Source organism: Hyla sarda, chromosome 4 (genome assembly GCF_029499605.1).
Source record: "Hyla sarda isolate aHylSar1 chromosome 4, aHylSar1.hap1, whole genome shotgun sequence".
Classification (NCBI taxonomy): domain Eukaryota; kingdom Metazoa; phylum Chordata; class Amphibia; order Anura; family Hylidae; genus Hyla; species Hyla sarda.
In genome coordinates this window covers 248,387,326-248,459,414 of record NC_079192.1, presented here as the reverse complement: position 1 = coordinate 248,459,414, position 72,089 = coordinate 248,387,326, and the positions used below count along the sequence as shown (strand labels likewise).

General features: G+C 43.7%; 1 protein-coding gene across 5 annotated transcripts; it reads right to left on the bottom strand.

Moving 5' to 3' along the window:
• Positions 1-27,823: 27,823 nt before the first annotated feature.
• SMIM30 (small integral membrane protein 30) lies at positions 27,824-62,834 on the bottom strand. Of its 5 annotated transcripts, none has more exons than XM_056573884.1 (3): positions 62,713-62,834; positions 34,591-34,646; positions 27,824-29,430 (listed from the first exon to the last, which is right to left on the bottom strand). In XM_056573884.1, the coding sequence occupies exon 3, from the start codon at positions 29,403-29,405 to the stop codon at positions 29,220-29,222; it is 186 nt and encodes a 61-aa protein (XP_056429859.1). In that variant the 5' UTR covers positions 29,406-29,430; positions 34,591-34,646; positions 62,713-62,834; the 3' UTR covers positions 27,824-29,219. The 5 variants fall into 5 exon arrangements, with proteins under 5 accessions (XP_056429859.1, XP_056429861.1, XP_056429858.1 ...); XM_056573883.1 differs by lacking the exon at positions 62,713-62,834 and adding an exon at positions 34,749-34,901 and having other exon boundaries at positions 27,825-29,430; XM_056573882.1 differs by having other exon boundaries at positions 27,829-29,434; positions 62,713-62,733.
• Positions 62,835-72,089: the final 9,255 nt, after the last annotated feature.

The following is a 72,089-nucleotide window of genomic DNA, read 5'->3' as shown; positions in this document are numbered from 1 at the left end:
TGTTGCAAAACTACTTATTCCAGCAAGCCCAAACAGCTGTCTGGGCATGCTGGGAGTTGTAGTTTTGCAACATCTGGAGGGCTACAGTTATAGACCACTGTATAATGGTCCCAAACTGTACCCTGCAGATGTTGCTAGGCAACTCACCGGCTTCCGTCGGATCCAGCCGCACGTCATCGCCGCCCGCCGATTTCCGTCGCCTGCAGCCTCTGTCGCCCGCCCGGATCGGTAAGTGGATCTTCGGCGCCGGTCCCCATCGTTTCCCCATCCTGCCCTGCCTATTGTGGGAGGGCAGGATGGGGAAAACGAAAGTAAACCCCCCCCCGCCCCCAATTTGCTATTGGTGGTCGCGTCTAGACCACCAATAGCAGGGATAGGAGGGTTGGCATCCGTGCCACCTCACTCCTATCGCTTCAGGGGGATCCTGGGTGTCTTAGACACCCGCGATCCCCCTTACATTCCGGGTCACCGGGTCACTATAGACCCGTAATGACCCGGAATTGCGCAAATCGCAAGTGTGAATTCACTTGCTATTTGCCGCGATCGCTGACCCCCCTGGGCATTTGCACGGGATGCCTGCTGAATGATTTCAGCAGGCATCCCGCTCCGATCCCCGCCCGGCCTTAAGACCCAGGGTGTCGGGACGTAACGTTACGTCATGGGTCCTGAACGGGTTAAAGGGGTTATCCAGGAAAAAACTTTTTTTTATATATCAACTGGCTCCAGAAAGTTAAACAGATTTGTAAATTATGAATTTGGGTAGAAAACATACATGGTGCACATCTACAATCTTGTATAATGATCTGATTGCTTCTCAGCAAAATATCAAAAACTAACCGGTTGTTAGTATACATTTTTGATCAAAAAGTACAAGCCCACTCGCCACGTCAAGGCCACCTATTCAGAGTGGGTCCCTAACGTCCCTAGCATAAAATGGCGTAGCACTGGGCAGCGACCACCACCGCCGCGACACCAGTGCCCACAGGGGGGAACGACCCACTGGCAGAGCGGCCCCAATGCCACTCAAACCAGTCTATGGGCCGCACCTCCCCGCAGACACGGCGCCACGGCAGCAACGGACGCCGCACAGCACCACACCAGTCTGAACAAGGTGTAATAGCTCACTTACCATGCTCTCCCAGTCAGACTGGGAGGCTGCTAGGAAAGAAGGGTTTTCCATCTTGGATAACCCTTTTCACTACAAGGGCACTCTTGATAAGCCTTTATCTGGGAGTGAAGAAGCTGGAGAGACCTCATTTGCCCTGTGAAAAACACCTTTAAAGGGGTATTCCAGGAAAAAAAAACTTTTTTATATATATCAACTGGCTTTAGAAAGTTAAACAGATTTGTAAATTACTTCTATTAAAAAATCTTAATCCTTTCAGTACTTATGAGCTTCTGAAGTTTAGGTTGTTCTTTTCTGTCTAAGTAATCTCTGATGACACGTGTCTCGGGAACCGCCCAGTTTAGAAGAGGTTTGCTATGGGAATTTGCTTCTAAACTGGGTGTTTCCCGAGACGTGTCATCAGAGATTACTTAGACAGAAAAGAACAACCTTAACTTCAGAAGCTCATAAGTACTGAAAGGATTAAGATTTTTTAATAGAAGTAATTTACAAATCTGTTTACCTTTCTGGAACCAGTTGATATATATAAAAAAAGTTTTTTCCTGGAATACCCCTTTAATAGTTGATAACATGAGAACTATGCTGTTTACATCAATTATTTAGGTAAATGCAAAAAATATTATTTGCATAATAATTTGGAACAGGGTGTAGTAAATAAATAATAAGTAGTGTTTTTAGTAAGTGATGAAGACCGATTTCAAAACATTACTATGCTTGTTTATTCTTCTGTGTTCTTTTTTCAGTTTAACCCCTTAACAATGAAGGACGTATATTTACGTCCTCCGCAGACTCCTGCGACATGCTGCGGGGTCACGCGTCATATAGGGTCAGTCCCGGCGGCCATCAACGGCCGGGACCCAGGGCTAACAACGATCGCTGTGATGCCCTGTATTAACCCTTCAGAGCGGACCACCGCGTCTAAAGCGAAAGTGAAAGTATCCCGGCTGCTCAGTCGGGCTGTTCGGGACCGCCGCTGTGAAATCGTGGTGTCCCGAACAGCTTACAGGACACCGGGAGGGCCCTTACCTGCCTCCTCCGTGTCTGATCGGCGAATGACTGCTCCGTGCCTGAGATCCAGGCAGGAGCAGTCAAGCGCCAATAATACTGATCACAGGCGTGCTAATACACTAATACATAGGCCCCTATGGGAGCTATAATACTGCAAAAAAAAAGTAAAAAAAAAGTGTTAATAAAGATCATTTAACCCCTTCCCTAATAAAAGTTTGAATCACCCCCCTTTTCCCATTAAAAAAATAAAACCGTGTAAATAAAAATAAACATATGGTGTCGCCACATGCGTAAATGTCCGAACTATAAAAATATATCGTTAATTAAACCGCACGGTCAATGGCGTACACGTAAAAAAATTCCAAAGTCCAAAAAAGCTTATTTTTGGTCACTTTTTATACCATTAAAAAATGAATAAAAAGTGATCAAAAAGTCAGATCAAAACAAAAATAATACCGATAAAAACTTCAGATCACGGCACGAAAAATGAGCCCTCATGCCGCCCTGTGCATGGAAAAATAAAAAGTTATAGGGGTCAGAATAGGACATTTTTAAACGTATACATTTTCCTGTATCTAGTTATAATTTTTTCCAGAAGTACGACAAAATCAAACCTATATAAGTTGGGTATCATTTTAACCGTATGGACCTACAGAATAAAGATAAGGTGTCATTTTTACCGAAATATGCACAGCGTAGAAACGAAAGCCCCCAAAAGTTACAACATTTTGTTTTTTTCTTCGATTTTGTCGCACAATGATTTTTTTTTTTCCGTTTTGCCGTTAATTTTTGGGTAAAATGACTAATGCACTGCAGAATAGAATTGGTGATGCAAAAAAATAAGCCATACTATGGATTTTTAGGTGGAAAATTGAAAGGGTTATGATTTTTAAAAGGTAAGGAGGAAAAAACTAAAATGCAAAAACTGAAAAACCCTGCGTCCTTAACAGCCTTAAGGACCCAGCCCAAATATACCTTAAGGACCTGGCCATTTTTTGCAAATCTGACCACTGTCACTTCAAGCATTAATAACTCTGGGATGCTTTTACCTTTCATTCTGATTCCGACATTGTTTTTTTCGTGACATATTCTACTTTATGTTAGTGGTAAAATTTTGTCGATACTTGTTTCATTTCTTGGTGAAAATGCAAAAATGTTATGAAAAAATTGAAAATTTTGCTTTTTTTTTTTTACTTTGAAGCTCTCTGCTTATAAGGAAAATAGGCATTCCAAATAAATGATACATTGATTCACACACACTATATGTCTACTTTCTGTTTGCATCATAAAGTTGAGATGTTTTTACTTTTGGAAGACACCAGAGGGCTTCAAAGTTCCGCAACAATTTTCCAATTTTTCTCAAAATTTTCAAAATTGGAATTTTTCAGGGACCAGTTCAGTTTTGAAGTGGATTTGAAGGGCCTTCATTTTAGAAATACCCCACAAATGACCCCATTATAAAAACTGCACCCCTCAAAGTATCCAAAATTACATTCAGTAAGTGTGTTAACCCTTTAGGTGTTTCACAGGAATAGCAGCAAAGTGAAGGAGAAAATTCAAAATCTTCATTTTTTACAGTCGCATGTTCTTGTAGACCCAGTTTTTGAATTTTTACAAGTGGTTATAGGACAAAAAGCCCCCTAAAATTTGTAACCCAATTTCTCTCAAGTAAGGAAATACCTCATATGTGTATGTAAAGTGTTTGGCGGGCACAGTAGAGGGCTCAGAAGGGAAGGATCGACAATGGGATTTTGGAGAGTAAATTTTGCTGAAAAAATTTGTAACCCCATCTCTTCTGAGTATGGAAATACTCCATGTTAGGACGTAAAATGCTCTGCGGGCACACTACAGGGCTCAGAAGAGAAGGAGTCACATTTGGCTTTTTGAAAGTAAATTTTGCTGAAATGGTTTTTGGGGGGCATGTCACATTTAGAAAGCCCCTATGGTGCCAGAACAGCAGAAAACCCCATATGGCATTCCATTTTGGAAACTACACCCCTCAAGGCACGTAAATGGAAAAAACATTTTTTCACTAAAGTGCAGTTTTTTCCCAAAATTTACCATTTTTACAAAGGGTAATGGGAGAAAATGCCCCCCAAAATTTGTAACCCCATCTCTTCTGAGTATGGAAATACCCCATGTTAGGGCGTAACATGCTCTGCTGGCGCACTACAGGGCTCAGAAGAGTCACATTTGGGTTTTTGAAAGTAAATTTTGCTAAAATGGTTATGGGGGGGGGGGGGGGGGCATGTCGCATTTAGGAAGCCCCTATGGTGCCAGAACAGCAAAAAATACCCACATGGCATACCATTTTGGAAATTACACCTCCTAAGGAACGTAACAAGGGGTACAGTGAGCCTTAACTACCCACAGGTGTTTGCCACCTCACTCCTATCCCTTCAGGGGGATTGTGGGTGTCTTAGACAACCGCGATCCCCCTTATATTACGGGTCACCGGGTCACCATAGACCCGTATGACCCGGAATCGGCGCAAATCGCAAGTGTGAATTCACTTGCGATTTGCAACGATCGCCGACATGGGGGGGGGGGGGTTCTGATGACCCCCCTGGGCATTTGCGCGGGGTTCCTGCTGATAGATATCAGCAGTCACCCCAGTTTGGTCCCCGCCCGGCGTGGACCGAAATTCCCACGGGCGTATGGATACGTCCTGGGTCCTTAAGTACCAGAAAGCCAGGGCGTATCCATACGCCCTAGGTCCTTAAGGGATTAAGGGGTTAACCCCTTCCCAACCTATGACATACCTGTACTTCATGAGTGGCAAGGTGTTCCCGACCCATGACGTACAGGTACGTCATGAACATTTTTGCCGCTACTCGCGGCATCCCGCAGCGCCCGGTAAGATAGTGGCTATCACTGATAGCCAACCATCTTACCATGCGACCACGGGGGGGGGGGGGGTTTCATCAAATCTGACTAGCTGATTGCAGCGTTTCGCTATAAGAATACTTAGCAGTGCGGTGTGTTAATCCCTATCACGGGGATCGGGACACACACCGCTCTGCTAAGTGTCCCTCACCCGTCCCCCGGCGTCAATTACCCGGCCATGTGGTGTCCCGAGTGGTCCCGGCGTGAGCGGCGTCCTCCAGGCGGTCCCGGGGGTGGTGCGTCCCGGCGATGAGTTTCCAGCAGCAGGGTGGCATCTTCATTGGCAGCAGTGAGATTGCCGTAAAGCGATCTCACCGCTGCCTCTGGGAGTTTCAAAACTGCAACTCCCAGCATGCCCAGACAGCCTTTGGCTTTCTGTGCATGATGGGATTTGTAGTTTTGCAACATCTGGAGGTCCACAGTTTGGAGACCATTGTATAATGGTCTCCAATCTGTGCTCTTCCAGATGTTGCAAAACTACAAATCTCAGCCTGCTCAGTCTGTCCAGGCATGCTGGGAGTTGTAGTTCTGTAACATCTGGAAGAGCACAGATTGGAGACCATTATACAGTGGTCTCCAAACTGTCGACCTCCAGATGTTGCAAAACTACAACTCCCAGCATACCAGACTGCCCAAGCATGCTGGAAGTTGTAGTTTGGCAACATCTGATCCTTCAGATATTGCCGGACTACAACTTCCAGCATGCCTGGGCAGTCTGGGCATGCTGGGAGTTGTAGTTTTGCAACAACTGGAGGCACACTAGTTGGGAAACATTGTCCGTTTCCTACCTCAGCTGCAGCTCAAACTCCCAGCGGCAAACTTGCTGTGAACTTCTGCCCGTGTGACTGTACCCTAAAAACACTACACTACACTTACACTAACCTAAAATAAAAAGTAAAAAACACTACATATACACATACCCCTACACAGCCCCCCTCCCCAATAAAAATGAAAAACATCTGGTACGCCACTGTTTCCAAAACGGAGCCTCCAGCTGTTGCAAAACAACAACTCCTAGTATTGCCAGACAGCCATTGACTGTCCAGGCATGCTGGGAGTTTTGCAACAGCTGGAGGCCTCCTGTTTGGGAATCACTGGTGTAGAATACCCCTATGTCCACCCCTATGCAAATCCCTAATTTAGGCCTCAAATGCGCATGGCACTCTCTCACTTTGGAGCCCTGTCGTATTTCAGGGCAACAGTTTTGGAACACATATGGGGTATCTCCGTACTCTGGAGAAATTGCATTACAAATTTTGGGGGTCTTTTTCTTCTTTAACCCCTATGAAAAGGTGAAGTTGGGGTCTACACCAGCATGTTAGTGTATAAAAATTTAAATTTTTACACTGACATGCTGGTGTTACCGCATACTTTTCATTTTCACAAGAGGTAAAAGGGAAAAAAGACCCTCAAAATTTGTAATGCAATTTCTCCCGAGTACGGAGATACCCCATATGTGGGCGCAAAGTGCTCTGGGGGCGCACAACAAGGCCCAGAAGGGAGAGTGCACCATGTACATTTGAGGTGATTTCCACAGGGGTGGCTGATTGTTACAGCAGTTCTGACCAGGGGCGGATCCAGAGTCTAGTCTCGGGAGGGGCACTATTAGAGAATTTTGTGTTGGCGGACAGAAAATAAGGTGTTGCTTAAGGAACTTACAATATTATTAAATGTATCCAGTATAATAATCAAATATACCAATTGCCACAGAATGGGAAAGTGATAAAAAAAAGTTTTTACCATTTAAAACTACAGCTCCCAGTATGACCTTAAGTATGTGGTAAGGGGATGCTGGGAGTTGTTGTTTCACCCATCATTACTGCAAAACTTACAAGTGATGGGACAGTCAGGACACTACACAATGATATCAGCGACTACAGGTGACGTCTTCTCTATAGTCTTCCCTTATCTAATTCAGATGGTACATACCGCCGGGTCCAGCTAAAACTTCTCTCTGCAGAACTTGACGCCCAGACGTCTCCTCACTATGTCAGCGGATTCTGATCCTCTATATGAAAACAATTATTATTAGAAACCTTCCAAACACTGTATCCTTTGAATATAATACTGGCACACACCATCTGAATATAATTCTGACACACTGTACCCACTGAATATAATACTGCCACACACTGTACCCCTGAATATATTACTGCCACACACTGTACCCACTGAATATAATACTGCCACACACTTTATCCCTGAATATAATACTGCCACACACTGTACCAACTAAATATAATACTGCCAAACACTGTACCACCTGAATATAATACTGCCACACACTGTACCCCTGAATATATTACTGCCACACACTGTACCCACTGAATATAATACTGCCACACACTTTACCCCTGAATATATTACTGCCACACACTTTACCCCTGAATATATTACTGCCACACACTGTACCCACTAAATATAATACTGCCACACACTGTACCCATGAATATAATACTGCCACACACTGTACCCCTGAATATAATACTGCCACACACTGTACCCCCTGAATATAATACTGCCTCACACTGTAACCTCTGAATATATTACAACACACTGTACCCCCTGAATATAATACTGCCGCACACTGTAACCTCTGAATATATTACAACACACTGTACCCCCTGAATATAATACTGCTACACACTGTAACCTCTGAATATATTACAACACACTGTACCCCCTGAATATAATACTGCCACACACTGTACCCCCTGAATATGATACTGTCTCACACTGTACCCCCTGAATATAATACTGCCACATACTGTAACCTCTGAATATATTACTACAACACACTGTACGCTCTAAATATCCCTCTGAATACAATACCGTGATGTATTGTGGCTAATGAAAACCGTACTACCCCAGAAATTCCTTATACTCTCTGCCCCTCATATATAGTATTAATGCCCCATCCTGTGCCCCCACATATAACTATGACCCACCTTGTTCTCCCTCATAATAATAATGCCCTCTGTCCTGTCCCCCTAGCATATAATGCCCCCCTGTGCTGTGCCCCTCACATATAATGCCCCTGTAATGTTCCCCTCACATATAATGCCCCTGTAATGTTATAATGCCCCCTGTCCTGCACCCTCAGGGGGGCATTTTAAGTAAGGGGCACAAGACAGGGGGGGCATTATAAGTGAGTGGCACATGACAGGGGGGCATTAAATGAGTATGCTTTAAAGTGTCCTCTTCTCACCCCTATAACCCTTTTATTTTTCAGCATACAGGACTATATGAGGGCTTATTTTTTGTGATGTGATCTGAAGTATTTGTCAGGACCATTTTTATTTAGATTTTATTTTTTTTTTAGTTATTGAAGTGACCAAAAATACGCACTTCTGGACTTTGATATTTTTTCATGCTTTCACCTTTCAGTGTGCAACTTAACTATTACATTTTATTAGTTCACACATTTGTGCATGTGGTGCTACCACATATGTTTAGGGTTTATGTATAGGGTTTTCCTTACATTATTTCATTTAAAAAATGGGAACAAAGGGTGATTCAAACTTTTATTAGGCAAGGGGTAAATCACATTTATTACTTTTTTAAATGTATTTTTATTTTTTTTACACTTTTTTGGTCCCCATGTATAGGCTGGTATAGGCCAGTGAGAAAAGGGACATAATACTGTGGGACTATATACATCAGCTGTGCTATACCCACCGCCCTGGCTACTATAATATATATATATATATATATATATATATATATATATATATATATATATATATATATATTACACACATGTTTATGTGCATAAATATAGCTGACAGGGCAGTGGGTACAGCACAGATAAGCTGATGTATATAATCCTGCAGTATTATGTCCCTATATACGTGCTGTGTGTCCTCTGAACTGGCCCATACTATATATATGATAATAAGCCAGATAGGGCAGAGAACACAGCACAGACATTGGTATATAGTGACATAACACTGAGGGGCTATATACATTAATTGTAGCCTTGACTACTATATACATGCATATATTTATAGCAACCAGGGCAGTGGTACAGCACAGCTGATGTATATAGCCCCACAGTGTTTCCCAACTAGGGTGCCTCCAGCTGTTGCAAAACTACAACTCTGGTTGGCTGTCTGGGCATGCTGGTAGTTGTAGTTTTGCAACAGCTGGAGGCACACTGTTTGAGAAACACATCACTGTATATCAATGACTGGCCCATACTGCATATACTATATGTAGTAGGCCAGAGAGGGCACAGCAGTCACTGGTATACAGATAGTGACTGACATGCCCGGCCACTGGGACCTAACTACAGACCTCCTCACCTCTGATGGCCGCCCTGCAGATCAGAGACTGTCAGACTGGATGGAGCTCCGCTGGTATGGAGGATACAGGCCGCAGAGGCTGTACAGCTGGCAGGCAGTGTCTTCTCCTCAGCTCTGCGGTGAGCAGCCGGGGGAGGGGTCGGACAAGCAGGGACTAAGTTTGCAGCGTCCATCAGCTCCCTCTCTTAACCCCTTCAGGACGGAGCCCATTTTGGCCTTAAGGACCGGAGCGTTTTTTGCACATCTGACCACTGTCACTTTAAACATTAATAACTCTGGAATGCTTTTAGTTATCATTCTGATTCCGAGATTGTTTTTTCGTGACATATTCTACTTTAACATAGTGGTAAATTTTTGTCGATACTTGCATCCTTTCTTGGTGAAAAATCCGTAAATTTGATGAAAAATTTGAAAATTTTGCATTTTTCTAACTTTGAAGCTCTCTGCTTGTAAGGAAAATGGATATTACGAATACATTATTTTTTGTTCACATATACAATATGTCTACTTTATGTTTGCATCATAAAATTGACGTGTTTTTACTTTTGGAAGACACCAGAGGGCTTCAAAGTTCAGCAGCAATTTTCCGATTTTTCACAACATTTTCAAACTCAGTATTTTTCAGGGACCAGTTCAGGTTTAAAGTGGATTTGAAGGGTCTTCATATTAGAAATACCCCATAAATGACCCCATTATAAAAGCTACAGCCCCCAAAGTATTCAAAATGACATTCAGTCAGCATTTTAACCCTTTAGGTGTTTCACACGAATAGCAGCAAAGTGAAGGAGAAAATTCACAATCTTCATTTTTTACACTTACATGTTCTTGTAGACCCAATTTTTGAATTTTTACAAGGGGTAAAAGGACAAAATTTTTACTTGTATTTGTAGCCCAATTTCTCTCGAGTAAGCACATACCTCATATGTCTATGTAAAGTGTTCGGCGGGCGTAGTAGAGGGCTCAGAAGGGAAGGAGCGACAAGGGGATTTTGGAGAGTACGTTTTTCTGAAATGGTTTTTGGGGGGCATGTTACCTTTAGGAAGCCCTTATGGTGCCAGAACAGCAAAAAAAAAACACATGGCATACCATTTTGGAAACTAGACCCCTCGGGGAATGTAACATGGGATAAAGTGAACCTTAATACCCCACAGGTGTTTCACGACTTTTGCAAATGTAAAAAAAAAAAAAATTTTTTACCTAAAATGTTTGTTTTCCCAAAAAATTTTTCTTTTTAAAAAGGGTAATAGCAGAAAATACCCCTAAAAATTTGAAGCCCAATTTCTCCCGATTCAGAAAACACCCCATATGGGGGTGAAAAGTGCTCTGCTGGCGCACTACAGGTCTCGGAAGAGAAGGAGTCACATTTGGCTTTTTGAAAGCAAATTTTGCTCTGGGGGCATGCCGCATTTAGGAAGCCCCTATGGTGCCAGGACAGCAAAAAAACCCCCACATGGCATACCAATTTGGAAACTAGACCCCTCGGGGAACGTAACAAGGGGTTAAGTGAACCTTTATACCCCACAGGTGTTTCACGACTTTTGCATATGTCAAAAAAATTTTTTTTTTTACCTAAAATGCTTGTTTTCCCAAAAATTTAAAATTTTTAAAAAGGGTAAAAGCAGAAAATACCCCCCAAAATTTGTAACCCAATTTCTCCCGAGTACGGCGATACCCCATATGTGACCCTAAACTGTTGCCTTGAAATACGACAGGGCTCCAAAGTGAGAGCGCCATGCGCATTTGAGGCCTAAATTAGGGACTTGCATAGGGGTGGACATAGGGGTATTCTACGCCAGTGATTCCCAAACAGGGTGCCTCCAGCTGTTTCAAAACTCCCAGCATGCCTGGACAGTCAACGGCTGTCCGACAATACTGGGAGTTGTTTTGCAACAGCTGGAGGCTCCGTTCTGGAAACAGTGGCGTACCAGACGTTTTTCATTTTTATTGGGGAGGGGAGGGGGGCTGTATAGGGGTATGTGTATATGTAGTGTTTTTTACTTTTTATTTTATTTTCTTGTGTTAGTGTAGTGTAGTGTTTTTAGGGTACAGTCGCACGGGCGGGGGTTCACAGTAGTTTCTCGCTGGCAATTTGAGCTGCAGCAGAAAGTTTGCGGCAGCTCAAATTTGCAGCCAGATACTTACTGTAATCCTCAGCCCATGTGAGTGTACCCTGTACGTTCACATTGGGGGGAACATCCAGCTGTTGCATAACTACAATTCCCAGCATGCCCGTTGGCTGTCGGTGACTGCTGAGAGTTGCAGTTTTGCAACAACTGTAGGCACACTGGTTATGTATCACTGAGTTTGTGACCTAACTCAGTGTTTCACAACCAGTGTGCCTCCAGCTGTTGCAAAACTACAACTCCCAGCATGTACGGTGCATGGTGTACGGTGATTGCTGAGAGTTGTAGTTTGCAACAGCTGGAGGCACACCGGTCGTGAAACACTGAGTTAGGTATAAAAAAAACTCTGAGTTTCACAACCAGTGTGCCTTCAGCTGTTGCAAAACTACAACTCTCAGCAGTCACCGACAGCCAACGGGCATGCTGGGAGTTGTAGTTATGCAACCAGCAGATGCACCACTACAACTCCCAGCATGCACTTTAGCTGTTTGTGCAAGCTGGGAGTTGTAGTTATACAACAGCTGAAGGTACACTTTTCCATAGAAAGAATGTGCCTCCAGCTGTTGCAAAACCATAAGTCCCAGCATGCCCATAAGGGAATGCTGGGAGTTGTGGTGGTCTGCCTCCTGCTGTTACATAACTACAGCTCCCAGCATGCCCTTTTTGCATGCTGGGAGCTGTTGCTAAGCAACAGCAGGAGGCTGTCACTCACCTCCAACGATCCAGATGCTGCAGGTCAGTCCCGCCGCTGCCGCTGCTCCTGGGGCCCCGATCCCAACATTAACACCGGGGATCGGGGTCCCCAGCACCCGGGGTGCACGTCCCGCACCCGCTCACGTCCTCCAGAAGAGGGGCGGAGCGGGTGCGGGAGTGACACCCGCAGCAGGCGCCCTGATTGGTCGGCTGGTAATCCGGCCGACGAATCAGGGCGATCGTGAGGTGGCACCAGTGCCACCTCACCCTGCAGGCTCTGGCTGTTCGGGGCCGTCAGAGACGGCCCCGAACAGCCAGTAATTCCGGGTCATCGGGTCACTGGAGACCCGATTGACCCGGAATCGCCGCAGATCGCTGGACTGAATTGTCCAGCGATCTGCGGCGATCGCCGACATGGGGGGCATAATGACCCCCCTGGGCGATATGCCGGGATGCCTGCTGAACGATTTCAGCAGGCATCCGGCTCCGGTCCCCAACCGGCTAGCGGTGGGGGCCGGAATTCCCACGAGCGTATGGATACGCCCTCGGTCCTTAAGGACTCGGGATGCAGGGCGTATCCATACGCCCTATGTCCTGAAGAGGTTAAAGGGGCAGCAGGAGCTGGAGCAGCGTGTGAAAGGTGAGGGGACAGTGGAGCCGGGGACAGCTCCTGCTCCTCAGTAATAGGGGCAGCAATCTCGGGGGGGGGGGGGGCAATTGCCCCGTTGCCCCCCCCCCCTGGATCCGCCACTGGTTCTGACATAAACACAAAACAATAAATATCCATATGTGACCCCATTTTGGAAACTACACCCCTCATGGAATTTGATAAGGGGTGCAGTTAGCATTTACACCCCACTGGTGTATGACAGATTTTTGGAACAGTGGTCTGTGAAAATGAAAAATACAATTTTTCATTTGCACATTCCACTGTTTCAAATATCTGTCAAACGCCAGTGGGGTGTAAATGCTCACTGCACCGCTTATTAAATTCCATGAGGGGTGTAGTTTCCAAAATGGGGTCACATGTGGGGGGGGGTCCACTGTTCTGGCACCATAGGGGCTTCCTAAATGGGACATGCCCCCCAAAAACCCTTTCAGAAAAACTCACTCTCCAAAATCCCATTGTCGCTCCTTCCCTTCTGAGCCTTCTACTGTGCCCGCCGAACACTTTACATAGACATATGAGGTGTTTACTTACTTGAGAGAAATTGGGTTACAAATTTTAGGGTGAGTTCTCTCCTTTTACCCCTTGTAAAAATTCAAAAATTGGGTCTACAAGAACATGCGAGTGTAAAAAATGAAGATTTTGAATTTTCTCCTTCACTTTGCTGCTATTCCTGTGAAACACCTAAAGGGTTAAAACACTTACTGAATGTCATTTTTAATACTTTGGGGGTTGCAGTTTTTATAATGGGGTCATTTATGGGGTATTTCTAATATGAAGACCCTTAAAATCCACTTCCAACCTGAACTGGTCCCTGAAAAAGTACGATTTTGAAAATCTTGAGAAAAATTGGAAAATTGCTGCGGAACTTTGAAGCCCTCTGGTGTCTTCCAAAAGTAAAAACATGTAAATTTTTTGATGCAAACATAAAGTAGACATTAGGGAGCGACCGATTATCGGTATTACGATTCACGATTTTGGGCATTATCGGTATTGGCAATTACCTTGCCGATAAGCCGATAATACCCCGCACCGCCCCCACCGAACCGCCCCCCCCCCCCCCGACCCGCCGCACCACACCGCGACCGCCCCCCCGCCCCACCGCACCCATTGCCTCCCCCATCCCAGGTTTTATAATTACCTGTTCCCGGGGCCCACGCTACTTCTTGCTCCTGCTGCGTCCTGCGTTACGCTGTGCGCAATGACGAGTGACGTGTGCGACGTGACGTCACCGTCAGTGTGCACAGTGACAGCTCAGGAGGATGCCACCGCAGCCAGATGTAGAGTGGAGCCCGGGAACAGGTAATTATAAAACCAGGCAATGGGGCCGAGGCGGTGCGGGGGGGGGGGGCGGTTGCGGTGCGGCGGGTCGGGAAGTACAGTGCGGCGGGTCGGGGGGAGGGCGGTCGCGGTGCGGCGGGTCGGGGGGAGGGCGGTCGCGGTGCGGTGGGGGGAGCGGGGGCGGTGATAGGACTCAGGACCCCTGGACAGGCAGGGGGAGAGAAGCGGGTGGCGGCGGCGGCCTATGGCACCGCAAAAGCCACTGCAGTGCATTGATTTAAAGCGGGGGATAAACAGCAAATAATTTATACCGGAATATCGGTATAAGTTATCGGCTATCGGCCCTAACCTCCACCGATTTTTGGTATCGGCCCTAAAAAAACGATATCGGTCGATCCCTAGTAGACATATTATATATGTGAATCAATATGTAATTTATTTGGAATATCCATTTTCCTTACAAGCAGAGAGTTTCAAAGTTAGAAAAATGCAAAATTTTCTAAATTTTCATGAAATTTTTAGATTTGTTACCAAGTAAGGATGCTAATATCAGTGAAATTTTACCAATAACATAAAGTAGAATATGTCACGAAAAAACAGTCTCGAAATCAGAATGATAAGTAAAAGCATCCCAGAGTTATTAATGTTTAAAGTAACAGTGGTCAGATGTTCAAAAAATGCCCAGGTCCTGAAGGTGAAAATGGGCTGGGTCATGAAGGGGTTAACCCCTTAAGGACTCAGGGTTTTTCCGTTTTTGCACTTTCGTTTTTTCCTCCTTACCTTTTAAAAATCATAACCCTTTCAATTTTCCACCTAAAAATCCATATTATGGCTTATTTTTTGCGTCGCCAATTCTACTTTGCAGTGACATTAGTAATTTTACCCAAAAATGCACGGCGAAACGGAAAAAAAAATCATTGTGCGACAAAATCGAAAAAAAAACGCCATTTTGTAACTTTTGGGGGCTTCCGTTTCTACGCAGTGCATATTTCGGTAAAAATTACACCTTATCATTATTCTGTAGGTCCATACAGTTAAAATGATACCCTACTTATATAGGTTTGATTTTGTCGCACTTCTGGAAAAAATCATAACTACGTGCAGGAAAATTTATACGTTTAAAAATGTCATCTTCTGACCCCTATAACTTTTTTATTTTTCCACATACAGGGCGGTATGAGGACTCATTTTTTGCGCCGTGATCGGAAGTTTTTATTGGTATGATTTTTGTTTTGATCTTACTTTTTGATCACCTTTTATTCATTTTTTTAGTGGTATAAAAAGTGACCAAAATACGCTTTTTTGGACTTTGGAATTTTTTTGCGCGTACGCCATTGACCGTGCGGTTTAATTAATGATATATTTTTATAGTTCGGACATTTACGCACGCAGCGATACCCCATATGTTTTTATTTTTTTTATTTTTTACACTGTTTTATTTTTTTATGGGAAAAGGGGGGTGATTCAAACTTTTATTAGGGAAGGGGTTAAATGACCTTTATTAACACTTTTTTTGTACTTTTTTTGCAGTGTTATAGGTCCCATAGGGACCTATAACACTGCACACACTGATCTCTCATCCTGATCACAGGCGTGTATTAACACGCCTGTGATCAGTGTTATCGGCGCATAACTGCTCCTGCCTGGATCTCAGGCACGGAGCAGTCATTCGTCGATCGGACACCGAGGAGGCAGGTAAGGGCCCTCCCGGTGTCCGGTCAGCTGTTCGGGACGCCGCAATTTCACCGCGGCGGTCCCGAACAGCCCGACTGAGCAGCCGGGTCACTTTCACTTTCACTTTAGAAGCGGCGGTCAGTGGTGCCAGAACAGTAAAAAAAAAAAAAAATGTCACACTATTTTGGAAACTACACCCCTCAAGGAACATAACAAGGGGTAAAGTGGGCCTTAACACCCCACAGGTGATTGACGAACTTTCATTGAAGTGGGATGTAAAAATAAAAAAATGTTCAATAAAATGCTGGTGTTACTCCACATTTTTTATTTCCACAGGGGGTAATAGAAGAAAAAGCCTCCCAAAAAATTGTAACCCCATTTCTTCTGAGAATGATAATACCTCATATGTGGATATAAGGTGCTCTGCGGGCGAACTTCAATGCTCAGAAGGGAAGGAGTGCCAATGGGATTTTGAAGAGAGAATTTGGTTGGAATGGAAGTCGGGGGCCATGTGCGTTTACAAAGCCCCCATGGTGCCAGAACAGTGGACTACCCCACATGTGACCCCAATTTGAAAACTACACACCTCACTGAATGTAATAAGGGGTGCAGTGATCATTTACACCCCATTGGCGTTCGTTCAAAAAATGTGTCAGACACCTGTGGGGTGTAAATGCTCACTGTTCCCCTTATTACATTACATGAGGGGTGTCGTTTCCAAAATGAGGTCACATGTGGGGGGTGTCCTCTGTTCTGGCACCATGGGGGCTTTGTAAACGCACATGGCCTTCGATTCCAGCCTAATCCTCTCTACAAAAGTAAATTGTCGCTCCTTCTCTTCTGAGCCCTGTAGTGTGCCAGCAGAGCACTTTACATCCAGAAATGGTGTTACAAATTTTGGGAGGCTTTTTTCCTATTACCCCTTGTGAAAATGAAAAATTTGGGGTAACACCAGCATTTCAGGGATAAAAAAACAAATTTTTTATTTTCACGTCCAAATTTAATGAAAATTCGTCAAAGACCTGTGAGGTGTTAAGGCTCACTATGCCCCTTGTTACATTCCTTGAAGGGTGTAGTTTCCAAAATGGGGTCACATATGTGGCACTAAACTGTTGCCTTGAAATATGACAGGACTCTGAAGTGAGAGAGTGCCATGCCCATTTGAGGCCTAAATTAGGAATTTGCAAAAGGGGCGGACCCGGATACAAGGATGGCGCTTGTCTCCACCAAAACCCAACGGCAGTGTTTCCCAAACAGGGTGCATCCAGCTGTTGCAAAACTCCCAGCCTGCCAGGACAGTCAATGGCTGTCCTGGCAATACTGGGAGGTGTTTTTTTTGCAAAAGCTGTAGGGCTCCGTTTAGGAAACACTGCCATATGAGACATTTTTAATTTTTATTGGGGGGGGGGGTAACTGTGTGGGGGTATATGTATTGTTTTACTTTTTATTTTGTGTTAGTGTAGTGTAGTGTTTTTAGGGTATATTCACACAGGCGGGGGTTCATGGAGAGTTTTCCGCTGGGAGTTTGAGCTGCGGCGGAAGATTTGCCGCATCTCAAACTTGTAGAAGAAAACCCCCTGTAAACCCCTGACTGTCTGAGCATGCTGGGAATTGTAGTTTTGCAACATCTGGAGGGCTACAGTTTGGAGACCACTGTATAGTGGTCTACAAACTGTGCCACCTTAGATGTTGCAAAACTACAACTCCCAGCATGCCCAGAGAGTCAGTGCTTGCTGAAAGTTGTAGTTTTGCAACATCTGAAGGACCACAGTTTGGAGACCACTACATAGTTTTGCAACTTATAGGCCACATTGAAGATCACTTACCAGCGATCTTCACTGCAGCCTCCTCCACCGCCGCACTCTCTGGCCGTGCTCCTCCTGCCGCCGCCGCAGCTGCTCCAATGCCGCCCGGTAAGCCGGTGCTCAACCCCCTTTCGCCTCCAATCGGGGGGCAGAGCAGGGGAAATGAACTTTAACTCTCCCGCCCCCAACTGCCCTTGGTCGTTCAGCCTGACCGGCCAATGGCAGGGGATAGGAGGTGGCACCCCTGCCACCTCTCTCCTATCCTTTAAGATGGTCAAAGCTGTCTCTGACAGCTCCAATCATTCTTATTGGCCCGGAGTCGCTGCAAATCGCTGGTCTGAATTGAGAGAGAGCCATGCGATCTGAACATCCATTTAAACACCTGCATTGCCGCAGATGCCGTGATCTCTATTGATCACGGCATCTGAGGGGTTAATGGTGGACACCAGCGTGATTGCTGATTTCTTCCATTACCGGCGGGTCCCTGGCTGCTGACAGCAGCTGAGACCTGCTGTGCTTGATGCAAGCACCGGTCCGGTGTTCGCGCCATGTACATGATGTAAACGTATGTCATGGTGTGTTAAGTCCCACCGTATCATGACGTACATTTATGTCCATTGTCGTTAAGGGGTTAAGGTGGCAACACAAAAGATAGAGGTAATTTGACAGCTAAATAACCATTGAAATTATTTATTTTAAATTGTAAGCAAGTTATACATAATGAAGATAGAGAAAAACTACACAGAAATAAGAGTGAAAAAAATAGGAGCTTTATAGGAGAAAAGGATGCGACACAAAAAGGTGAAACCCAGTCAGTAGTAAGTCCCTTCATATAGACCCCAGATAATAGTACTCCCCTTATATAGTAAAACAAAAATAGAGAAACATAGCCGCACATCCACAATTTGTACACTGCTCAAAAAATAAAGGGAACACTAAGATAACACATCCTAGATCTGAATGAATTAACTAATCGTATGAAATACTTTAGTCTTTACATAGTTGAATGTGTTGACAACAAAATCACACAAAAATGATCAATGGAAATCAAATGTATCAAGCCATGGAGGTATGGATATGGAGTCACACTCAAAATCAAAGTGGAAAACCACACTACAGGCGGATCCAACTTTGATGTAATGTCCTTAAAACAAGTCAAAATGAGGCTTAGTAGTGTGTGTGGCCTCCATGTGCCCGTATGACCTCCCTACAATGCCTGGGCATGCTTCTGATAAGGTGGCGGATAGTCTCCTGAGGCATGTCCTCCCAGACCTGGACTAAAGCATCCGCCAACTCCTGGACAGTCTGTGGTGCAACGTGGCGTTGGTGGATAAAGCGAGACATGATGTCCCAGATGAGCTCAATCAGATTCAGGTTTGGGGAATGGGCAGGCCAATCCATAGCATCAATGACTTTCTCTTGCAGGAACTGCTGACACACTCCAGCCACATGAGGTCTAGCATTGTCTTGCATTAGGAGGAACCCAGGGCCAACTGCACCAGCATATGGTCTCACAATGGGTTTGAGGATCTCATCTCGGTACCTAATGTCAGTCAGGCTACCTCTGGCAAGCACATGGAGGGCTGTACAGCCTCCCAAAGAAAGGCCACCCCACACCTTTACTGACCCACCACCAAACCAGTCATGCTGGAGTATGTTGCAGGCAGCAGAACGTTCTCCACGGCGTCTCCAGACTGTCACGTTTGTCACATGTGCTTAGTGTGACCCTGCTTTCATCTGTGAAGAGCACAGGGTGCCAGTGGCGAATTTGCCTACCTTAGTGTTCTCTGGCAAATGCAAAACGTCCTGCACGGTGTTGGGCTGTAAGCTCAACCTCTACCTGTGAACGTCAGGCCCTCATACCACCCTCACGGAGCCTGTTCCTAACCGTTTGAGTGGACACATGCACATGTGTGGCCTGCTAGAGGTCATTTTGCAGGGCTCTGGCAGTGCTCCTCCTTGCACAAAGGTGGAGGTAGCGGTCCTGCTGCTGGGTTGCTGCCCTCCTACGGCCTCCTCCACGTCTCCTGATGCACTGGCCTGTCTCCTGGTAGCGCCTCCATGCTCTGGACACTACGCTGACAGACACAGCAAACCTTCTCCCCACAGCCCGCATTGATGTGCCGTCCTGGATGAGCTTCACTACCTGAGCCACTTGTGTGGGTAGTAGACTCCGTCTCATGCTACCACTAGAGTGAAAGCACTGCCAGCATTCAAAAGTGACCAAAACATCAGCCAGGAAGCATAGGAACTGAGAAGTGGTCTGTGGTACCCAACTGCAGAATCACTCCTTTATTGGGGGTGTCTTGCTAATTGCCTATCAATTCCACCTGTTGTCTGTTCCATTTGCACAACAGCATGTGAAATTGATTGTCAATCAGTGTGGTTTCACAGAAGTGTGATTGACTTTGATTGTGAGTTTCATTGTGTTGTTTAAATGGTCCCTTTATTTTTTTGAGCAGTGTATTTTGATCTACTTGGTTCTCAGAATAATTTTAAAAATTAAACGGTGGTTTTGTCCCTTTTCCACAGAATATAGTATAAGTGTCTTGATCATATCTACATGTCTAAATGCATAAAGGTGCTGCCATGTGATTAGCTTTTACTGTAAACAAGCAATTGAACAGGTGTATCTAATAAAGTGGCCAGTGAGTGTAAAGGAACATTATACTAGCTAGAAAGGACAGACCCAGAAAAAGCTTCAGTTTTTCAAGATAAGTCAGTGCCCATACACTCCACTAATCTGCACTTAAAGGGTTACTCCACTAGTCAATGTTCCATCTGTGTTTGGAACATTTAGTTCCGAACTCTGTGCACGTGCTGCAGGGGTCAGCCACAACCCCTTGTGATGTCAGGCCACGCCCCCTCAATGCAAGTCTATGGGAGGGGGCGTGGTGGCTGTCACACCCCCTCCCATAGACTTGCATTGAGGGGGCGTGAACTGACATCATGAGGGGGCACAGCACAAGCACAGCATTCAGAACTAAATGTTCCAAACTCAGCCATAACACTGGCCAGTGGAGTACCCCTTTAATACCCCATACTATAAATGTGAAAACTAAATTTCAGAAATGTTTGCTTCTTCTGGATCCCCCTCAAATTTTAGGTTGTGGCTTACGTTTTCTTCCTGTTCTATTAGTTGTACTTTTCACTGGTTCTCATTATTTTATCATATAATGTATTACAAAGCTAGTAAAAAAATAAATAAAAAAAATGGGCAAAATTTAAAACAAAGTAGAATTTCTCAATTTTGTGGGGGAACAATTTTTTTAGAGTCCATCATATGGTAAAAGTGACATGCTAACTTTATTTTATAGATAAATACGATTCCACTTATACCAAAACTTGGATATTTTTTTTTCCGTTTTATAATTATGTGGGATCAATAATGCAAAAATGGAATTGTTCAGACAAGTCTGCATGTGGTGATACCAAATACATTTATTTTTATATATATTTTTTGTTACAGTACATTGATCTATGTGATTGCCACTCTACTGTTAGAGTGGGGGTGGGGGTGGGGCTGATGGGGCTGATGGGGCCACTAAGTCAGATTTAATGTTTAAATGCCATGATCACTATTAATTGCGGCATTTCAAACAGGGGTGGGGCTGATGGGGCCACTAAGTCAGATTTAATGTTTAAATGCCATGATCACTATTAATTGCGGCATTTCAAACAGTTAAATAATGGACATCTCTGATGTTTGTCATTCCTGGCAGATGTTGATTGCTGCCAACAGTCTTCTGCTGTTTATACCACAGATCCTCTTGATCATCTTTGAGATGTTTCAACACCTTGATTGGAGTCACCTGTGATAAATTTAGTTAATTGGGAAGGATTATTAAGACACAGCCCTGTCTATATATAAGGCCTCTCAGCTGACAATACTTATCAGAGCAAAAACCAAGCCATGAGATAACTGCCTGTAGAGCTCGGAGACAGGATTGTGTGGAGGCCTAGGTTTGAAGACAGGTGCAGAAAATAAAAGCCACACTGAAAGTTCCCAAAAGCATGGTGGTCACCATCATTTTTAAATGTAAGTCTGGAACAACCAGGATTCTTTCTAGAGCTGGCTTCACCATCAAACTGAATAATCATGGAAGAAGGGTCTTGGTAAGAGAGGTGACCGAAAACCCAATGGTCACTCTGGCAAAAGATCCTGGCCGGCATTTATCATTGTAGGTGTAAGTGAAGCATTTTTGTACACCTTTTTTGTGTGTGCTAGTAATGTGTAGGAGCACCACATTTATTTAAAGATCACAGAGCATTTGATAAATTTTGTGCAGATACATATTTTCTGAAACTTCACTCTTCACATACACCAAAAAGCAAAGTCTGGGCTGGTGTAGTTTTAGAGACTTTTCTGTGGTTTTGCACCTAAATAAATATTTAGATGCATAATCTACTCATCTGGCCAACAAGACCATATTTGAGAGAATAGGTTAGTACAGCCTCACTTACTGTATATCATTTTATCCCAGGAGATGATTCTTTCCATTTTTGATTTATATTCCTCCAACGTCGGAGCTTTTGGTTGTTTCCAGTTTCTGGCTATAAGTAGCCGAGTGTTAAAAAGCAGGCTACTCAGAGTAATTTGAGTATATTGATCTAACCCATAATCATCAAGATATCAAAGTATGCACGTTTTTAGATCCAGCACAACCTTTATCTTGATCTCACTCTCAATAATCTTAAAAATTGACCTCCAATAGAGCTGGATCACTGGGCAGACCCAGAACATGTGTTCCATGTCCACGCCAGTAGCAATACAGCGTGGGCACCTAGAATCCATACCAGCGCCATATTTGGATATGAGCGCAGGAATCTGATATGCTCTATATAGGATATATAATTGAGACAACCGAGGACCTTCTCCTAACGATTGTTTAATTACTGATTCTAAAACAGATCTCCACTCCATTAAATCTAGACCAGAAGCGGCTTGCCATTTAACAAAGGCAGGTATACTAAGTCTCATGTAAATGAGACATTATTCTCTGATAAATTTTGCTTATCATACCTCTAGAGCAGTCTTTACCTACCATGGTATCTAAAATGGAGTCATGCTTTCTTTCTAGAGGTGTCTGTTTATTTTGAGCATGGAGTGCATAGCATAACTGGAGGTATTGATAATGGAAACTTTGCGGCAGTTGAAAATTCAAACAAAGTTGTTGAAAGGATCTTACAGCTACCCCTTCATACAGATCGGATAGCCATAAAACACCCCTCTGCTTCCATCTATCAAACCCCTGTAATTTATACAACTCTTTAAATTTACTGTTCCCCCATATTGGGGTATACTGGTGTAAGCTTGCTACCCCAAAAATACGTTTAAGGTTACTCCAAATTTTGTCCATTAATATAAGTGTAGGGAAAGAAGGTTTGATTTTCCTAACCATTTCATTCTCTAGAAAGGATAATATGTTTACTGTAGATAGAGACCTTGACAGCATTAGACCGGAGCTAGTCTTAAAATCTATACTTGCATAATTTTCAAAATGTTTACATTGTGATGACAGAAAATAAGCCCAGAAATTGGATAGTGCAAGGCCGCCATCATGTTTTAGGCGCTGTAGGTTCAACAATTTCAGTTTAGGTTGCGCCAGCAGACATCCCATGCAAACGCCCAAGGGGAACCCCCCCCCCATGTCGGCGATCGAGGCAAATCGCAAGTGAATTCACACTTGCGATTTGCGCGATTCTGGGTCATTACGGGTCTATGGTGACCCGGAATATAAGGGGGATCGCGGTTGTCTAAGACACCCACGATCCCCCTGAAAGGATAGGAGTGAGGTGGCAGGGGTGCCACCCCTCCTATCCCTGCTATTGGTCGCCAGAAGCGACGACCAAAAGCAGATCTGGGGCGGGGGGGGGGGGGGGGGGGTAAACTTTTGTCTTCCCCATCTTGCCCACCCACAATAGGCGGGGCAGGATGGGGAAATGACGGAGGACCGGCACCTAAGATCCACTTACCCATCCGGAGGCAGCGGGCGACGATGTCGTGCAGCTGAACCCTACGGAAGCAGGTGAGTTGCCTAGCAACATCTGGAGGGTACAGTTTGAGACCACTATACAGTGGTTTCTAACTGTAGCCCTCCAGATGTTGCAAAACTACAACTCCCAGCATGCCCAGACAGCTGTTTGGGCATGCTTGAATATGTAGTTTTGCAACAGCTGGAGGGCTACAGTTTGAGACCACTATACAGTGGTCTCTAAAGTGTATCCCTCCAGATCTTGCAAAACTACAACTCCCAGCATGCCCAAACAGCTGTTTGCTGTCTGGGCATGCTGGGATTTGTAGTTTTGCAACATCTGGAGGGCCACAGTTTGGAGATCACTTTGCAGTGGTCTCTAAACTATAGCCCTCCAGATGTAGCAAAACTGCAAATCCCAGCATGCCCAAACAGCTGTCTCAGCATGCTGGGAGTTGTAGTTGCGTACCTCCAGCTGTTGCATAACTACATCTCCCAGCATGCCCTTCGGTGATCAGTACATGCTGGGAGTTGTAGTTTTGCAAGAGCTGTAGGCACACTGATATTGAGATAGGTAACAGAACCTAACTGAAGGTTTTCTAACCAGTGTGCCTCCAGCTGTTGCAAAAGTATAACTCCTAGCATGCACGGTCTGTCAGTACATGCTGGGAGTTGTAGTTTTGAAACAGCTGGAGGTTCCCCCCCCCCCCCCCCCCCCCCCCCCGTGAACGTACAGGGTACATTCACAGAGGCAGGTTTACAGTAAGTTTCCTGCTTCAAGTTTGGGCTGCGGCAAATTTTTCGCCGCAGCGCAAACTCCTAGCGGGAAACTCACTGTAACACGCCAGTGCGGATGTACCCTAAAAACACTACACTAACACATAATAAAGGGTAAAACACTACATAAACACCCCCTTACACTGTCCCCCCCAATAGAAATGAAAAACGTATTGTATGGCAGTGTTTCCAAAACAGAGCCTCCAGCTGTTGCAAAACAACAACTCCCAGCATTTCGGGACAGCCACTGACTGTCCAGGCATGCTGGGAATTTAGCAACAGCTGGAGGCACTCTGTTTGGGAATCACTGGCATAGAATACCCCTATGCAATCCCTAATTTAGTATTCAAATGCGCATCAAGCTCTCTCACTTCGGAGCCCTGTCATATTTCAAGGAAACAGTTTAGGGCCACATATGGGGTATTTCTGTACTCGGGAGAAATTGCACTACACATTTTCGGGGGCTGTTTCTCCTTTTACCCCTTACGAAAAGGAAAAGTTGTGGGCTACACCAGCTTGTTAGTATAAAAAAAAAATGCACAACCAACATGCTGGTGTGGCCCCATACTTTTTATTTTCACAAGCGTTAAAAGGAAAAAAAGACCCCAAAATTTGTAATGCAATTTCTCCTGAGTACGGAAATACCCTATATGTGGGCGTAAAATGCTCTGCGGGCACACAACAAGGCTCAGGAGTGAGAGTGCACTATGTACATTTGTGGCCTAAATTGGTGATTTGCACAAGGGTGGCTAATTTTACGGTTCTGAAATAAATCAAAAAAAGAAATACCCACATATGACCCCATTTTGGAAACTACACCCGTCACGGAACGTAACAAGGGGTATAGTGAGCCTTAACATTCCACAGGTGTTTAATGAAAATCCTTCAAAGTTGGATGGAAAAATGAAAAAAAAAAAAATGTCACTAAAATGCTAGTGTTACCCTAAATTTTTCATTTTCACAGGGGAAAATAGGAAAAAAGCCCCCCAAAATGTGTAACCCCATTTCTTCTGAGTAAGAACATACCCCATATGTGGATGTAAAGTGCTCTGCTGGCGCACTACAATGCTCAGAAGAGAAGGAGCGCCATAGGGCTTTTTAAGAGAAAATTTGTCCGGAATTGAAGGCCACGTGCGTTTACATGTGACCCTATTTTGGAAACTATAATAAGGGGTACAGTGAGCATTTAAGCCCCACAGGTGTCTGACAGATTTTTGGAACAGTGGCCCGTGAAAATGAAAAAAAATCATTTACACATCCAACTTTAATGAAAAGTCGTCAAACACCTGTGGGGTGTTAAGGCTCACTGGACCCCTTGTTACGTGCCTTTAGGGGTGTAGTTTCCAAACTAGTATGCCATGTGTTTTTTTTTTTTTTTTGCTGTCCTGGCACCATAGAGGCTTCCTAAATGGGACATGCCCCCCAAAAACCATTTCAGCAAAATTTGCTTTTCAAAAGCCAAATGTGACTCCTCTTCTGAGCATTGTAGTTCGCCCGCAAAGCATTTTACGTCCTAACATGGGGTATTTCCATACTCAGAAGAGATGGGGTTACAAATTTTGGGAGGCATTTTCTCCTATTATCCTTTGTAAAAATGTTAGATTTGAGGGAAAACTAACATTTTAGTGAAAAAAAAATCTTTAACACATCCAACTTTAACAAAAAGTCCTCAAACACCTGTGTGGTGTTAAGGCTCACTGGACCCCTTGTTACGTGCCATGAGGGGTGTAGTTTCCAAAATAGTATGCCATGTGTTTTTTTTTTTTGCTGTTCTGGCACCATAGGGGCTTCCTAAATGTGACATGCCCCCCAAAAACCATTTCAGAAAAACTCACTCTCCAAAATCCCACTGTCGATTCTTCCCTTCTGAGCCCTCTACTGCGCCCACCGAACACTTGAAATACACGAGGTATTTTCTTACTCGAGAGAAATTGGGTTACACATTTTAGTAAGATTTCTCTCCTTTTACCCCTTGTAAAAATTCAATAACTGGGTCTACAAGAACATGCCAGTTTAAAAAATGAAGATTTTGAATTTTGCTGCTTTTCCTGTGAAACACCTAAAAAGGTTAACAAACCTTTTGAATGTCATTTTGAATAATTTGAGGGGTGCAGTTTTTATAATGGGGTCATTTGTGGGGTATTTCTAATATTAAGGCCGTTCAAATCCCCTTCAAAACTGAACTGGTCCCTGAAAAATTTTGATTTTGAAATTTTTTTGAAACATTGGAAAATTGCTGCTATACTTTGAAGCCCTCTGATGTCTTCCAAAAGAAAAAACATGTCAACTTTATGATGGAAACATAAAGTAGACATATTGTATATGTGAATCAATATATAATTTATTTGGAATATTAATTTTCCCTTATAAGCAGAGAGCTTCAAAGTAAAAAAAAAATGCAAAATTTTTAATTTTTTCATCACATTTTTTTATTTTTCACTAAGAAATGATGCAAGTATCGACAAGATGTTACCAGTAACATAAAGTAGAATATGTCACAAAAAAAATCTCGGAATCAGAATGAAAGGTAAAAGCATCCCATGTTTAAAGTGACAGTGGTCAGATGTGCAAAAAATGTCCGGGTCCATAAAGGGGGTTATCCCGCATTAAAACAGAGCGGATTTATAAAAAAAAAAAATCAAATAAAACAAAACCCTACCACATTTGTATGCAGGTCGGGATTGGTTTTGCAGCTCATTTTCATTAAAATGAATGAAGCCAAGTTGTAATACCGCACATACAACCTGTAGACAGGGGTTATTGCTGGATAACCCCTTTAAGGATAAGGCCACAATAAAGTGAAAAGGTTTGAAGACTTTCTGAATGCCTTGTATTTCAGCCCTAATGCAGACTTCAGAGCCAATAATCCTATCCACATGACACTACTACTAAGGTATTCTGGTTTCAGAAAAATTCAACTTCAAGACTTTCTGCCTAAAAAAATATAATTTACTAATATTGTGTAATATCGTGTCACAAATTCTACTGGCTTCAGCGTGCTTGTGTGCAATTCAACCCTGGCAGGAAGTTATATTTTAATTTTCAGTGTGGTATTGCCTCCAGCTCCTCCCTTATCCCCAGGACAATGCATCATCATCTGTTATCTCAGGTGGTAGGACTATGATGAAGAGTTGAGGGAAAGCAAAGTATTCAGTAGGGATTGACCAGTTTGGCCGATATTATCGGACGATATTCACGATTTTGGAAATTTTGGGGTATTGGCAATTACCTTGCCGATAATGCCCCGCCCCCCCCCCCCCCCAGAGACCACCGCAGCTGCTCCATTGCCTCCCCCATCCCCGGTTTTATAATTACCTGTTCCCGGGGCCCAGGGTCCGCACTACTTCTGGCTCCTGCGGCGTCCTGCGCACTGCGCAGCGCAATGACGAGTGGCGTCCTCAACGCGACATCACAGTCAGTGCGCACAGTGACAGCTCAGGACGCCGCCGGAGCCAGAAGTAGCGCGGACCCCGGGAACAGGTAATTATAAAACCGGGGATGGGGGAGGCAATGAGGCAGTTGGACTAGGGAGGACCCCAGGACAGGCAGGGGAAGAGAAGCAGGCGGCTGCTGCAGTTCATTGATTTAAAGCACCCACTTTAAATCATTTATCTATAGTGGCTTCTATGGGGCCGGGGGTAATAGCCGATAATCTTTGATCTTCCAGTATAAGTTATAGTTATCAGCCATAAAAAAATAAAAATAAAAAAATAAATGGATATCAGTCGATCCTTAGCATTCAGGGAATTTAAGTATTGAGCAATTGCTCAACCAGGAAGTATAGGGATAAGACCCTAAAAACGAATGGATTTTTGGTTGTTTTAGAACTGCTGTACTTAATTTTTATTTTTACTAGTTGGCGTCTCTCTTTTTATTTAAGTATATTTTAAAGGGGTTCTCCGCCCCTTGACATCTTAAACCCTATCCAAAGAATCCGATCTCTGTCCCGGCACCCAAGTAATCCGCTCCACAGAGCGAACTCCACTTTGTGCCTGATTACAAACTACCACAGCATCACACCCCTTCCCATAGAAATTAATGGAGGGAGCGTGATGACCACGGCCGCCCGAAGCCTAGCACAGTAGAGTTCTGGACGCCAGGGTTCCAGAGATTGCGGGGGTGTCTCCAAAGGATAGGGAAGAAGATGTCTAGGAGCAGAGTACCACTTTAAGCTCAACGTAATGGGAGAACAGAACAGAAAATAGGGTACTCACCAATGCACCAGTGTCTTAATGAATGCTTTTTTCCATTTGACACTGGATATTGTGGAAAGGTGTTAAAACACTATCAGTGACTTAGAGACAATGGCCATTTTGTGCAGAAACATACCTGTTCTGGCCTTGAAGCAAGGCCTAAAGTAGTGTGTTTCTGTACCAAACAGCTGTCATCTCTGAGCACCCCCGATGCATCTGTTTAACCACTCTCTACAGTATACAGTGTCTTTTGGAATAAAGACTGGATCATTTTCTGCATTGGTAAGTGCCATATTTTTCTATTCTCCTATTACATTGTTTCAGTTCACTGTCTACATTGAATTCTGTGCACAACTGCAAGCTGCATTGTTTACCTAATCTGTGACCCATTCTTACGACAACTCTATTATGTGGTATGTGGATATTTCAAGCTCATCTAACCCCAACTATTAGGAGTACCTAAACTACATGTTCAAAGAAACTAGTAAAATATGTAATTTTAAATACATTTTAGGTTTCCAAATTCCAGTGTAATAATATGGAAAAAAAACATATACACCATGAAATACTCCATTTTGTATTTGGTACTCATACTAAAAAGAAATATTGCTTTATTTTCATGGGCAGTTCATTAACAATTCATAAAAAAATATTATAGACATCGTCCTAAACAATAATTGTATAAACTCAAAATACAATACACAATCTTAGTACTGCCCTTCTCGCTTTCTAGCATAGTACCCCAAACAAGCACAAAATCCAATGCCCACAATAACTGCTCCAATCAGCATTGCTATGGCATCCCCTTCATCCATTGCCTTCACTCCAGGGAGCAGGAACATTAGTGATATAAACACAGAGAGAAGACTCTGGGATGGTCCAGATATATCCATTTAGTCCTGAATTCGAAGATTGTTTCTGTCTTAAATTAAAAAAAATTCAATAATAAATCTACCGTATTTGCTTTGCACAGCAATAATAACACAACTAAATAAGGAAAGTATTAGATTAAATATTACATACTGTATGCTACTTATTCATAAATCAGTATTCCCATCTCAAAATTGATAAAAGTCCACAGGATATGACATAAATATAAGATAGCTGTAGGTCACAAACCTGGGACTTGCACCTATGCTGAGAATGGGAGCCCTTCAGCCCCTTCAGCTTCTGACAGCTGGTCCAGTGAAAATTGGCCCAGTCATGAAGGGGTTACTGAGAGTTGTGTAAACTGTAGCACCACAAGCTACACAACTCCCATTAAAGTCAATAGGGGTGATGAAAAATGATTAAAATGGCCTGCTCAGTTTGGAGAGCCTGATTTAGCCTGTAAAAGCAGATCTACTATGGCAGGCACATGCACATGTGTGCAGTCTACCACTGTAGATGACACCGCTTTTATTCACATGCCCTTTATGAATAAATAAGGGTTTTGCCTTATTTACTTGTTTGTCAGATATCCTGTATATTCCCGTGACTTAAAACGGGTACTCCGCCCCTAGACATCTTATCCCCTATCCAAAGGCTCTGCGGTCGACCGTAATCAGACCCGGAGCGAACACGCTCCGGGGTCTGATTACAAACGGGGTGCCGCGTGCATGATCACGGGCGTCCCCAGCTGTGGGACTCCCGAGATCAGGCATCTTATCCCCTATCCTTTGGAGTACCCCTTTAAGCACACTCTAAACACACATCTTTTTAGGCAGGTCTATCCTATGCCACAATCTGTTTCCCTTCTGTTTTACTGTCAGTATCCTAATATTCCATGCAATACATATCTTTACACAGATAATAACTGGATGACTGGCTTATTCACCTTTGTGTGTACTACACTATTTAAAGGAAAGATGGCTGGGCCATTGAATGTAGCACATGATTTTTCTAACCCTTGTCTGCTCAGTCTTAAAGGAAAACTGTCAGCCTGTTCACCCACACTAAACCATATACACTGGGTTATAGCGTGGGTAAACAGGATTCAAACGAGGGGTCACTTACTTATTTTTATCAACTGGCCACCTAGATATCTTGTTCTGAAGTTCTGGGATTTCTAATGAGAATAAGCACACTGAAGGTGTTTCCCCCGCCGGCTGGCCGCCTCTCGCTCCCGTAGTAAGGCTCCTAAGCCCGTCCCTCCTCACGTGATCGCAGTGCTCTGCCTGAAGAGTGCATGCGCCGCTATATATTCCCCAGCTTTTACGTCCTGATGACATGAGAGCTGGGGAAAATATAGCGGCGCATGTGCTCTTCAGGCAGAGCACTGCAATCACGTGATGTGGGACTCCACGTCACTAGGAAATAGAGTTGAATCCAAAGCATATGCATAGTGGAGGGAAGGGCTTAGGAGCCTTACTTACTACGGGAGCGAGAGGCGGCCAGCCGGCGGGGGAAACGCCTTCAGTGCACTTATTCTCATTAGAAATCCCGGAACTTCAGAACAAGATATCTCGGTGGCCAGTTGACTAAAATAAGTAAGTTTCCCCTCGTTTGAATCCTGTTTACCCACACTATAACCCAGTCGATATGGTTTAGCACAGGCTGACAGTTTTCCTTTAATGACTCGTTTGAATTGGTATTTAGTTTGTTATGATGTCTGGATCAGTGGTATCAAGCTGGTGGCCTTCCAGATGTTGCAAAACATTAACTCCCAGCATGCCCAGACAGCTGATAGCTGCAGCCAATGGTTGATGGAGTTGAGGTTTTGCAACATCTGGAGGGCCACCAGTTTGAGACCCCTGGTACCACACAAGTATAACTGTCTACTACGTAGAAATACATTGGAATGGACAGTGAAAAGTGCATCACATCTATTAATTCCTGATATTACATTTCTATACGCTCTGTAATTATACATGGTATAACAAAAATGCATTTTTTATTGCCTAAAATATAAACAGACATGCACACTGAAACAACTATTAGAATAAGCGTTGTCTTTTCTGAAGCCAATACTTACCAGTCCACTTCAAGGGTGCATTCACGTCACCATTTTGCTATACAGTTCCCGTAAACTGTTTTGTATAGGAAAACCATATGCATAGACCTCCCATGCAAAAACGTGTGCAACAAGATACATCTGGTTGTGTACGTTTTTGGTCGTGTACTTTTTTGTGTGTTTTTTTTAACCATACAGAAAACTGCAGTCTACTATGGTTTTGTGTCCAGTTTTAAAAACTGTATATGAACTGTATACTTTATTTTTTTTATTATTATTTTTTTAACAAGTTAAAAACAGTGTCTATAGTGCTATATGGTTGTTACAATATGGTTTCTTTCTTTTACAAGGCAAACCACACCTATTTTCCTTGGAATTTCAATAAAACAGTTTGAACTTCATTGCACTAAAGTGTTAAAGGGTTACTCCTCTTCCCAGCGTCCGGAACATTGAGTGTTCACGCCCACCCCTTCGTGATGTCACACCCTGTCATGTGACATCACGTCCTGCCCCCTCAATGCAAGTCTATGGGAGGGGGCGTGACGTCACAAGGGGGTGTGAACACGGAAGCCCGCACACAGCGTTTGGAACATTGAGTACATTGAGCGGAGTAACCCTTTAACTTTACGTGCGTAAATGTCCAAACTATAAAATATATATCATTAATTAATCCGCAGGTCAAAAAATCCAAAGTAGCGTGTTTTTTGGTCACTTTTTATACCAAAAAAAGTCAGATCAAAACAAAAATGGTACAGATAAAAACTTCAGATCACTGTGCAAAAAAATTAGCCCTCATACATCCCCATATACAGAAAAATAAAAAAAAGTTATAGGGGTCAGAAGAGGACATTTTTAAAAAGGTACCGTATTCATTTTCGTGCATGTAGTTATGATTTTTTCCAAAAGTACGACAAAATCAAACCTACCATATATACTCCAGTATAAGCAGCCCCGAATATAAGCCGAGGCCCCTAATTTTACCCCAAAAACCCAGGAAAAGTTATTGACTCGACTACACGCCTAGAGTGGGAAATACATCATCCCCCCCCCCCTTCATCATCACCGCCTGTCAATCCCTTCATCAGTGGTCTTCAACCTGTGGACCTCCAGAGGTTTCAAAACTACAACACCCAGCATGCCCGGACATTCGATGGCTGTCCGGGTTTGTTGGGAGTTGTAGTTTTGCAACATCTGGAGGTCCGCAGGTTGAAGACCATTGATGAAGGGATTGACAGGCGCAGAGTTCACTTGAGTATAAGCCGAGGGGGGAGTTTTCAGCATAAAAAATCGTGCTGAAAAACTCGGCTTATACTCGAGTATATATCGGTATATCATTTTAATCGTATGGACCTACAGAAGAAAAGGTGTAATTTGTACCGAAAAAATTCACTGTGTAGAAACAAAATGCCCACAAAATTACAAAATGGTGTTTTTTTTTTTCCAGTTTTGTTGCACAATGATTTAATTTTTTTGGTTTTGCAGTAGATTTTTGGGAAAAATGACTGATGTCAATACAATGTAGAATTTGGTGGCACAAAAAAATAGGTGGAAAATTGAAAGGGTTATGATTTTTAACCCCTTAAGGACCAGACCAATTTATTTTTGCATTTTCGTCTTTTCCTCCTCGCCTTCTAAAACTCATAACTCTTATATTTCCATCCACAGACCCATATGAGGGCTTGTTTTTTGCGTCACCAATTGTACTTTGTAATGACATCACTTATTTTACCATAAAATGTACGGTGCAACCAAACAAATATTATTTATGTGGAAAAAATGAAGAAAACCTCAATTTAGCAAATTTTGGAAGGTTTTGTTTTCACGCTGTACGCTTTCTGGTAAAAATGACATGTTTTCTCTATACTGTGGGTCAATACGATTAAAATGATACCATGTTATATGCTTTTCTATAATTGTATGTTTGAAATTGCCCTATTTTGACCACCTATAACTATCAAATTTTTCTGTATATGGGGCGGTATGAGGGCTCATTTTTTGCGCCATGATCTGTAGTTTTTATCAGTACCACTTTTGCTTAGGTTAACTTTTTATACATTTTTTATAAATTTTTTTGGAATAAAATGTGACAAAAAAAGCAGCAATTTTTGACTTTTATTTACGTTTACGCCGTTCACCGTATGAGATAATTTACAATATATTTTAATAGTTCAGACTTTTACGCATGCGGCGATAACAAATATGTGTATTATTTTTTAAAGCTTTTTTGGGGGTAAAATGGGAAAAACTGACGTTTTACTTTTTTTTTATTGGGGGAGGGGATTTTTCATTTTTTTTTTTTTGCACTTTAATAGTCCCCATAGGGGACTATTTATAGCAATCATTTGATTGCTAATACTGTTCAGTGCTATGCATAGAGCAAAACACTGATCAGTGTTATCGGTCATCTTCTGCTCTGGTCTGCTCGATATCAGACCACAGCAGAAGACCCCGGGAGATGGCTGGAGCCAGGTGAGGGGACCTCCAGCTGCCATGCTGGATGATCGGATCCCCGCGGCAGCGCTGCGGGCGATCTGATCATCCATTCAAAATACCGCACTGCTGCAGATGCATCTGAAGTGTTAATGGGGGACATCTGCGCGATCGCTGATGTCCGCCATTATCGGTGGGTCCCTGGCTGATGATAGCAGGTAGGACCTGCCGCGCATGACGCGAGCACTGGTCCGGTGCTCGCAGTCATGTTGGCGCGTAAATGTACGTCATGGTGTGCTAAGTACCACGGCACCATGACGTACATTTACGTCCATTATTGTTAGGGGTTCAAAAAGGTAAAAACTGAAAAACGCTGAGTCCTTAAAGGGCTTAAAATGCATTTCTAACTTTACATTTAATAATTGCAGTTAAATACTTGAACATCAGAACACAGCCCAAGGAGCTCTTAAATAGCAGTAGTGAATATTTTAAAATGTTCCAGAATTTTACAGTGAATGTGATTTTACAGCAACCATAATAAAATTGCACAATACAGTAGAGTGCAGACAATAGTGATAAAGCGGCTTTAATGTTACAACAAAAAAAAAAAGGGAAGGAAGAAAAACAGCATTAAAAATGCAACTGCGGTGCAATGTGAGAACGCAGCCTATGGTACAATTGAAAAGCACATAAAAGTGTAAAGTGAGAAGACCCACCTGAGTTAGTAAAGTGAGCAGCAGCCCCCTCCCATGTGCTAACAGGAAGCCAGCAGCTACAATGGAGAGAAGCAGCTTTGTTACAAGAGTTTCTTACAGCCCTTTACAAACACACATCACGTCACCTGTGTCCCCAGAATCACACATTGTAGTATTACCTGGAGATAATCTGCCAAGAGAAACTTATGTAGCAGCACAAACACCAAGCACAGCAGTTTCCTTCCTTATCACATTCAGGAAGAGATGGCAGAAGGAAGTGATTCCTACTACAAATCCCATGATGCTTTGTGTCTAGCCAGCACAGAATCCGATAGTAGGTGTCGTGCTGTGGGAGGATGCTGTAAAGCAGCGGTCTTCAAACTGTGGCCCTCCAGATGTTGCAAAAATACAACTCCCAGCATGCCCGGACAGCCAACGGCTGTCCGGGCATGCTGGGAATTGTAGTTTTGCAACATCTGGTGGGCCACAGCTTGAAGACCACTGCTGTAGAGAGAGCACATGACTGTGTCAGATGATTCATTGTTATTTATAATGCAGTGAACACCTGTTCACGAGCATAACAGACCAAATGCTGTTTTGGCAATACTAGCTTGGAGTCGTGAGAACAGCCTGTCTGGAATTCGTGTAACGCTCCAAGCTGGATTGCCTCCCCTCCTTTGTTGTGGGATAATACAAGTGGATGAGTGCGCAGCAAGGCTCTGCCCAGACAAAGCTTCAGCTACGAAGACTAGTCACATTAGATGAACAAGTCCTCCAAGTGTCTGCCGAAATAAACTTAACATCTGTGTGTATCATAATATATAGGAAATTCATACAAAAATATTCAGCTGGTGTTTTCTATCCAGTTATAGCCTATGGCTACATGGTACTAGACAGTCTGAGGGTAGGTACCCACTATGGGGGAGATTTATTAAAACCTGTCCAGAGGAAAAGTTGCTGAGTTGTCCATTGCAACTAGAGATGAGCGAACTTACAGTAAATTCGATTCATCACAAACTTCTCGGCTCGGCAGTTAATGACTTTTCCTGTATAAATGAGTTCAGCTTTCCGATGCTCCGGTGGTCTGGAAAAGGTGGATACAGTCCTAGGAAAGAGTCTCCTAGGACTGTATCCACCTTTTCCAGCCCTCGGGAGCACCGGAAAGCTGAACTAATTTATGCAGGAAAAGTCATCAACTGCCGAGCCGAGATGTTCGTGACGAATCTAATTTACTGTAAGTTCGCTCATCTCTAATTGCAACCAATCAGATTGCTTCTTTCATTTTTGAAAAGGTCTCTGAAATATGAAAGAAGCGACTTGATTGGTTGCTATGGACAACTCAGCAACTTTTCCTCTGGACAGGTTTTGATAAAACTCCCCCTATGTTCCGGCCCCTAGTAATCGCATCTATTGACATCTTGTCGAAAACGAGAAGCTGTCAAATGCTGTTAATGGGAGCAGCACCATTGGCTATGGCTGAACGGAGTCACTCTGTTCCGGATGTATTCTCTATTTTAAGCGGATCCAAAAATGGGGGCTGGTTCTTTTTTTAAATAGCACGTATAGGTGAAACTCAAAAAATTAGAATATAAAAATTAATATATGAGAGAGACTCATTACATGCAAAGCAAGATAGTTCAAGCCATGATTTGTCATAACTGTGATGATTATGGCTTACAGCTCATGAAAACCCCAAATCCCCAATATAAAATATGATTATGGTGTCATCTGCTGGTGTTGGTCATCTGTGCTTCATTAAGGATAAGTTTCTACTTTTTTTTTTTTTCTTTTTGAAAAATGGCAAGAAAAACGCCAATTGTGCCACATGGCCTTTTTTTGGCCAAAAAACGCTGTGGCCAGATGTTAGCTGTAAATCAATAAGAAATCGCAAAATTCTTATTCCACTTGGCGTTTTTCACTTTGGCATTTTTTTTAATCCTTTTGGCGTTTTTTCACTCTTTTTTGGTGTTTTTCAGCTCCTTGGAGGTTTTCCAAAATCGCAACATGTTGAGCCACTGGCGATTTTTTAGTCAAAATTGTGGCGTTTTTCTTCCAAAGAAGTCTATGTGAGTGAAAAAATGCCAAGAAAACAAATATGTGGGTTTTAACTTTGATGTTTTTTCAGGCGGCTTTTATTCTTTTTTGGACTTTAGTGATTCAAAAAAAGTGATGGAGATACCTTTTTTAATAAAATTTCGTAGAGTACCATTAAAAAAAATAAATAAAAAAGATACAGTATTGAAGGAAACAATTGTATCTAACGAAATTTTATTTTTTTATTACAACATTTTTATTAATTTTTAAACACGGATCAATTATGTTTATGTGGGCGGGCAGGGACCTAAAAATGTAGCCGGCAATAATAAAAATGTATTGTGTGTGTGTGTTTCTCACTTTTTTCTTTATTTTTTACATTTTTTTTAGTTTGTACTACTACTCCCAGCATGGATCACACTGTTCCATGATGGGAGTAGAACCTTTACTAATTGACAGATCGCCTGTTGCGATCCTCCTGTACAATTTATAGATGCGGCAAGCCGCTCTTCTATGGTCCCCTGCACTGCCTTATATATATATGCACCTATTCATATTTCCCGCAGAGATCTGTGATTGGCCAGATGGTTCCAACCAATCACAACTCTTTGTGGGAAATATGAATATGTGTACTGTATATATACGGCAGTGCAGATCTATACATTATACAGGACGATCACAGTGGTTGTCAGGAGTGACATCCGCTGTGATGTGTCCTTAACTGCAGGTACTACTGCTCCCAACATGGAGCACACTTTGCTCAATGCTGGGACATGTAGTACCTGCATTAATAGACAGATCACAGCGAGTGTCAGAAGTTACACTCGCTGCTATCTGTTTATTAATGCAGGTACTACAGCTCCCAGCATGGAGCAGAGTGTGCTACATCTTGGGAGTAGTAGTACCTGCAGTTAAGGTCACATCACAGCAGAGTCACTACTGACACCCGATGCGATCGTCCTGTCTATTGCAGAAATGGAGCGGCTTTCTCCTGCTCTCGCAACAAATTTTGGGTTTAAAAAAAAAATGGCAAAGGTGCCAAAAATGCAATTTCCACACGAAGGAAAAAACGCCAGAAAAAACACCAGACGCAGGACATTGCACTGGCATTTTTTCAGGCGTTCTTTCATGTGTTTTTTTCAACCCAAAATACGCAGGACAAAAAAACAAGTAGAAACTTAGCCTTAGTCCAGGGTCAACACATCCGTCTACCAGGAGATTTTGGAGAAGTTCATGCTTCCTTTCCTTTTAAGTTGCATTAATGAAATACAATGAACTTTTGCACAATATTTTAATTTTTTGAGCTTCACCTGTATGTCCCGAAAGTAGTCACTAGGGGATCCTGTTTAGCCATAGAAATGAATGAATGAGTCCACTGCTCTTGTCAACAGTATTTGTCGGCATCCTGTTTTTGGAAGGATGCTGGCAGATATGATTATAGGGGTATTCCCGTGGAAAACAATTTTTTTTAAATCAACTGGTGCCAGAAAGTTATACAGATTTGTAAATCACTTCTAGTAAAATTTTTAATCCTTCCAGTACTTTTTAGAGGCTGTATGTTAAAGAGAAATCCAAAAAAGAAATGTATTTCCTCTGATGTCATGACCACAGTGCTCTCTACTGACCTCTGCTGTCCATTTTAGGAACTGTCCAGAGCAGCATATGTTTGCTATGGGGATTTTTTCCTGCTCTGGGCAGTTCCTAAAATGGACAGCAGAGATAAGCAGAGAGCACTGTGGTCATGACATCAGAGGAAATGCATTTCTTTTTTTGGATTTCTCTTTAGTATAAAGCCCCTAAAAAGTACTGGAAGGATTAAGATTTTTTAATAGAATTTACAAATATGTTTAACTTTCTGGCACCTGTTGATTTAAAAAAAAATGTTTTCCACGGGAGTACCCCTTTAACCCCTTAAGGACCCAGCCAATTTTCACTGTCGGACCCGGCCATTTTCTGCACATCTGACCACTGTCACTTTAAGCATTAATAACTCTGGAATGCTTTCACCTTTCATTCTGATTCCGAGATTGTTTTTTCGTGACATATTCTACTTTATGTTAGTGGTAAAATTCTGTCGATACTTGCATCAAATTCCCAAATCTGATGAAAAAATTTAAAATTTTGCATTTTTTTTTTTACTTTGAAACTTTATGCTTATAAGGAAAATGAATATTCCAAATAAATTACATATTGATTCACATATACAGCATGTCTACATTATGATTGCATCATGAAGTTGACATGTTTTTACTTTTGGAAGACATTAGAGGGCTTCAAAGTATAGCATCAATTTTCACAAAATTTTCAAAATCGAAAATTTTCAGGGACCAGTTCTGTTTTGAAGTGGATTTGAAGGGCCTTCTTATTAGACATACCCCACAAATGACCACATTATAAAAATTGCACCCCTCAAAGTATTCATAATTACATTCAAAAGGTTTGTTAACCCTTTAGGTGTTTCACTGGAATAGCAGCAAATTGATGGAGAACATTCAAAATCTTAATTTTTTACACTGGCATGTTCTTGTAGACACAGTTTTTGAATGTTTACAAGGGGTAAAAGGAGAGAAATCTTCCTAAAATGTGTAACCCAATTTCTCTCGAGTAAGGAAATACCTCATATGTGTATGTCAAGTGTTTGGCGGGTTCACTAGAGGGCTCAGAAGGGAAGGAGCGACAGTGGGATTTTGGAGAGTGAGTTTTTCTGAAATGGTTTGTGTGGGGCATGTCGCATTTATGAAGCCCCTATGGTGCCTGAACAGCAAAAAAAAAACACATGGCATACTATTTTGGAAACTACACCCCTCAAGGCACGTAACAAGGGGTCCAGTGAGCCTTAATACCCCACAGGTGTTTGACGACTTTTCGTTAAAGTTGGATGTGTAAATGTTTTTTTGTTTTTTTTCACTAAAATGCTGGTTTTCCCCCAAATTTAAAATTTTTACAAGGGATAATAGGACTAAATGCCCCCCAAAATACCCCATGGAAATACCCCATGTGTGGACGTCAAGTGCTCTGCTGGCGCACTACAATGCTCAAAAGAGAAGGAGTCACATTTGGCTTTCGAAAACCGAATTTTGCTAAAATGGTTTTTGGAGGGCATGTCACATTTACGAAGCCCCTATGGTGCCAGGACAGCAAAAAAACAAACAAACACATGGCATACTATTTTGGAAACTACACCCCTCAAGGAAAGCAACAAAGGGTACAGTGAGCCTTAACACCTCACAGGTGTTTGACGATTTTTTGTTAAAGTCGGATGTGTAAATGAAAAAAATAAATTTTCACTAAAATGCTGGTTTTTCTCCAAATTTACAATTTTTACAAGGGGTAATAAGAGAAAATGACCACCTAAATTTGTAACCCCACCTCTTCTGAGTATGGATATACCCAATATGTGGACGTCAATTGCTCTGCTGGCGCACTACAATGCTCAGAAGAGGAGGAGCGCCATTGAGCTTTTGGAGACAGAATTCATTTGGAATAGAAGTCGGGGGCCATGTGTGTTTACAAAGCCCTCCGTGGTGCCAGAACAGTGGAACCCCCCCACATGTGACCCCATTTTGGAAACTACACCCCTCACAGAATTTAATAAGAGGTGCAGTGAGTATTTACACCCCACTGGCGTTTGACAGATCTTTGGAACAGTGGGCTGTGCAAATAAAAAATTACATTTTTCATTTTCACGGACCACTGTTCCCAAAGTCAGACACCTGTGGAGCGTAAATGCTCACTGTACCCCTTATTATATTACATGAGGGGTGTAGTTTCAAAAATGGGGTCACATGTGGGGGGGGTCCATTGTTCGGGCTCTATGAGGGCTTTGTAAACACACGTGGCCTTCAATTCCGGACACATTTTCTCTCAAAAAGCCCAATGGCGCTCCTTCTCTTCTGAGCATTGTAGTGCGCCAGCAGAGCACTTTACATCCACATATGGGGTATGTTTTTACTCAGAAGGAATGGGGTTACAAATTTTGGGGGGCTTTTTTCCTATTTTTCCTTGTGAAAAATGAAAAATTTTGGGTAACACCAGCATTTTAGTGAAAAAAACATATTTTTTTTTCATTTTTCCATCCAATTTTGAAGAATTTTCATTAAACACCTGTGGGGTGTTGAGGCTCACTATACCCATTGTTACATTCCGTGAGGGGTGTAGTTTCCAAAATGGGGTCACATGTGGGTATTTCTTTTTTTGCCTTTATGGCAGAACTGCTGTAAAATCAGCCACCCCTGTGCAAATCACCAATTTAGGCTTCAAATGTACATAGTGCACTCTCACTCCTGAGCCTTGTTATGCGCCCGCAGAGCATTTTATGCCCACATCTGGGGTATTTCCGTACTCAGGAGAAATTGCGTTACAAATTTTTGGGGTCTTTTTTTCTTTTTAACACTTGTGAAAATAAAAAGTATGGGGCAACACCAGCATGTTAGTGTAATTTTTTTTCTTTTTTTACACTAACAAGCTGGTGTAGCCCCCAACTTTTCCTTTTCATAAGGGGTAAAAGGAGAAAAAGCCCCCCAAAATTTGTAGTGTAATTTTTCCCAAGTTCGTAAATACACCATATGTGGCCCTAAACTGTTTCCTTGAAATACGACAGGGCTCCGAAATGAGAGAGCGCCATACGCATTTGAGGACTAAAATAGGGATTGCATAGGGGTGGACATAGGGGAATTCTACGCCAGTGATTCCCAAACAGGGTGCCTCCAGCTGTTGCTAAATTCCCAGCATGCCTGGAAAGTCAGTGGCTGTCCGGAAATGCTGGGAGTTGTTGTTTTGCAACAGCTGGAGGCTCCATTTTGGAAACATTGCCGTACAATACGCTTTTCATTTTCATTGGGGGGGGGGGGGGGGACAGTGTAAGGGGGTGTATATGTTGTGTTTTACCCTTTATTATGTGTTAGTGTAGTGTAGTGTTTTTAGGGCACATTCGCACTGGTGTGTTACGGTGAGTTTCCCGCTAGGAGTTTGCGCTGCGGCGAAAAATTTGCCGCAGACCAAACTTGAAGCAGGAAACTTACTCTAAACCTGCCTGTGTGAATGTACCCTGTACGTTCACATGGGGGGGCATATCTCCAGCTGTTTCAAAACTACAACTCCCAGCATGTACTGACAGACCGTGCATGCTGGGAGTTTTACTTTTGCAACAGCTGGAGGCACACTGGTTGGAAAACCTTCAGTTAGGTTCTGTTACCTAACTCAGTATTTTCCAACCAGTGTGCCTCCAGCTGTTGCAAAACTACAACTCCCAGCATTTTCTGATCGCCGAAGGGTATGCTGGGAGATGTAGTTATGCAACAGCTGGAGGTACCCAACTACAACTCCCAGCATGCCGAGACAGCTGTATGCTGTTTAGGCATGCTGGGATTTCCAGTTTTGCAACATCTGGAGGGCCACATTGATCTCCAAATTGTGGTCCTCCAGCTGTTGGAAAACTACAAATCCCAGCATGCCCAGACAGCAAACAGCTGTTTGGGCATGCTAGGAGTTGTAGTTTTGCAATATCTGGAGGGCTACAGTTTAGAGACCACTATATAGTGGTCTCAAACTGTACCCTCCAGATGTTGCTAGGCAACTCACCGACTTCTGTCGGATCCAGCCGCACGACATCGCTGCCGATCCCCCTTATATTCCTGGTCACCAGGTCACCATAGACCCGTAATGACCCAGAATCGTGCAAATCGCAAGTGTGAATTCACTTGCAATTTGCCGCGATCGCCAAAATGGTGGGTCTAACGACCCCCCTGGGCGTTTGGTCGGGATGCCTGCTGAATGATTTCAGCAAGCATCCCGGTCCGATCCCCGCGCGGCGGGGGACGGAATTCTCCATGACGTACGCGTACGTCATGGGTCCTTAAGTACCAGGGTGTCCTGACGTATGCGTACGACAAGGGTCCTTAAGGGGTTAAAGAGGGCTGGAATGCAGTATGGACCTAGCATAGCCCACTGTAAACTTCACATACTATTAGGCTAGGTCTAGAAAGTAAATTGTGGCCTCACTTCATAACATTGCACTGGAGGCACACTGTATGGAAAACACTGAAGTAAAAGCATGGTCCGCAAAGCTATTTGTTCTATTGAAAATACCAGAACCCTTAGGCCAGGTTCACAGTACAGAATTTCTGTCCGGAATTCTGCTCATGAATTTTGGTGAGAAATTCCTCTGCAGGAAGCTTAACATGCAGGTGAATGGGTTTTCTGTAAACCCATTTACACTGTGGGATTTTCTGATCAGAATTTCCAACAGAAAATTCTGAGAAAAGAATTACGCCAGAACATTAACCCCTTAAGGACTGAGCCCTTTTTCACCTTAACCCCTTAAGGACGCAGGACGTACTCAAACGGCCCCTTTTCCGAGTCCTTAAGGACTCAGGACGTTTGAGTACGTCCTGTCAAATCCCGGCCCCCCGCCGCTAGCTGGAGGGGAGCCGGTGCCCGATGCCTGCTGAAATCGTTCAGCAGACATCGGAGCATATCGCCAAGGGGGGTCATTATGCCCCCCCATGTCGGCGATGGCCGCAGATCGCTGGACAATTCAGTCCAGCGATCTGCGGCAGATTCCGGGTCAATCGGCTCTCCAGTGACCAGGTGACCCGGAATTACAGGCTGTTCGGGGCCGTCTCCGACGGCCCCGAACAGCCAGAGCCTGCAGGGTTGAGGTGGCACTGGTGCCACCTCACGATCGCCCTGATTCGTCGGCCGGATTACCGGCCGACCAATCAGGGCGCCTACTGCGGGTGTCACTCCCGCAACCCGCTCCGCCCCTCTTCCGGAGGACGTGAGCGGGTGCGGGACGTGCACCCCAGGTGCTGGGGACCCCGATCCCCGGCGTCAATGTTGGGATCGGGGCCCCAGGAGCGACGGCCACGGCGGCGGCGACGAGGGACTGACCTGTGCGGCTGGATCGTTGGAGGTGAGTGACAGCCTCCTGCTGTTGCTTAGCAACAGCTCCCAGCATGCAAAAAGGGAATGCTGGGAGCTGTAGTTATGCAACAGCAGGAGGCAGACCACCACAACTCCCAGCATGCCCTTATGGGCATGCTGGGACTTGTAGTTTTGCAACAGCTGGAGGCACATTTTTTCTATGGAAAAGTGTACCTTCAGCTGTTGTGTAACTACAACTCCCAGCTTGCACAAACAGCTAAAGTGAATGCTGGGAGTTGTAGTAGTGCATCTGCTGGTTGCATAACTACAACTCCCAGCATGCCCGTTGGCTGTCGTGACTGCTGGGAGTTGTAGTTTTGCAACAGCTGAAGGCACACTGAGTTAAGTAGCAAACCAGTGTGTCTCCAGCTGTTGCATAACTACAGTCCCCAGCATCCCCATCCAAAGTACTTTGCCTCCGGCTGTTGCATAACTACAAGACCCAGCATGCCCTTCTGCTGTCCGTACATGCTGGGGGTTGTAGCTTTTGCAACAGCTGAAGGCACACTGGTTGCAAAACACTGAGTTTGTTACCAAACTCGGTGTTTCACAACCAGTGTGTCTCCAGCTGTTGCAAAACTACAACTCCCAGCATGCACTGATAGACCGTACATGCTGGGAGTTGTAGTTTTGCAACAGCTGGATGTTTCTTTCCCCCCCCAATGTGAACGTACAGGGTACACTCACATGGGCGGAGGATTACAGTAAGTATCCGGCAGCAAGTTTGAGCTGCGGCAAATTTTCTGCCGCAGCTCAAACTGCCAGCGAGAAACTACTGTGAACCCCCGCCTGTGCGACTGTACCCTAAAAACACTACACTACACTAACACACAATAAAATAAAAAGTAAAAAACACTACATATAAACATACCCCTACACAGTCCCCCTCCCCAATAAAAATGAAAAACGTCTGGTACGCCACTGTTTCCAAAACGGAGCCTCCAGCTGTTGCAAAACAACTACTCCCAGTATTGCCAGATAGCCACTGACTGTCTAGGCATGCTGGGAGTTTTACAACAGCTGGAGGCACCCTGTTTGGGAATCACTGGCGTAGAGTACCCCTATGTCCACCCCTATGCAAGTCCCTAATTTAGGCCTCAAATGCGCATGGCGCTCTCACTTTGGAGCCCTGTCGTATTTCAAGGCAACAGTTTAGGGCCACATATGGGGTATCGCCGTACTCGGGAGAAATTGTGTTACAAATTTTGGGGGGGTATTTTCTGCTTTTACCCTTTTTAAAAATGTAAAATTTTTGGGAAAAGAGGCATTTTAGGTAAAAAAAAATTTTTTTTTACATATGCAAAAGTCGTGAAACACCTGTGGGGTATTAAGGTTCACTTTACCCCTTGTTACGTTCCCCAAGGGGTCTAGTTTCCAAAATGGTATGCCATGTGTTTTTTTTTGCTGTCCTGGCACCATAGGGGCTTCCTAAATGCGGCATGCCCCCAGAGCAAAATTTCCTTCAAAAAAGCCAAATGTGACTTCTCCTCTTCTGAGACCTGTAGTGCGCCAGCAGAGCACTTTTCACCCCCATATGGGGTGTTTTCTGAATCGGGAGAAATTGGGCTTCAAATTTTGGGGGGTATTTTCTGCTTTAACCCTTTGTAAAAATGTAAATTTTTTGGGAAACCAAGCATTTTAGGAAAATTTTTTTTTACATATGCAAAAGTTGTGAAACCCCTGTGGGGTATTAAGGTTCACTTTACCCCTTGTTACGTTCCCCAAGGGGTCTAGTTTCCAAAATGGTATGCCATGTGTTTTTTTTTTGCTGTCCTGGCACCATAGGGGCTTCCTAAATGCGGCATGCCCCCAGAGCAAAATTTCCTTCAAAAAAGCCAAATGTGACTCCTTCTCTTCTGAGACCTGTAGTGCGCCAGCAGAGCACTTTTCACCCCCATATGGGGTGTTTTCTGAATCGGAAGAAATTGCGCTTCAAATTTTGGGGGGTATTTTCTGCTATTACCCTTTTTAAAAATGTAAAACTTTTGGGAAACCAAGCATTTTAGGGAAATATTTTTTTTTTTTTACATATGCAAAAGTCGTGAATCACCTGTGGGGTATTAAGGTTTACTTTACCCCTTGTTATGTTCCCCGAGGGGTCTAGTTTCCAAAATGGTATGCCATGTGTTTTTTTTGCTGTTCTGGCATCATAGGGGCTTCCTAAATGTGACATGCCCCCCAAAAACCATTTGTCGCTCCTTCCCTTCTGATCCCTCTACTGCGCCCGCCGAACACTTTACATAGACATATGAGGTATGTGCTTACTCGAGAAAAATTGGGTTTCAAATACAAGTAAAAATTTTCTCCTTTTTACCCCTTGCAAAAATTCAAAAATTGGGTCTACAAAAACATGCGAGTGTAAAAAATGAAGATTGTGAATTTTCTCCTTCACTTTGCTGCTATTCCTGTGAAACACCTAAAGGGTTAAAACGCTGACTGAATGTCATTTTGAATACTTTGGGGGGTGCAGTTTTTATAATGGGGTCTTTTATGGGGTATTTCTAATATGAAGACCCTTCAAATCCACTTCAAACCTGAACTGGTCCCTGAAAAATAGCGAGTTTCAAAATTTTGTGAAAAATTGGAAAATTGCTGCTGAAGTTTGAAGCCCTCTGGTGTCTTCCAAAAATAAAAACTCATAAATTTTATGATGCAAACATAAAGTAGACATATTGCATATGTGAATTAAAAAAAAATATTTTGAATATCCATTTTCCTTACAAGCAGAGAGCTTCAAAGTTAGAAAAATGCAAAATTTTCAAATTTTTCATCACATTTTGGGATTTTTTCACCAAGAAAGGATGCAAGTTACCACAAAATTTTACCACTATGTTAAAGTAGAATATGTCACGAAAAAAACAATCTCGGAATCAGATTGATAACTAAAAGCATCCCAGAGTTATTAATGTTTAAAGTGACAGTGGTCAGAATTGCAAAAAATGGCTGAGTCCTTAAGGTGAAAAAGGGCTCAGTCCTTAAGGGGTTAAGGACCAGAGCATTTTTTGAACATCTGACCACTGTCACTTTAAACATTAATAACTCTGTGATGCTTTTACTTATCATTATGATTCCGAGATTGTTTTTTCGTGACATATTCTACTTTAACATAGTGGTAAAATGTTGTGGTAACTTGCATCCTTTCTTGGTGAAAAATCCCCAAATTTGATCAGAAAAATGAAAATTTTGCATTTTTCTAACTTTGAAGCTCTCTGCTTGTAAGGAAAATGGATATTCAAAATAATTTTTTTTTTTGGTTCACATATACAATATGTCTACTTTATGTTAGCATCATAAAATTGATGAGTTTTTACTTTTGGAAGACACCAGAGGGTTTCAAAGTTCAGCAGCAATTTTGATATTTTTCACAAAATTTTCAAACTCACTATTTTTCAGTGACCAGTTCAGTTTTGAAGTGGATTTGAAGGGTCTTCATATTAGAAATACCCCACAAATGACCCCATTATAAAAACTGCACCCCCCCCAAATTATTCAAAATGACATTCAATAAGTGTTTTAACCCTTTAGGTGTTTCACAGGAATAGCAGCAAAGTGAAGGAGAAGATTCAAAATCTTCATTTTTTACACTCGCATGTTCAGATCCAATTTTTTACACTCGCATGTTAGATCCAATTTTTGAATTTTTGAAGGGGTAAAAAGGAGAAAATTTTTACTTGTATTTGAAACCCAATTTCTCACGAGTAAGGACATACCTCATATGTCCATCTAAAGTGTTCGGCGGGCACAATAGAGGGCTCAGAAGGGAAGGAGCGACAAATGGATTTTGGGGGGCATGGCACCTATGGTGCCAGAACAGCAAAAAAAAAAAAACACATGGCATACCATTTTGGAAACTAGACCCCACGGGGAACATAACAAGGGGTAAAGTGAACCTTAATACCCCACAGGTGATTTAGACTTGTGTATAGGAAAAAAAAAAATTTTTTTTTACCTATAATGAATGCTTGGTTTCCCAAGAATGTGATATTTTTAGAGTAATAGCTGAAAATACCCCCTAAAATTTGAAGCCAAATTTCTCCCAATTCAGAAAACACCCCATATGGGGGTGAAAATTGCTCTGCTGGCGCACTACAGGTCTCAGAAGAGAAGGAGTCACATTTGGCTTTTTGAAAGCAAATTTTGCTCTGGGGGCATGCCGCATATAGGAAGCCCCTATGGTGCCAGAACAGCAAAAAAAAAAAAAACCCACATGGCATACCATTTTGGAAACTAGACCCCTCGGGGAACGTAACAAGGGGTAAAGTGAACCTTAATACCCCACAGGTGATTCACGACTTTTGCATATGTAAAAAAAATATTATTTTTTTACCTAAAATGCTTGGTTTCCCAAAAATTTTACATTTTTAAAAAGGGTAATAGCAGAAAATATCCCCCAAAATTTGTAACACAATTTCTCCCGAGTACGGCGATACCCCATATGTGACCCTAAACTGTTGCCTTGAAATACGACAGGGCTCCAAAGTGAGAGCACCATGCGCATTTGAGGCCTAAATTAGGGATTTGCATAGGGGTGGACATAGGGGTATTCTACGCCAGTGATTCCCAAACAGGGGGCCAGCTGTTGTAAAACTCCCAGCATGCCTGGATAGTCAGTGGCTATCTGGCAATACTGGGAGTAGTTGTTTTGCAACAGCTGGAGGCTCCGTTTTGGAAACAGTGGCATACCAGATGTTTTTCATTTTTATTGTGGAGGGGGGCTGTGTAGGGGTATGTGTATATGTAGTGTTTTTTACTTTTTATTTTATTTTGTGTTAGTGTAGTGTTTTTAGGGTACAGTCGCACGGGCGGGGGTTCACAGTAGTTTCTCGCTGGCAGTTTGAGCTTGCGGCAGAAAATTTGCCGCAGCTCAAACTTGCAGCCGGATACTTACTGTAAACCTCCACCCATGTGAGTGTATCCTGTACTTTCACATTGGGGGGGGGGGATACCTCCAGCTGTTGCAAAACTTCAACTCCCAGCATGTACGGTCTATAAGTGCATGCTGGGAGTTGTAGTTTTGCAACAACTGGAGGCACACTGGTTGTGAAACACAGAGTTTGGTAACATACTCAGTGTTTTGCAACCAGTGTGCCTTCAGCTGTTGCAAAAGCTACAACCCCCAGCATGTATGGACAGCGGAAGGGCATACTGGGACTTGTAGTTATGCAACAGCTGGAGGCATACTACTTTGGCTGGGGATTGTATTTATGCAACAGCTGGAGACACACTGGTTTGCTACTTAACTCAGTGTTTCACAACCAGTGTGCCTCCAGCTGTTGCAAAACTACAACTCTCAGCAGTCACCGACAGCCAACGGGCATGCTGGGAGTTGTAGTTATGCAACCAGCAAATGCACCACTACAACTCCCAGCATGCACTTTAGCTGATTGTGCAAGCTGGGAGTTGTAGTTATACAACAGCTGAAGGTACACTTTTCCATAGAAAAAATGTGCCTCCAGCTGTTGCAAAACTATAAGTTACGGCATGCCCATAAGGGTATGCTGGGAGTTGTGGTGGTCTGCCTCCTGCTGTTGCATAACTACAGCTCCCAGCATGCCCTTTTTGCATGCTGGGAGCTGTTGCTAAGCAACAGCAGGAGGCTGTCACTCACCTCCAACTGCTGCTCCACGCCGCCGCTGCAGGTCAGTCCCTCGCCGCCGTTGCTCCCGGGGCCCCGATCCCAACAGGGACGCCAGGGATCGGGGTCCCCAGCTCCCGGGGTCTTCTTCCCGCACCCGCTCACGTCCTCCGGAAGAGGGGCGGAGCGGGTTGCGGGAGTGACACCCGCAGCAGGTGCCCTGATTGGTCGGTCGGGAAACCGGCCGACGAATCAGGGCGATCGTGAGGTGGCACCAGTGCCACCTCACCCCTGCTGGCTATGGCTGTATTGCTGGCTGGGCGATATGCTGGGATGCCTGCTGAATGATTTCAGCAGGCATCCGGCACCGGCTCCCCTCCGGCTAGCGGGGGGGCTGGAAATGCGCAGGGTGTATCCATACGCCCTGTGTCCTTAAGGATTTGGAAATGGGGGCGTATGGATTACGCCCTGTGTCCTTAAGGGGTTAAACCTGCGTAATGTTCTGGTGGAATCCACTCCGCAGACATTGGCGCTTATGGGGATGGCAATGTCTGCTCAGTCCTAGCGCAGACTGAAAACTGAAACTAAATCCATGAATGGATTTTTAATGGAGGACATGGATAAACTAAAAGGCTGAGACTACTTTTCATTCCTGTCTTTGGCTTCAAAAAGTGCATTAAAAAACCTGAAGCTATGACATCAAATCCTGACACGCCTGGCAATCTGTGCCTACATTATTATGCATCATTTTCATAAATAAAGCACAATTTTGTACTTTCTACTTTCCTAAATGCATATATATTTCAACAGTGATAAATCTCCTGTTATCTCTTTATGTTCACACATACCGTATATGCCGGCGTATAAGACGACTGGGTGTATAAGACGACCCCCAACTTTTACAGTTAAAATGTAGAATTTGGGATATACTCGCCATATAAGACTACCCCTCTACTGCAATGTACAGTACCTTGTAGTTCCCCCCACATTAGGTAGGCAGCATGTTCCCCCACATTAGTAGGCAGCATGTTCCCCCACATTAGGTTGGCAGTATAGTTCCCCCCACATTAGGTAGGCAGCATGTTCCCCCACATTAGGTAGGCAGTATAGTTCCCCCCCACATTAGGTAGGCAGTATAGTTCCCCCCCACATTAGGTAGGCAGCATGTTCCCCCACATTAGGTTGCAGTTCCCCCACATTAGGTTGCCAGTTCCCCCACATTAGATTGCCAGCTCCCCGCTCCCCAACATTAGGTCGGGAGTTCCCCCACATTAGTAGCAGTTCCCCCCACAATAGTAGGCAGTTCCCCCACATTAGTAGGCAGCTCCCCCCATAATAGTAGGCAGCTCCCCCTATAATAGTAGGCAGCTCCCCCCATAATAGTAGGCAGCTCCCCCCCATAATAGTAGGCAGCTCCCCCCATAATAGTAGGCAGCTCCCCCTATAATAGCAGGTAGCTCTCCCCATAATAGTAATCAGCTCCCCCACATAATAGTAGGCAGCTCCCCCATAATAGTAGGCAGCTCCCCCTATAATAGTAGGCAGCTCCCCCTATAATAGTAGGCAGCTCCCCCCATAATAGTAGCCAGCTCCCCCCATAATAGTAGGCAGCTCCCCCTATAATAGTAGGTAGCTCCCCCATAATAGTAGGCAGCTCCCCCCACATTAGGTTGTCAGCTCCCCCCCCCCACCCTTCCCCACAGACATACAGCGTCAGCCTCCAGCCATATAAAGTGTATGGCTGGAGGCTGTATGTCTGTGTGCTGCCCCCACAGTGTTCCGGTCACCGCTCCTCCGGCCCGAGGTCACATCTACTGCTATGGCCTATGGACCATAGCAGGAGGTGCCAGTACCGGGGGAGCGGTGACCGACACTGAAGAAGATAACGCGCCACCGGTCACTTACCATTCCCTGGCCAACACGCGTTCTCCTGCGATGATCCTGCGGTCCTCCTGGTCCTCCTGCGTCTCTATGGTTGTACGCACGGGACGTCACTGACGTACAACCATAGAGGCGGAGGACCAGGAGGACCGGAGGGTCATCGCAGGAGGACGCGCGTTGGCCAGGGAATAGTAAGTGACCGGCGGACACAGGGTTGTCCGGGATAGGAATACTTCTTTTTATGTGCCTTTGCCTGTTCGGGCATGCTGGGAGTTGTAGTTTCACAACAGCTGGAGGCCCCCTGGTTTTTAGTATCAGTAATTAGTTTTTACATGCTATGGCCGGTCCCCGCCTGCAGCCGCACACGGGAGCCGGGCCGGGCAGATAATCATAGGTATTCCTATGCCGGACCCCAGTACCCGGCGTATAAGACGACCCCCGACTTTTCAGAAGAAAATTCGTGGTTAAAAAGTCATCTTATACGCCAGTATATACGGTATTTTTTTTTTCAGAAAAAAATCACGCAACAAGCATTCCGTTGTGTAACGGTTAGCATTCTGCAAAATTCAATTTTATTACTGATAAAATTACCATTAAATTTAACAATAACACTACCCATGAGTGTTTAATTACCCCATATATTGCACCAGGAGCAGTCAGGTGTAGGCCTCAGCAGTACCCAAGAGGCTTTAATAACCCTTTACCTTGCCCGATCAATTGCGAGATCGAGCAATAACAGGTGTGTTATGCCCTCAGATGTCCGGGGCCGCAGGCACGCTCCACTGAATGGATTAGCGTGTCTCTATCTTTCAAGGATAGGTGCGTGTTGCCCGCTGAAACCAGTTCGTGATAGGGATCTGGGATTGCAATTATTTAACCTTAAAACGAGGAATTACCAGTAAGTGAGGATCATAAGCTGGCGTTGATTAAGTCCCTGCCCTTTGTACACACCGCCCGTCGCTATAAGCGATTGGATTAGTTAGTGAGTTGGTTAGTGAGGTCCTCGGATTGGCCCAGGCAGGATAGGAGAATGCCATGGCAGAGCGCTGAGAATTTAACGATCATTGTTGAAATTTGCATTAAGCATGTATTTAGCTACTGCTAAACATCCAAAAATTTAATACCCAAGGCCAGAAGCACCAGGGAGGCAAGTAGTTCCTGAAAGACACAGAATTAGTCTGGAGCATGCATTTTCAGTACCCAAGAGGTTTTCATAACCCCTTACATTTAAAGATCAATGTTTACATTTGCATTAAGCATGTATTTAGCTACTGCTAAACTTCAAAAAATTATAGGCCCAAGGCCAGAAGCATCAGTTTTCCCCATATTAGGAGCATAGTTGTCCCCCAGATTAGGCAGCATAGATGTCCCCCAGATTAGGAGCATACTTGTCCCCCAGAGTAGGCAGCATAGATGTCCCCCAGATTAGGCAGCATAGATGTCCCCCAGATTAGGAGCATAGTTGTCCCCCAGAGTAGGCAGCATAGATGTCCCCCAGATTAGGAGCATACTTGTCCCCCAGATTAGGCATCATAGATGTCCACCAGATTAGGAGCATAGTTGTCCCCCAGATAAGGAGCATAGTTGTCCCCCAGATAAGGAGCATAGTTGTCCCCCAGATTAGGCAGCATAGATGTCCCCCAGATTAGGCAGCATAGATGTCCCCCAGATTAGGCAGCATAGATGTCCCCCAGATTAGGAGCATAGTTGTCCCCCAGATTAGGCAGCATAGTTGTCCCCCAAACAACGCGGGCCGGTCAGAGCCAATCAAAGGGCCGTATGTGGCAAGCGGGCCGTACAATGCCCAGGTCTGCCCCAGAGGGTTTCATAACCAACCACAATAGGGAAAATGTTGTTGTAGGAGCATGGTCAATCTACTCAGACCCCTCGGTCATTGGTGGCTGGAAATCCTGGCTGATCCATCCCTGATTCATCTTGACAAACGTCAGTCTCTCCACATTTTTAGTGGACAGACGAGTTCGCCTTGGGGTGACTATGGCCCCGGCCGCACTAAACACCCGCTCTGATGGTACACTACTGGCCAGGCAGGACAGCTTTTCCAGGGCAAACTCCGCTAGTTGCGGCCATAAATCGAGTTTGGCTGCCCAGAAGTCCAGCGGATCTTCAACGGTTGTTGGCAGGGTCACGTCGAGGTAAGCCACCACCTGCTGGTGAGTAGCTTCACTATGCGGCTGAAGGAAGCTACTCATCAGCGACTGTAGACTCAGGCTTCTGCTGATTGGGCTGGTACTGCTCCTGCCACCCCTCCCCTCCCCAGCAGCTGTGGCAGTGGAAGGTGAGCGCAGAGGGCCCCCCGAGTCAGACCTGCGAGTGGATGGACCATGTGGCCGATAGGCATCAGCCAACCGACTACGTAAAAGCTCCCTCAAAGGGCCTTCCTCAAAGGGCCTCAGCAAATGGCAGGTGTCACGTATGAGCTGCCACTCATTCACATTGAAGTTACACAGGGGAGTACTCCTATCTGCTGTATCATCCAAAAATCCGTAATGGCTTTTCTTTGTTCGTATAGTCTGTCCAACATATGGAGGGTGTAATTCCAATGTGTGGCAACGTCACAAATGAGACTATGTTGTGGGATACCGTTCTGACGCTGCAGCTCAAGCAAAGTGTGCTTGGCAGTGTACGAGTGGCTGAAGTGCATGCACAGTTTCCTTGCCATTGTCAGGATGTCTTGCAAATGGGGTGAAGACTTGACGAACTTCTTGACAACCAGATTCAACACGTGTGCCATGCAGGGCGAATGGTTCACACTTCCTTGTCGCAGTGCGGCCACAATGTTCTTCCCATTGACGGTCACCATGGTTCCCATTTCCAGATTTCGTGGAGTAAGCCATACTCGGATTTCTTCCCTAGCGAACTTTAGCAGTGCCTCCCCTGTGTGACTCCGTTCGCCAAGGCAAACCATGTGAAGGATGGCTTGACACAGCTGTGCCCTACACACGTGGAACGATGAAGGGCCACCGAGATTTGGACGTGCAGTGGAGGCCGAGGACATGGGGGAGGAGGAGAAGGAGGCGCACACTGTAAAAGGACCAACTGTCTGGGATCCAGAGCGTGGAGGAGGAAGCGGTGTGACCTATCCAAGTTGCTGTTGTGGCTGTGCAGGAACAACATTTACCCAGTGGGCTTTAAAAGACATGTATTGTCCCTGCCCGTAGTTACAGCTCCACACGTCGGCGCTGCCGTGCACTTTTGAACACACCGACAGGCTCAAGGACTGGCCCACCTTCTCTTGTACAAACTTATGCAGTGCTGGTACTGCCTTCTTCGCAAAGAAATGACGGCTTGGGACTCTCCACCTCGGCTCGGCACAAGCCATCAATTCCCTGAAAGCTGCAGAGTCCACCAGTTGGAAAGGGAGGGACTGCAACACCAGCAACTTGGACAGGAGCACATTCAACTTCTGCGCCGTTGGATGAGTGGGCGCATACTGTTGTCTCTTGGACATGGCTTTGCCGATCGATTGTTGGCGGGATGGCTGACTACGAGCGGAAGAAGCAGGAGCGCAAGAAGGAGGGTTTGACACAATGCTCCCTTCAGCTGAGGTGGTGGAGCCTTGGCTGGATGACGGAGGGAGCGGATGGCCACTGGGTGATGCGGCAGGCTGGACCACTACCTCGGAGCCACGGTTATCCCAGGCCGCTTTATGGTGGCGAATCATGTGTTGACTTAGGGCCGTGGTGCCGAGATTGGGACCCTGGCCACGCTTCCCTTTCTGCCGACAGATTTTGCATGTGACTAAGCTAAGGTCCTCCGGATTGTTTATGAAGAACAACCACACCGAAGAGTAGCTGATTTTCCCACCTGCAGTTCGCACTATTTCACTGCTATTGGCGCCGTCTCCAGGAACCCCTGTTCCACTACCTCCCTGAATGGTAGCTTGCCGCGAAGCAGGTGGTCACCCCCGGGCACGTTTGGCTCCTGAATTTCCACTACTGGCACCACCACGCTGATTGCCAACCGTGCTACCGCCTTGCTGCCTCATAGACAAAGAGCAAATCTCTTCTCCTGATGATGATGAAGCCCCGGCTTCTGCACCCGACTCCCAATTGCGATCGGCTTCATCATCATCAAAAGATGTGTGCACGTCACTGATGTCCTCCTCGTGTTCCACAACAGTGTCTGCCTTAGGACCCTGAACAATTGAAACACCGCCTCCCACGTCACTCTCCGCATCAATACTTGCCCGCCTTGTGGAGCAAGGGACGTATGTCTCCTCACATTCTTGGCTGCCCATTAGATGCTGACTGTCCTCTATTACATCGTCCTCGCTAAATAGTGGAGCTGAACCCAAAGCATGAGATACTTCTTTGGGAGAGGGAACAGCATAGGACAAAGGCATGCCAACTGAGGGTTGTGTCTGAGGAACCCACCGACTCTTGACTGGGGTTGTCAGATGTCGCTTGTGATGATGGGGATGAGTGTGCAAACCAATTGACGAGGAGAGATGGGTCAACATGACCGCTGGGTGTTAGCGGGAGCTCAGGCCTATTGCTGCGACTCCTGCTGCCACTCGCCCCAAGTCTGCTGCCAACTCTGCCTGACGTATGTAGGCCTCTGCCCCTTCTCTGTGCACGTCCTGGCACTTCCCTGCCTGACATACTTAGTGCGTTTATGAGGGTATAAAACAGCAGCAGGCGATTACTTACGGCTGTCCTTACAAAGTATATAGGCCCTAGACAGAATAACAGTTACTAAATAGTACACTCCTTTGTTGTATGTATGCCCCTTGCAATGATGAGCGCACTGGTTTGCGTATTTCTACGTAGAAATTTTTTTTTTTTAAATTACACCAGCATGTGTATACTAATGTGTGGATTAGCACTGAATTTAGCACAGAGACAGAATAACAGGTAGTAAATAGTACACTACTTGGTTCTATGTATACCCTTTGCAATGATGAGCGCACTGTTAAGCGTATTTATACGCAGAAAAAAACTTTTTTTGTTGTATACACCAGCCGGTGTATACTAATGTGTGGAATAGCACTGAATTTAGCACCGAGACAGAAATACAGGTACTAAAAATAGTACACTACTTGGTTGTATGTTTGCCCTTTGCAATGATGAGCGCACTGTTAAGCGTATTTGTACGCAGGAAAAACTTTTTTTCTTTAATACACTGGCAGGTGTATAACATGTGGTATAACACTGAATTTAGCACAGAGACAGAAAAAAAGGTGGTATATGGTACGCTATTTGCTTGTATGTAGGCCCTTTGCAATGATAAGGCCACTAAAAAAGCGTATTTGTACTCAGGAAAAACTTTTTTTCTTTAATACACCGGCAGGTGTATAACGTGTGATATAACACTGAATTTAGCACAGAGACAGAGTAACAGGTGAAAAATGGTAAAAAGGCACTAAAGTCCGCACTAATATGACTTATTTCTGAACAGCAGCAGGACCCAACAGTGCAGCACCTCAAAAAAAAAAAAATCCAGGGATTAAACCCTAAATTGCACTCTGTCACACAATTCTGAGCAGCAGAAGATTTGTGGAGAAAAAAAACCTCAATAGAGCTGAAAAATGAGGAGATAAGATGCTTCAGAAAGTTCAGGCAGCTTGGAGATCTGTATGAGGCAGCTGACAGCTCTCTGCCCCTCTCTGCTGCAATGCTCAATAACGTGAATAGGAGGTTTAGCAATCAATGATCCTTCTCAGAGTAACAGCACAGCACTCTGCACTCCTGCCTTTCCCTAATGCTGATGTGACTAGCAGTTGCAGTGTAACGCTGTGGTATGAGCTATTCACACACACACACACAGTCCCGTCCTCTCCATCTGAGTGCATAGATGAAATGAAGAGAGGCAAGATGGCCGCCGATTATATAGGGGCTGTGACATCACAGGGGTCAGTGAACACTGATAGGCTGCATCTCACATGTGGTTCAGGGTCAGCCCGCCTACCTTCATTCCTGCCGCTGTTTCCCACCCTCCCATAATCCCCTGCCCCATGTACTCACATGTGGATCCGCCATGTTAGGTCTCCAATAGCCTGGAACGCTGTAAAATGGAGTTTAATGAAGCGATTCGTGCGATAGAATCGCGGCGATATTCGTATTCGTTGCAAATCGAATTTTTCATGAAATTCGGAACGAATTCGGGTTCGTCAACTTCGATTCGCTCATCTCTAGATGTAACATAGAGAAGGCAGATCAGTTGCATATTTTCTGGAATTGTTCAGAGATTGTTAGTAACTGGTAAAATTAAGGAAATAACGGGAGTATGCATGAAATTTTGCCCTGAGTTGGCAATTTTGGGAGATGACTCAAATATAATAGCCAGTTATAAAAAAACAAAGAAGTTGCTTAAGAATGCTGTGTTATGCACGTTTGATGATTGTCAAGAAATGGATATCCCCTAGAAGCCCTAACTGCATCGAATGGTACAATAATATGAGGAGGAAGGAATGTCCAGTGCTGGAAATGCACTTAAAACTTGCTTTTATTGCTTGACAGGAGTCACAGTACAGGTATGAACATCTCTGCTGGCATCAGTGCTCTCTGCTGACATCTTGACCACAGTGCTCTCTGCTTACACCTCTGTCCATTTTAAGAACTGTCCAGAGTAGGAGAAAATCCCCATAGAAAACTGGAAAATCCCCATAGAAAATATGCTGCTCTGGACAGTTCCTAAAATGGACAGAGATGTCAGCAGAGAGCACTGTGTTCCAAAAAGAAATGCAAGTCCTCTGTAGTATTCAGCAGCTAATAAGTACTGGAAGGATTAAGATTTTTTAATAGAAGTAATTTACAAATCTTCCAAGAAGAGAAAAGATGCACTCACCACCTCCGGTAGCAAAAAAAAGCTTATTTTCATTTTGCAGTGTAGAAACATGTGAGGCCCTAACAGACAGTACGGGGAGTGGATGCAGGACGCTGCGGACGTCTCAGGTGGTCAGACGAAGCCAGCATGCGCGTGTGAAAAAGCTGTCACACCTGAGACTTCCGCAGCGTCCTGCACCCACTCCCTGCACTGGCTGCTAGGGTCTTGCTTGTTTCTACACTGCAACATTAAAAGAAGCTTTTTTTTTTGCTATCGGACATGGTGAGTGCATCTTTTTTCTTCTTGGAAGTTATTCACATTGCGTTGTTCACATTGCGTTGTGTGCACCATAAGATAGCACCACCTAGGGGTAGCATGGCATTTACCGTGTTTGGGGGTCTGTTCACATCATGGCACCGGAAGCATTTGGCCATACGATACGGACAGTGCTCAGCTCCGCTGTACGTGCTTTACTTTCCATTGAATTATTTACAAATCTGTTTAACTTTCTGGCACCAGTTGATTGAAAAAAAAAAGTTTTCCACTGGAGTACCCCTTTAAGTGGTGCATTCTGACCTCTGGACCACTGCCCTTCGATTGATTAATGTACATGGGATGGGAGGTAGGGGGAGGGATAGGGTGGTGGGGGGTAGGGGGGTTTTATACAGTAACATAAATGTGATTTCTTGAATTTGTTGATTCGATTTTTTGATATGTGTAAAATAGAATAAAAAAGATGTGTCTTTTTGATTAGTTTTTATAAAAAAAAATTCTGATGTATGATGTGACAAAAAAATCAGCATTTCTGGTGTTTGGTAATTTTTAACATTTACAGTGTTCATCGTGTAGTATCATAAACATAAAATTTTTATAGTTTTGACAATTCTACATGCGGCAATACCAAATATGTTTAAGGGTCTAGTCACACGCACAGTATCCTGTGTATATTTGATGCACAGGATTTGATGTGCAGAAATCTGTAGCATAAAATTCTGCGCATAAAATCCTGCACATCAAATTTGTGCAGGATACTGTATGTGTAAATGCACCCTAAGGCACTAATCCCAATAGACTGGGTAATAGTGTGGGTGAACAAGAGTAGAATAAGAGGAATAACTAACATAAATTGTTCCAGTACTTTAGAAGTTATGGCCCCCGTAGCTTGAATGCAGAGCAGCTTTGCTGTACAATGGAGTCTGCTAGTGCTCCCCTGCCTCCTCCTGTATGCAGTGCACTGCCCGCCAAGTATTTGAATATTCATTGAAATTCACTCTCATGCCCAAATGATGTGAGAGCCTGTGGTCACGTGAGCACTCTGCTCTTCCCAATAGCAGAGCGCTGACATGACCACTGGATCTCACATCACTAGGACATGAGAATGAATGTTAAATGGGCATTCTCATTGAAAAAAATGTTTTGCTATTGCACTTCTTATGGTAAATAAAAAATCTTTCTAATGTACTTCTATGTTTTATTTGTGTTTTAAAAAAAAATCTGCCACTAAGTGTCTCCCTACTTGTCCAGAGCACATTTCCATCTTTTGCACAGACTTTGGACTCCTTCTGGCCTGGCAGAAGTCCAAAATCAGGAAATACTGAGGGGTGTGTGTGCAGCCTTATCCAATCATAGTTCATCTCACACTGAACTGCTCTAGGCTGGGAGTAGCAGAGTGAGGGAGGAAGTTCTTCCCTGTATGGCTTCAGGTGATATCACAACCTGCTGGGGAACACCCCTTCCCAGTCTGCGAGACTGAGCAGAAAATTATTATTATGGTACAAAACTAACAAATAATAAAAATAAAGGCGCAAGGTGGTTTATCATGATGGGGGGCAATGAAATGGGAGGATTATACAATTCAAAAAGATCATGAGAGGTACTCTTTAATGAATAATTAAATAAGCAGCTCTGCTTTAGAGATACCAGGGGCCATAATTTCTAAAGTACTGGAAGAATATATGTACATGATCCCTCGTTTTTCTTTCTTTTAATCTTTTATTTATTTATGTTTGTCATCTAGGAGTTAAAGAGGACCTGTGGTCACTCTGGCCAGCACTCAGTTAAAAGGATCCTGTCCCTCTGACAGATTACTAAAATTACTAAATCTCCAGAATGGGGGAGGGGGTTGTTCACATTAATATACTATAAAAAGCTATGTGATTATCCCTCCCCTTTCCCCCCCACAAGCTATCTTTAGGTAACAGTACGTAGTTTTTTAGAGTGACCACAGGTCCTCTTTAACATAGTTCATATGAAGGAAAAACTGAGAAAAAGGATGCAGAGTGCCCAACAGGGTAGAACTGTATTTACTTAGTATAAGAAAGCAAGATCTTAATCTGGACAGGTGCTCACATGTTTTTTTTTTTTGTATGGTGCCGCAAATGTGGATGTCTTTTGTATGCCATCTTTTGGGATAGTTTCCATAGAGCTTTGGACCTAAACAAAAAAAGGCCTGGGATTCCTGTAAACTTTACAGTATACAAATTAGAGCAATAAGACCCGTGCATCTACTTATGTACGGAAAATAATTAACCCCCCCGGGAAAATAACCTATTTATTGATAAAACGTTTCTTATAAAACTTGTACAGAAAATGTATTATAAAATGTTTGTGAGTGCAAACACAGGATAATAGAGAGAGCAGGTAAGGCTGGCAAATATGCACTGGTTAACTGACAGGTTTCACATGATGTGAAAGTAAAAAACAAAAGTGTGGGGGAGACTTTTAGTCTACAGGTATACACATAAACACACAGCATACAAACACTAACAGTATAACAAAGATTTAGCAAAGTGTCTCAGGCTGTTTGATAAATATGTCACATTCTTACATTGTTTAGTCAACGTTTAGACTAACTATTAGATTGTTAAAACTGTGCCAGAAACTCGCACCAAAATTCTGGTGCATTTTGTCCTACATTGTTACATATTAGGACATGCCCTTTTTAACTAAGCCACACCTTCTTGGATTCTGGCACACTTGCAGTAGTGAATACATCCCAGTAAAATGCATGTAATTCATGCATTCTTCTGGACAGGGGCATTGCTAGGTCTGCAAAAGACCGGAGGCTATAGCCCATAGCACAAGCCACTCCCCCAACCACACCCCAGTCACACCCCTAACCACTCCCCCATTCACACCTAATCGCGCACAGTGTACCAATATACAAGGAGAAATATTATCACCTTACATATTACCGCCATACTGTTAATGACCATATCTAACCAAAACTAAGACCAATATTACCAATAATACCAGTACAAAAAACAAGCATCTCCAAACAAAATGAAACATGTGCACACTGCTAGTTTTGTGTGTTACCAGTAGGAACAAATTATACCCCCATACCATGACCACCACCACCATTACCACTGACTAATAACACTATATTTGTTACTGAATAATGTAAACTATACAAAAGACCATGGGGGAGATTTATCAAAACCTGTGTAGAGAAAGAGCGGTGCAGTTTACCGTAGCAACCAATCAGATTGCTATGAGCAACTGCACCACTGTTCCTCTGCACAGAATTTGATAAATCTTCCACCATATTCCCAAATATAATTACCAAACAGAGATAGATACCAGCTGTACACAGGATCTGTATACCATATAAAGTAAGTTATTATAGTGATTACATACAGGACCATATCGAGGTATATACCAGCTGCACACAGGCTCTGCATACCATATAAGTGATTATATACAGGACCATATAGAGATAGATACCAGCTGTACACAGGATTTGTATACCATATAAGTGATTACTGTATATACAGGACCATATAGAGGTAGATTGGTGTTCAAATCAGGGCTGAAGATTTATTGCACCATAAAATAAAGCACTTTGTTATATGGTGCAATGAATCTTAAGCCCTGATTTGAACACCAAAACCTTGGAATTAGACTCCATAAGTGATTAAGGGTACATTTACACCTGCATATTTTCTGCTGGAGATTTGCTGTAGCAGATTTTGCTGCCGCTTAAAGTCAATGGGCAGAGAAATCTACTAAAGCAAATCTGCAGCAGAAAATACGCATGTGTGAATGTAGACGTAGTCACACTTTTCTGATCAGCAGCATCCTCTTTGCTTTTCTTCTCCATTCAGATCAGACCAACATGACAGCTTCTTTCAACCAAAACTTAATCTCTTCTGTATCTGCAGGACAAACATGTTAGACTCCCAATTTTCCCAGTGCCCTGCAGTGCCAGTGCCCTCCTCTACACAATCTCTCCATCTATAGACGTCCACACTATAAAAAATGCCCCCTTGGTGTCCCGCTCAGTAAAAATGGGCATGTAGGTAGCCAAGTAGTCAGATATGTAGGTAGGTAACTAGCCAGGTAGTTAGGTAGTCATTTTTTTAGGTAAGTAGGTAGGTAGTCAGGAATGTAGTTAGGCAGTTAGGTAGGCATGTATGTAGATAAGTTAGGTAGCCCAGTATGACAGTAGGTGAGTGTTTCCCAACCAGGGTGCATTTAGCTGTTGCAAAACTATAATTCTCAGCATGCTCAAACAGCCTTTGGCTGTCTAGGCATACTGGGAGTTGTAGTTTTGCAACACCTGGAGTCACCCTGGTTGTGATACACTGCCATGGAAGGCTTCTAATGCAACGTTTCATAACTAATGTACCCCAAGCTGTTGCAAAACTGCAACTCTGTTTGCTCAAACAGTCTTTGGCTGTCTGGGCATGCTGGGATTTGTAGTTTTTAAACACCTGGAGGCACCCTGGTTGTGGAACACTGCCTTGGAAGCCTTTCAATGCAGTGTTTTTTCTACAACCAAGGTTCCTCTAGATGTTGCAAAACTACAACTCCCAGCAAGCCCAGTCTGGGCATGCTGAGAGTTGTAGTTTTCCTACATCTACAGAGGGACATAATATGGTGGTGGGGTCATGATGTGGCCACCACCTCTAGCCCACCTCTTCACCATGTGGGTCAAATACCTTTCTGCTGAGCTGACCCTTCCAGGTCCACACCAAGCCTCCTGAATGCCGCAGCTTCCCTGAGGTCGAGACTCCACTGCTTCTTGGTGCCAAACTGAGGGACAGGACAGCATCTTCCAGCAGGCTGCGACAGGGCCGTGCCACATTGTGATGCCTGGGTCCAAGAGTGAAATCCTACTCCCCCCCCCAAAAGAAAAAAAAATGCCTTAAAATTGCACTGCATATTCAAGAGCTCCACAGCAATGCAACTCACATTAATCTGCAGGTAAGGTAAGCAGCATAGTTCCCCCACATTAGGTAGGCAGCATAGTTCCCCCCACATTAGGTAGGCAGTATAGTTCTCTCACATTAGGTAGGCAGCATAGTTCCCCCACATTAGGTAGGCAGCATAGTTCCCCCACATTAAATAGGCAGCATAGTTCCTCCACATTAGATAGCATAGCTTCCCCACATTAGGTAGCATAGTTTCCCCACATTAGGTAGCATAGTCCCCCCCCCGACACAGACACACACACACACACTAAGACACACTCACCTGGCCTGCGCAGTGCATCCTCTCTCCAGTGGCACCCCGACGAGTGACGTCACTGACGTCCTTCTGCACGGGTCTGCGGAGGAACTTCGCTTGGGCTACGTCCATCGACAGACCCCGGCCGGCCATCTCACTGTCTTAAAGTGGCCGCTGCATTATTGCGCCGCGGCCACTTTAAAACAGTGGGCAGCGGCAGTGGCAGGGCCGGCCAAGTGGCCCAGAAACAAAAAAAAAAAAGGGCCAGTGAGAGACCTCATCTATTGGCATTATACCCGGGCCATAGCTCCATCAGCCCCCCCCCCCCCCCCCTGGCGAAGTCCCTACTCATGGACCATAGCTGTCTATTAGACTTATATCCCGTTTGCTTAGCATCACAGCTTTTTTTTTTTTTTTTTATTACTGGCCATCTGCCAAGAGTGATTTTGGTTTCTTCTCCTAAAGATGGTAAAGGATGCAGCTGATTTTGACTAGATCACTAGATCAATCATTGGGGGAACCACATAAGGGATCTACCTGCAGATTACCTCAACAAAATAGAGCTGTAATTTGTAGCATGAAACTGGTCCACTGTGGGGACATTCCCTTGTATATGTTACTCTGAACAAAGCAACAAAACTTATTGATCAATATCAAATACTGTTTGTGTTACTCAAGCCAACATTTCATACTTATATGTGTATGTCAGTGAATATCTAAAGCAAGAATGAGAAGAATTTTAATAGATCATTTAGCCATTTCTAGCTGATAAATCATTTTCACAGTTTGCTCTGGATGGAATAGGGAACAAATACAAAATTCCTGGAATAAGGGAAATATAAAGAAATTGGTAATGGATTTTTTAACAAATGCAGTATTATATATTTCTGGCTTGCAGCTATGATGTCTAATATATTTTCCAAACCCAATGACTTGGTATAACTTCTCATTGGCAAGTTGATGTAATAAGAAAAAAGGAAGAGAAAAAAATCTTTTACTGCTTTTCAAGTGGTAATATATACAGTATGTTGGAATAAGTACATGCACTCTAGATTTTATTTCCTTAAAGGGGAAAAAAGAAATTGCCTGGATGAACATGCATTCTTAAAAGTTATATACTATTGTGATATACCTACATTTTCTATTCCTAAGGCATAGCTGTCCTTTCTAGCTTGCTCGGCTCTGCCAGAAATGTTGTAGTCCATAACATGAATTTTAACCGCTTAACTACCAAGGATCTATTTACATGTCCAGGAAAGATGTCCGTTGCTGCACCTGGAAGAGTATACACGTCCATTGATTGATTGAGTCTCAGCTGTCAGGACAGGACCAAGACCAAAGTAAACTTCAGTTCCTGCAGTTTAACCCTTACAGCTGCAGTCTGAAACAGCTGTGAGCTCTAAGGAGTTTGACAGAGGGAGGGAGCTCCCTCTGTCTCTCTCCAGCAGCCCCCCAAAATTATTGTGGGGTGCTGCTGCTTACCTGGGCATCAGGGGGTCTTTCAAAGGCCCCAGGTCTGCCTCAGGTAAATGCTAGCAATAAGCTGCCTGCCAGTATATAAGTGACAGGCAGCATATTATTGCAATGCATTAAAAGCATAAAAAAGTCAGATAAAAAATAAAAATACATGAATAAAATAAATAAGTGAATAAAAATAAAATAAAATGAAGTATAGGGTCACACGGATAGCAGTCACAAGAGCGAGCTCCCTGCTGTGGCAGGGTAGCTCTGTGTGTCTGTTTGTAGCGGTGGATTTCCCACCAGCTGTCACAAGCTGACACACTGAGTTACCCAGCCAAATCAGGGAGCTCACTCTTGTGACTGCTATCAATGAAATACGCTGTGGATGCTCTCCATGTCACCAAGTCACATTTTACAAAGGCTGCAGTATATTAGAAGTATCTGTTAGTATCATATCAAAAAAGTGATGGTGACGTTTACTGTAGCAGCCGCATTAATTTCCGCCAAATTAGCTTACACTAGCGGAAAGCGGCCCTAACAGAGTCACTACGGGAGAAGTGAAGGAAAAAAACGGACTTGTAGCGCAATCCACTCAGGCATCAATTAGAGATAAAGTTCTTCTTAATTACAGCCAAACAACAATGCGTTTCGAGGCTACAAATGCCTTTTCGTCAGGTAGATAGGCTTGCATAACTGACTCAGTTTGGGCCACCAAAACTAGTGAGACCGCTACAGTATACATTGGCATGCCTTTTTTTTTATATGATGCCAGTGGAGACATCTAACATACTGCAGAAATGCAGTATGAATGTAGACTATCTACAACAAAATAAACAAATCAGTTTTTTTTTTATATAATTTTTTTTTAACCCTTTAACCCCTTAAGGACTCAGCCCATTTTGGCCTTAAGGACTCAGACAATTTAATTTTTACGTTTTCATTTTTTCCTCCTCGCCTTCTAAAAATCATAACTCTTTTATATTTTCATCCACAGACTAGTATGAGGGCTTGTTTTTTGCGCTACCAGTTGTCCTTTGTAATGACATCACTCATTATATCATAAAATGTATGGCGCAACCAAAAAACACTATTTTTGTGGGGAAATTAAAACGAAAAACGCAATTTTGCTAATTTTGGAAGGTTTTGTTTTCACGCCGTACAATTTCTGGTAAAAATGACATGTGTTCTTTATTCTGAGGGTCAATACGATTAAAATGATACCCATTATTATATACTTTTATATTATTGTTGCGCTTAAAAAAAATCACAAACTTTTTAACCAAATTAGTACGTTTATAATCCCTTTATTTTGATGACCTATAACTTTTTTATTTTTCAGTATAAGTGGCGGTATGGGGGCTCATTTTATGCGCCATGATCTGTACTTTTTTTTGATACCACATTTGTATATAAAAAACTTTTAATACATTTTTTATAATTTTTTTTTTAATAAAATGTATTAAAAAAGTAGGAATTTTGGACTTTTTAAAAATTTTTTCGTTCACGCCGTTCACCGTACGGGATCATTAACATTTTATTTTAATAGTTCGGACATTTACGCACGCGGCGATACCAAATATGTCTATAAAAAATGTTTTTTACGCTTTTTGGGGGTAAAATAGGAAAAAACGGACGTTTTACTTTTTTATTGGGGGAGGGGATTTTTCACTTTTTTTTTACTTTTACTTTTACATTTTTTTACATTTTTTTTTACACTTGAATAGTCCCCATAGGGGACTATTCATAGCAATACCATGATTGCTAATACTGATCTGTTCTATGTATAGGACATAGAACAGATCAGTATTATCGGTCATCTCCTGCTCTGGTCTGCTCGATCACAGACCAGAGCAGGAGATGCCGGGAGCCGCACGGAGGAAGGTGAGAGGACCTCCGTGCGGCGTTATGAATGATCGGATCCCCGCAGCAGCGCTGCGGGCGATCCGATCGTTCATTTTAATCGCGAACTCCCGCAGATGCCGGGATCTGTATTGATCCCGGCACCTGAGGGGTTAATGGCGGACGCCCGCGAGATCGCGGGCGTCGGCCATTGCCGGCGGGTCCCTGGCTGCGATTAGCAGCCGGGATCAGCCGCGCATGACACGGGCATCGCTCCGATGCCCGCGGTTATGCTTAGGACGTAAATGTACGTCCTGGTGCGTTAAGTACCACCTCACCAGGACGTACATTTACGTCCTGCGTCCTTAAGGGGTTAAAGACACAGTGCGTACCTGTACACCCTGAGTCTGCTCCCTTTCTATAACGTGGTCGGGCCCAGCCTCTAACATAGAGGCCGGGACCCGTGGCTATTAGCGTGCATCACCGATCGCGGTGCTGCGCGTTATTAACCCTTTAGACGTGGCGTTCAAAGTTGATTGCCACGTCTAAAGTTGTTAAAAAGCACAGCGATGTCCCGATCAGCTAGGACGCATCAGGAGGGTTCCTACCTGCCTCCCGTGCATCCGATCGCCGAATGACTGCTCCGTGCCTGAGATCCAGGCAGTAGCAGTAAAGCGGCAGATCAAGCAGCAGAATCACTGATCAATGTTATCCTTTGGAATAACAATGATCAGTGTATGCAGTGTTATAACCCCCTATGGGGGCTATAACACTGCATAAAAAAAGTGAACAAAAAGTTGATAAAGATCATTTAACCCCTCCCCTAACAAAAATTTTAATCACCCCCTTTTCCCATTTAAAAAAATAACAGCAGTGTAAATAAAAATAAACATCACCACATCACCACATGCAGAAATGTCCGAGCTATAAAAATACATCATTAATTAAACTGCACTGTCAATGATGTACGTGCAAAAAAATTCCAATGTCCAAAATAGAATATTTTTGGTCACTTTTTATACCATAAAAAAATATAAAAAAAAGCTATCAAAAAGTCAGATTAAAACAAAAATGTTACCGCTAAAAACAGATCACGGTGCAAAAAAATTTGCCCTCATACCGCCCCGTACGTGGAAATATAAAAAAAAGTTATCAAACCTATTTAAGTAGGGTATCATTTTAATCGCATGGACCTACAGAATAAAGATAAGGTGTCATTTTTACCGAAAAATATACTGCGCAGAAACAGAAGCCCCCAAAACTACAAAATGGTGATTTTTCTTCAATTTTGGCGCACAATATATATTTTTTCTGTTTCAGCATAGATGTTTGGGTAAAATGACTGATGTCATTACAAAGTAGAATTGGTGGTGCAAAAAATAAGCCATAATATGGATTTTTAGGTGCAAAATTAAAAGGGTTAGGATTTTTAAAAGGTAAGGAGGAAAAAATGAAAGTGCAAAAACTGAAAAACGCTCAAGTGCAAAAACTGAAAAACGGGACATTTTTAATTTTAGCACTTTTGTTTTTCCTTCGCACCTTCTAAAAGTCTTAATGCTTTCAAATTTTCACCAACAGTAATGACATCAGTCAAACAAACAAACACCATTTTGTAACTTTTGGGGGCTTCCGATTATATGCAGTGCACTTTTTGGTAAAAATTACACCTTTATTTTTATTCTGTAGGTCCATACGGTCGCAAGGATACCTAATTTTTATAGGTTTTATTTAATTTCACTACTATAAAATTATAACTACATGCACCAAAATTAGCATGTTTAAAATTGTCATCTTCTGACCCATATAACTTTTTATTTTTCCGCATACGGGGCATACGTAGTTATGATTTTTTCCAGAAGTCCGACAAAATCAAACCTATATAAGTAGGGTATCATTTTAATCGTATGGACCTACAGAATACATATCAGGTGTCATTTTTACCGAAAAATGTACTACGTAGAAACGGAAGCCCCCAAAAGTTACAAAACAGCGTTTTTTTTTCAATTTTGTCACACAATGATTTTTTTTCCCACTTCACCGTAGATTTTTGGTCAAAATGACTGACGTCATTACAAAGTAGAATTGGTGGCGCAAAAAATAAGCCATCATATGGATTTGTAGGTGCAAATTTGAAAGAGTTATGATTTTTTAAAGGCAAGGAGCAAAAAACGAAAATGCAAAAACGGAAAAACCCCGGTCCTTAAGGGGTTAAAGGTGTTGTGCTCTGCCCTGCCTTTCGGAGCTCCGCACGCAGCGTCCGGAAGTTCATTACTCCGAACGCTGTGTGGGGGCTTCCGTGTTCGCGGCCGCCGGGCGTGACGTCACGCCCGCCCCTCAACGAAAGTCTATGGGAAGGGGGCATGACGGCCATCACGCTGAGGGGGCGGGCGTGATGTCACGAAGGGGGCGGGCGTGACGTCACGCCCGGCGGCCGCGAACACAGAAGCCCGCACACAGCGTTCGGAGTAATGAATTTCTAGACGCTGCGTGCAGAGCTCTGAAAGGCAGGGCAGCGCACAACCCCTTTAAGGTGTTAATGCCCAATGGTGTATATAATCGACATGAGCGGGTGCATTTTCTCATAACATGATGCATATGTCCATTAGTAATAGAGATGAGCGAACTTATGACAAATTTGATTGGGCCGATTCTCCGAATTTTCTGGAAAAAATTGTTTCGGGTCGAATTTATTTGCGGCTAATCTGTATTGTAAATGGCTATTTCTGGCCTACAGAGAGCCTCAATAGAGGTGTAGAACAGTTTGCTTTGTTCTAACATGCAAAGGGAGTGTGCTGTGTTAGTGAAATAATACTGTTATTCAGTATGACATGCAGGTTACAGGCAGTGCTATTAGAATCATTGCTGCAGAGCGTCAATGTGGCAGCAGGAAGACCATATGGAGTCAAAATTTAAGAAGATAAAGAGATTTTTTCATGTCATTTTTATTTAATGTAATTAGAATTTATTTAAATTTTTTGAGTACCTATTCTGGAGAGCACCGAGCTGGTGGTCCTCCACCAGGCGAGATACCACCTTTTCCAGCCTCTGCCTCTCAGCACCCCCCCTAACTATGAAAGTGCGAATGTTTCATTCAATCAGTTATGGTTCATTGTTATCAATCCAAGCTGTTTCATTGGATTCTCGTGATAATTCCACAGGTAATATGACGTCGACGACCATAGGGCCTCAGTCGATTTTTTTAAATTTAAGATTTATATTAGATTCCAAAGTTTAATGTCCTGGTGTTTACTTTGAACTATTACTGTATGACCACAAAACCCAATCTAACAAGTAGTCACATGGCGGCACAATGACAGAGCCTGGAATTGGAATTTAAGGTAATGTCCCAGGCCCAGCAGCATCACTAAACCATAAAGTTGCTGAATGACACAGCCTGGAGCAGGCGGCAGCATGAGTAGACACTAGGGCTTCACAATCCCTAAGATTAAAAGATGAATTTGGAAATTGAAGAATTATGTTAGCTAGTGCTACCATAAAATATTTGTAGGTAATGTCCCAGGCCCAGCAGCATCAGTAAATCTTATATTAGCTGAATGACACAGTCTGGAGGTGGCAAAAGCATGAGGAGACCATATAGTGTCTGAATGGCATAGCCTGGAGTTGGCTGAAGCATGAGGAGACCATATAGTGTCTAAATGGCACAGCCTGGAGTTGGCAGAAGCATGAGGAGACCATTGACATTTAAAATTTTGAAATTGAAATTTTAGCTAACAATCCCAAGCTTTAGTGTCCCGGGCTCCGGTGTGTGGTTACAAATGACCTAATCTAACCAGGAGTCACATATCACATGGCGGCACAATGACAGAGCCTGGAGGTGGCATCAGTATGAGGAGACCATATAGTAGCTGAATGACCGCCTGGAGTTTGTGGCAGCATGAGGAGACCATATAGTGTCTTAATGGCACAGCCTGGAGGTGGTTGAAGCATAAAGAGACCATATAGTGGCTGAATTGAACAGCCTGGAGGTGGCTGAAGCATGAGGAGACATATAGTGGCAGAATGGCACAGCCTGGAGTTTGTGGCAGCATGAGGATACCATATAGTGGCTGAATGGCAAGCCTGGAGGTGGCAGCAGCAGCATCAGGAGTCCTGAAAGTGACCCTGTGATAGAGTGGTGTGGTGGGTGGCAATACCAGTACCCAGTGACAAAGGTTGGTGAAAAAAGGTCTTATGCGGAGGAATGTTTGTAACTTGGGAGCAGCGCCTTAAATCTGTTTGGCACTATCCATATTTGTGAAGTGTTGGTGAAGCACCGTGGTCAATCTACTCTGATGCATCAGGCATTGCTGGCTGATAGATGCCTGATTCATCTTCAGAAAGGTCAGTCTCTCCACATTTTTTGTGGACAGACGGGTTCTCCTTGGGGTGACTATGGCCTCCACAGCACTAAACACCCGCTCTGATGGCACACTACTGGCCGGGCAGGACAGCTTTTCCAGGGTAAACTCTACTAGTTGTGGCCAAAAAACAAGTTTGGCTGCCCAGAAGTCCAGCGGATCTTCTAGGTGTGTTGGCATGGTCATGGCAAGGTATGCTCGAGGTCTACCTGCTGCTGATGAGTTGCTTCACTATGCGGGTGAAGAAAGGTACTCATCAGCGACTGTAGACTCAGGCTGCTGCTGATGGAGCTGGTACTGCTCCTGCCACCCCACCCCAGCAGCCATGGCAGTGGAAGGTGAGCGCAGTGGCCCCCCTGATTCATAGAAACATAGAATGTGTTGGCAGATAAGAACCATTTGGCCCATCTAGTCTGCCCAATAATCTGAATACTATGAATAGTCCCGAGACCTATCTTATATGTAGGATAGCCTTATGCTTATCCCATGCATGCTTAAACTCCTTCACTGTATTTGCAGCGACCACTTCTGCAGGAAGGCTATTCCATGCATCCACTACTCTCTCAGTAAAGTAATACTTCCTGATATTACTTTTAAACCTTTGCCCCTCTAATTTAAAACTATGTCCTCTTGTGGTAGTTTTTCTTCTTTTAAATATGCTCTCCTCCTTTACCATGTTGATTCCCTTTGATTCAGACCTGCGAGAGGATGGACGATGGCGCTGACTAAATAGAATGCCTCTGTAATAGGTCAGTTTGTCCTCCCTCTCAGTGAGTGTAAAAAAGGCCCCTATTTTGTGGCAGTAGCGAGAGTCCAATATGGTGGAGAGCCAGAAGTCAACTCACTGCCGAATAATGACAATTCGGCTGTCACTACACAAGCAAGTTAGCATGCATCATGCCACTTTTGCAAGTGACTTGGAGGGACTCCCTGCCTCCATCTCCACTGCATACTGCTACAGTGTGTCTGGGTCCTCTGTTTCGCCTTCGTCATAACCCTCTAGCTCCTCTGGCTGCTCCTCCTCTCCTTTCATATAACTAGAAAAACCGCCCATTTGGCGAAACCTAAACTATGCTCCACTGTCCCCCTCCCCCTCCTCCTCCTCCAGTTCAGCCCCCACAGGGATCAAGTGGGCGTGAGATGTAGTTGCCATGTCTCCAGTGACTCCTGAGGAAGCTGTCTTGCAGGACAGCTGAACGCGTGGAGCTGCT

Bases quoted from the DNA above. Each gene is read 5' to 3' on its own strand.
- SMIM30 (XM_056573884.1), bottom strand. From the start codon at position 29,405: ATGGATATATCTGGACCATCCCAGAGTCTTCTCTCTGTGTTTATATCA.